This window comes from Capra hircus, chromosome 5 (assembly GCF_001704415.2).
Source record: "Capra hircus breed San Clemente chromosome 5, ASM170441v1, whole genome shotgun sequence".
Classification (NCBI taxonomy): Eukaryota; Metazoa; Chordata; class Mammalia; order Artiodactyla; family Bovidae; genus Capra; species Capra hircus.
Window position 1 is genome coordinate 14,365,904 of NC_030812.1, and position 72,089 is coordinate 14,437,992.

A 72,089-nucleotide genomic window follows, 5' to 3' on the forward strand; every position below is an offset into this window, starting at 1 on the left:
AAAAAAAAAAAACTCTTTGAAGTTTTAGTCACCAATGGAATTATATTTTAAATGCAGTGATATAGTCTGTTAGTATATTCCATAGCAGATGAAGAATATTTGGCCAAAATAAATCAATGGATACAGTATATATATTACCTCTCCTCTTTTGCTGCTTTATCCATCATTATTTTTAAAATATGACCAATATAGTGGTAGGACAGTTAAATAAAATCCTTTTAACTAGATGACACTCAGTGGAGTTCTGCTTCATCCAACCTCATATATACAACAGTTTCATAGAAATCATCATAATTTTTTACACTTCAGAGATAATACCGATCCAGCAAGCAGTCACCTCTGCATGTGATTTCCTGGGAGCCTATAAGTATTTTTCCAAGAATTGTGAGACTACGCTGTTAATGTTGCTGTTTAGTTGCTTGGTTTCGTCTGACTCTTTCGTGATTTCATGGACTGTAGCCCACCGGACTCCTCTGTCCATGGGATTTCCCAGACATGAATACTGGAGTGCATCCCCATCCCAGGGATCCTGAACCTACATCTCCTGAACTGCAGGTGAATTCTTTACCACTGAGCCTCCTGGGAAGCCGGTGAAACTACATTAGAACACCATTTAGCCATAATACTCTCCTTTTCTTTTGTCCCTAAAGTGGTGGTAACTCAGTTAGTCAATCTATTAATCCCTCTTGGAATGTGATGATTAATTATTATGAAAAGCCTGAGCACTGACAGGTGCAAGACAATCCCATTCAGGTAGCACAAGAAAGATCAATGAGGGAAACAAACATCATTTTTGAACTTTATTTGTTGCTTAAAATGTAATGCCATACAATTTTAACAATCACTTAAAAAAGGATTTATATTTGCATAAAACAGAAGCAAAACAGAAAGATATGAAATAAAATGCCATCTTGCTTCAAGTTTTCAAATCAGTACTTAGAGTACTAATATACAGCTATATACACTGCAAGTATATTATAGAAATATACTATGAGTAATCTTGAAACCACAATAAATATCAAGTAGGTTTTTAGGCACACGGCATAGAAAAATGCGGAATCAGCATAATCCTTGAGAGTGCTGAGTGACTCATTCTTAGATCACTTTCACACACATGTATTGTACACAAAATATATAGCCATCACACACATGATCCCCAGTCACTTCTGAATTTCACCTTTCATCCCAGCATCCGTGCCTTCTTATTCTTTGATACTATTGCTCTATACAGCTATTACATAAGAAAATACTTTGCAGTTTTCTTCAACTAATAGCCTAAGAAGGTATCAATGCTACCAAAATAAGTGCAGCCTATCTACACGATATGTTCATGGAAGTGTGCTGAGCGGCACCAGCTTACAGAACTGTTCATTTTAATCCTGGGGGTTACCCTGAAGGCAAAGTTAATCCATTTTGAAGTATACCATTTTTGAGTTGCCCATAGCATGATAGCCAGAAATCGTTAGAAACTGAGGTAACACCTATTTTTATAGAGAGAGGAATCCCTGGAAAAGACAAATGCCAGAAGTATTTTTAAAACTTCCAACCAATGTGGACCTCAGTCAGTTATTGTACACTTTGTCTGTGACTCTTTCTGCTCAAATGTAAACCGAAGAATCCAAAGGAATGATCAAGCTAAATTTACCTTTACCATTAGGATTAAAGATCACAGCCACGGAACACCTGAGATCACCCTCTGATAAGCGAAGGCTGACGCTTCTCTTAGTAGAGCCAATGTTCATTAATAAAAATGAACCAAATAACCCTCACTGATTTCTGCACTCCCTGCCCCCCACCTCCAGCTACAAGTCAGATTCTGGCATGTCTGGCATGTCGGCCATCAAGTACCCTATCCCATAGCGTCCATTGGGAGCTGTATCCAGAGTTGGCGATCCACTCTGTTTTCGATAAATATTTTTACCAAAATTTGGAGAGGACATCTCGCTTGATATCTTGCCATGAATGAGGCTTGCATCATCTCCCTCTAAGTTTATAGGCTCCTTCAGGACCCTTCCTCTCTTATAGGTCACAGATGCTAAATTACCAGAACTATCATCTATCAGGTTGCAGCGGCGGATGATGAAGACAACCGGGATGGGCAATACTGCCAGGACCATCAGGGAGATACAGATGACCATCCCCCACGTTGGGTAGCTCAGAAATTTCTCAGATGCCTGTTAAAGTCAAAAGATAATTATTAATCATCTAGCATTCTCTGCAGGGAAATGAAAAAAATATATTTATCTCAGGTTTATAAGCAAAGAACCTGGGCTAGTCTTGTGACTGATTAATAATTAGCTGCTTACTGTGACAGTAAGCAACTTCCAAGGCAAAGCCTTAAAAGCCTGACGATTTCTGCCTCTGTCTTAGATGCTGCCCTGAGCCCATAATGCCTGGAAGAAGTCAAGAATGAAAGCTCACACAGAGAGAGCCCAGCTCTCCAAGTTCAGTCAACTGCATGAGTTGACTCAAACAAGACCCAGAGCAGAATCGTCCAGCTTATCCACAGAACCCTAAGAAATAATAAGTCAGCACTGGTTTCAGTCGTTAAGTTTTGGGTCATTGTTACTAAGCAATGGACACCTGTTATGTGGCACATTACCTTTCTGCTGCTGCTAAGTCGCTTCAGTCGTGTCCGACTCTGTGCGACCCCATGGACGGCAGCCCACCAGGCTCCTGCGTCCCAAGGATTCTCCGGGCAAGAACACTGGAGTGGGTTGCCATTTCCTTCTCCAATGCATGCATGCATGCTAAGTTGCATCAGTCATGTCTGACCCTGTGAGACCCCATGGACAGCAGCCCACCAGGCTCCTCTGTCCACAGCATTCTCTAGGCAAGAATACTGGAGTGGGTTGCCATTTCCTTTTCCACATTACCTTTCTAGAATCTGAAATTAAATTTTGAACTACAGTTGTCCCCAAGGGTTTTGATAAAGGATAGCAGACTTATTTTTTTAGAATAGTCATGAATTTAGTTGTTGTTATATAGAATTAGTGACCACAGAATAAACATCAGGGGTAGCTCTAAAAATTAAGCATTCTGATTTTCTAATAGATAATATATATCTTGTGGCTGCATTACAAGATATATAGCAGCTTGGGAACAGAAACTGAATATTCACGGCTAATAGAAGGCAGTTATAGTAAAAATCTACTTCAATATTTATTTAAATTACGTTTACATGGTTGATGCATATTTTCATTGGTATAGAGTGTCTCAGATATGATTTCATAAAGTTATGCAGGAAAAATTATTTCTGGTAGTTTGATCAGTATGTTCTCTAGTGTCAAAAGCCTAAATAATTATTAGTCCATCTATGGTGATGTGGATAAAATTACTTTAATGAGGTCCAAGTCAATGTTTCTTATGTACTAAAAATATTCACTAAAAACAAAAAAACATACATATTTGGGGTCAAACAAAACATAAATCTTAAAGATTCCTGCATAAAAGCAGTACCACCCATTAAACAACAAACTATACTGAAAAAAGTGAAAGCCAAAAACCTCTAAAATGATATTTTGTGTATTCTTTTATCTGACTTTCTTCCTTTTATTTTTTTTTACCTTATCTTCCATCCATGCGTTATAGCCAGGAGGACTTAATCCCATATTCACAATGCTAGCGATTAGCAGTGATAACAGCATTAAAGGAGATATATATTTCCACATATAGTAGTAATATCTATTGGGAGCAAAGCCCAACATATCCTTTAGGTCTTCCATAAACCTAAATAGAAAGAAATAATTTAATTATTCCCCAAGTTAAGGTAGCTATAGCAAAATATGATAAATTAAATGTCCTTTAAAATGTGCATTATATCAATGGTTTGACCAGGGTTAAACATGATACCCTATTACTGAATCTAAAAGTCATACTGAAGATGACTTATCAATTAAGAACATTTATAATGTAAAACGGAACCAGTGTACTGTACTTTTTATTTGGAGGAAGTCCCCTTAAGCCAATTATTGGGAAGTCTCCTCCAACTGATGACCTTCCATGCTATGAACACAATATTTGCAATACATTAAAATTTCCTTGTTTCTCTCTCTCTCTCTCTGTTATTTAGAGATAATTAACTCACATCATCCAATCCAACTGATCCAAACTCTCATTTCTGTTTTCAGTCTGGTGTCATTTGATTGAAAGAGGGTCCACACATTATGATTCTTTGATTTTTTATTTTTTTCTGAAGTCCTTTTTTCACCTCTGCTAAGTGCCTCCTAATCTCTGTATCATTTCTGTCATTCTCTTTTTAAATGAATTGGGCACTCTGTCCCATAGTTTCCCAAAGTTTAGATTTTGCTGTTAATAATTGCATCCCCACACTCGGCTTTGCAAGTGCATCTCATCCTCCTATTTCCTGTGAATTAGCTCTTAGACTGAGTAATGATTAGACTTAAGTGTCTGTTTTTTAAAGTCAAGTTATTGATACATTATTTACCTGAAATAAGACTTGCTTTCTTTTTCTTTTTCTTTTTTGGCTGCATGGCTTGTGGGATCTTAGTTCTCAGAACAGGGATCAAACACAGGGCCCCAGAAGTGACAGCACTAAGTCCCAACCACCGAACCACCAAGGACTTCCACACATTCACACTTGGCAGCTGTATGATGTTAACACTGTCAGGAGCATGTCACTGTTACATACTGGTTTATATATCCCTTAATATTTAACTCGAGATAAAATATGTACTGCCCATCCACCAGTCTTGTACTAAGGTTTCTGTAGACTTTTTGGTTGTCTAAAGCTAGTTCTCCAGTAGATTCTTCAAAAAGGGATCACAGTGACTATATTCCCTAATTTTCTTGCATGTTTAAAATTATCTGTGATCACTATATTTGAATGTCAGGTCAGCTGAATTTAAAATCTGTAGTTTATATTTTCTTTCTTCGAAAATCATAAATATGTCTATGTAAGATTGTTACAAAAATTTTGCTATCAGATTTTTCTATTGTAAATAATTTGTTTCGTACTGTTTTTTACCTGCATGCATGCTTTTTTTTTTGTTTGTCTCCAAGTAACATCCTAGGCTTGTCTTGGTGTCAGCCTTTATGTCTGTTTTTTCCAACTATATCATTGCCCTTCCAACACTCAAGTTATTTGCTTCAGCATGTTTCTTTAATTATAGTTTTTAGAGTTATTTTCCAGCCACTGCGTTTAGAAGTCCTCATTGTACAAATGTTGAATCATCTTTGCTTGATTGCTGTTTCATTTTCTTATCCTTGGTGATTTATTTTTGATTTTAAAAATTGTTCCTCCTTTCTAGTTTCTAATTCTTGAGGAGATATATATTGTACTTACTGTTTTTTTTAAATTTGACTTCATTTATTAATTGATTTTTCTGTTATATGCAATTATTTCCTGAGTTCTATCACCTCTGTTTTCAAACCTCCCTTGTCTCTAATTATTATATTTCTCAATTTTAAAATAACTGCCAAATGCTATTCTTTTGTGGCTTCTATCATTTTTCAACATTATTTCAACTTCATTTTGAAATATTATTAGTTTTCCATCTGTTTTGCTTGTGTGGATTTGTTATCTGAAGGGATATTATTCTGCTCCTCTCTGCTTCTTTTTAATGACTTTTGTTTATGATTTAACCACACTTAAGTGAAATAAGATTTCCTGAATTTTGGAGAGGGAAGGATACATGGGCATTGCTTCTTTATTTTTTTTTAAATTATTTACTTATTTTTGGCTGCATTTGGGTCTTCAGTGCCACACGGACTTTCTCCAGTTGTGGCAAGCGGAGACTACTAGGTGCAGGGTGCGCATGGGCATTGCTTCTTTATTTAAAAAAAAAAAAAAAAACACGTATTTACTTATTTTTCGCTGCATTTGGGTCTTCAGTGCCAAGCCCCTCCTCTCTACTTTTGCAAAGTAATCAAAAAAGGTGGCCTCATAGTTTCTCAGTTTTTTTTTTTTTTTTCCTAACCTCTGCTCTCTTTCTCATATTTACTTGGACTTCCTTTTCCAACACCTCCACTACCTATCTCCTGCTCAGCTCAGGTTTTGCTCCCACCACTCTGCTCCCAGTGCAGAGCTTTATCTTGGAAGAGAACTTTGGGTTGTTCACTTCAAGATTTTAGAGACCATATTGTTCCAGCACTGATGATCTTGTTGCGTTTGGATCCCTCTGCAATCTGCTAAATGAGGCCAAAGATACTACTTCTCCCAGTTTAGCTCACTATCTTCAGGTTAATCAGCCTACCACACATTGCAGGGAGGACCTGGGGGTGAGTAGAGAGCTGTCCGAGGCCCAGCTGTGTATCCGCTACCATCACCCACACGGATGTGACACCTCACAGGTTCTGTGGCTGCCAGTGGTTTGTCCCAACCTTTCATATTTGAGGGTTCACAGGAATATCTTCTTTTCAGTGCCCATGGGTATTTGGTTTTGCCTTCTAGCCATTCTTTTTCTCCTTCGTTTTAAAAAGGAAACTTGGGGAAATGCAATCTATGCAGCCATCACTTTCAGCATCATAGGAGCTTCCTTCTCATTTTCTCTCAATCATATTTCTTCCTAATCTCTTAACCCAGGGATCAAACCCAGGTTTCCTGTAGTGCAGGCAGATTCTTTACCGACTGAGCTACAGGGAAGCCCATACAATGTTTCTTTTTCTGCATTTGAATTTGCTATCTCAAACGCTTAGGTTTTGGAAGGCTTCTTTCTCTCAACCCTGTCTCTGGAAATTTAGGTAAACATGGCAGATGACAGAGCAGAACTGAGCTCAGGACACCACTGAAGGTGAACAGGAGGAACATAATATTCCTGCAGACATTTAGAGGAGGGAAAAGTAATTAAATAAGAGCATTTTAAACAATAGAATTCCAATTGTGCTTCTTGGACAAGATATGAGCTTTAGAGACCAACAGATCTGGTTTCAAATCATACCTCCATAATTTCTAAATGTATATCTTAGTCCTTCTGAACTTCATTTTTGCCATTCTCAAGAAAGATAATACCCATCTTGGAGAGTTATTGTTATAGGCTCATAGACAACATATGCAAAGCACACTATCTTACCAACAGCAGAAATTTATAGATGCAAGTATTATTAGTAGTATTATTCCTCTTGTTGTTACAATGATTATTATTTAGGAACTACTAAAAAGAAATATTTAGCACTATGCCTATTGTAAATGATGAACAGTCTAAATGGAAAACTAAATTATGATCCTACTGATCCACAGATCAGCCCAATAACAATACCAAATTCCAACACAGTGTGGGTGAGGAGTTGGGGGTAGCTCAGTAGACTATAGAAATATCTGGTTTTGAAATTAAAGTTAAAAGTCCTGGCTCTACAACTAAGATACTGTGTCCTCCTATACAAGACGGGCCAATTTCACATCTGTGATATAAGCAATATTAGTTACCACAGAATACTGTTATGAGGATTAAGACAATGCATACGGCACTCCCCTGATGATTAGGGATGTCCACAACTTTTCGTGTATCTGTTGATCATCTGTATGGATTCTTTGGAAAAATTCAAGTCCTTTGTCCATGGCTTAATTGACTTTTTTTTTTTTGCTACTGTGTTATAAGTCCTTATACATTGTGGATATTAACCCCTTATTAGATATTTGATTTGCAAATATTTTTCTCATTCAATAGGTTGCCTTTTTATTTTCTTGATCTTTTCTTTGGCTGTGCAGCCATTTTATTTTGATGTAGTAATACTCCACGGAGTCACGAGAGTCAGAGACGGCTTAGCAATGAAACAATATACAGCTATTACTACTATTGCTATTTAGTACATGATCATTAAATGTAAGTTTTCCTACCTTTCCTTGCCTGGAGCTCTTTAGAGTAATAAAATATTCTCTAAGTTTTGTCACAAAGCTCACTCAGTATAATAATGTTCTTTATGTTGTTGAAGAGGACTCTGGTCCTCATTCAGTGAACTTATTCCTGCACCAGAGAAACCTCTAATAAGCTTGATGGTCTTACTGCCTTAATCACATGCTAAATGGAGACAACAAACTTAAACAATATTGGACAAGGTCTCCAGAAATCTTTTTCTTCTGAGATTACTCTAATGCTTCATTACACACAAGTTTATATACTTTTCAGACCAAGCAGGTATATAATTAAAAGATTTAGGCATCTAGTGAATTCAAGTCATGACTCCATAAATATGTTATGTATAGTGAATGGTATATGTATCTTGAACCAGTGAGATATATGCATATATATATATATCTTCCCAAAATGGTCCTGCTACACAAAACATTGTGTAACATGATAAAATAAGGCATTTTATTGCATAACAAAATAAAATCCCTCTTGCAAAAGTTTGGCAACATAATTAGAAGTACAGACTTTAGAGTTAAGTAAAAATGGGCTTTTGTGGTGGCTCACATGGTAAAGGATCCGCCTGCAATGCAGGAGACCTGGGTTCAATCCCTGGGTTGGGAAGATCCCCTGGAGGAGGGCATGGCAACCCACTTCAGTATTCTTGCCTGGAGAATCCCCATGGACAGAGGAGCCTGGTGGGCTACAGTCCATGGGGTCACAAACAGTTGGACACAACTGAGTGACTAAACACAGCACAGCACAAAAACGGCTATAAATCCCAGCTCTGCCTCCGTTCAGGTGTGTGATGACCAAGTCACTTGGTGTCTCACTAAGCCTGCATTTTCTTATGTGTGAAATGGAGAGAACAATGGCTCAAAACAACAAGATTCTTGGAACTCAGTCAATATACACAAGTTCTTGGAAGTTCCAATTTGATAACCAGAATTAAATCAAAGCTCCAGAATCCTAAACCTCATTACCATCTACACCATTCTATCTCATCACCTAATAAGGAGATGTACTTTGTTAAAACTGTTGAATGGAGAAGAGCCTGCATAAGATTTGATTTTTGCAGCAAGGAATTTTTCCCTCCAGTCATTTTTCTCCTCTTCTAAGTGAGATATATATTAACAATTAGTCTTTCCAAAGCAGAGATGTAAAATGGAAGCATAAGAGAATATACTTACTTATCTATGCCATAAACAAAGGATACGGCAATATTCTCCAAAATGACGACAATTAGCAGAGGCAGGGTTGCAGAATAGTCATCAAACATTGTAACAAAGTAGTTTCCAGAGCGCTGCACAAATATCAGGCCAATACAAAATGCCAGAAGACAGCAGATAACTGAATAAAAGGAATAATAATAAAAAAAAGACCTTGTCAGAATCAAGTCTTTTAAACTGCATTATAAATTATTATATGCACTTTGTTTCTACTTTTTATAAGTTGTCAATAATATGAATAGGATACTTTTCCTGATACCATGGAATATATTGGGAATTAGTTACCTGAATATAGCCCTGGATTTAATAGGAATTCACTGTAGGACAGTAACTCAATTCATCTCCTTGAGTCTGTGGAAATGTATGTACCAAGCCCAAATAACAAATGAGGCAAAACAGAGAAGATAACAATAGTATAAATCTTCATATCCATGTCTCATTATTAACAGAAAAGTGACCTTTTCAGGCAGCAAATGTTCATAGGTCATTTCTACTTTTTAATAATGTTTTCTGGTTTTGGAAGCAATATTGAAATTTCAAATTAATCATGAGATGAATGTGCCTTATAAGACTATGATAACATGTATTTTTATATTTGACTGAAATATGATTATTGTTAAAGCATAACTGAAAAAAAAAAGTTTGACCCCTTAGCAGTAACCCATACTCTACCTTGATATTGCCTGGGCAGATGAGTTGGAAATACAGTTAGGACAGGGTTGGCCAACCAGATTCTCCAATTAATTAAGAACAGTCTAAAAGGAGTTTCTGTAGGAGTGCAGAAAGGCAGAAACTTCTAACCAGATACCATTACCATAGAAATTTAGAGAGAATTCTAGAGTCCATATACTATTCACATATTTTTGTTAGACTCTTTATTCTCTCATGCATGTTAGTAGAGAAGCCCTCAAAAATAAGAGATGACTGGGCTGTTTTTCTCAACTCCCTATTAGCAGACGTGAGTAAAAATGACAGAAGCGGGGCAGGTGGAGGCAGTTCAGAAGGAGAGAAAACAGGCATCCCTGGGTCCCATCCAATGGAGGCTCCGGAGCAATCTCAATACGTATGGGTTAAATTAAGCCATTTCATTCATCTTGTGAGTGCTAGGCTAGTGGTATGACTTACATCATCCATAAGTAAATATTATATATACACACATCAGGTAGAAAAGGAAAAGCATTAACAGCATTCACTTGGAGTCTAACACATATTGAAATATTTAAATGCTTGTCACAGCAAATCATACTCAAGGTCTCAGGATGGAAGTAGCAGAGCTTAGATTTGAACCATGGCCTGTATTACACTTACTCTTGCCTAATTGCATCATAGTATAAGCAGGAAGAAAGTGTACTCTAGGTGCTACAGACACCGAGAGCTTTGCTGACGAGGTGAGAGGAACAGACAATACGTAACTTAGATCTAAGTTCTACTGTCATATCAAAGCAAACAAAAACATTCGACAAACGTGAGGGGGGAACATTTCCTCAAAGTAAGAGACCTGAAGTAAAAGTATGATCCCCAAATACAAGTAAAGGGAGTAGAGAGTATATTCCTCTTTACTCTCATCTACTAAGTCTTCCACTAGGAGTTGGCAAATACTCCCATGTATGTCCACCCGCCCCCCCGCCCCCCGCCACACACACACACACACACACACACACACACACACACACACTGTTGCTGTTCCCTTAATTTTGCAAGCCCTCTTATATCAGGAGTGTTGAGATACAGGGCAAGATGAGGAAAGCAGCCAAGATGACAGTTATTTAGTCTGCATGTCAGAGGATATTGATAGCCTTAAAATAAATAGAAACTACAGAAGCAGAGCGTGCCTTTCGGGAAAAGGAAGAGACATTTCTCATTTATATCCAGCTGAATGAAAGAAATCTAGATGTAAGTATTTGACAAACTGCTGAAATTGTTTAGACTCACACTAAGCAGAGCACTGAGTGATAAGGGTACATATGCACTGGAACGTTATTGACACGTAAATGACTACCGAATCTTTCAGAGCGAACAGCACAGCCTGGGGAGGAGCTTGTGCACCACTGGCCAGCATGCAAGATCATCTGCATATTTTTTCCCAATTAATTTTTGCGTCACTTACCAACACTGTTGCTGCACTCTGGTCTGGCAGCTTCCTTGCTGCTTCCTTTCTCTCTGTTTGGGTGTGCTTACTAACTAAAACTATCCTCTGACCCCTGAGAAGACCCTTGCCTTTTCTCATTCAATTTCCATGCCTTCTGCTGATAGTTCCCTCATATATTTAGATGATCTTTGCTGCTTCTTAATTCGCAGAACATGTAAAGTCTTTATCATGCGGTCAGTATATTACATGATACAAGTTTTATCTACCCATGTTGATTTTAATTATCAGTCCTATTCTGATAATTAGAGGAGAGGTTCTCCTATATGTCTGCATCTCTGCTGTAATTTCTCTTACATCCTTGGTATCCTTCAAATGCAAGGACGATGCAATACACAGCCAGTACTTTAATAACTGCTTGCAGACTGGACTTATTAACAACCGTCAATATTGATAAATCGTGTTATTATCTTTCCTTCCTAGATATATTAGCTTCTATCAGGCTACAATTGCTATTTCAAATGGAAACTAAATTTAGGCTTGTCAATGTCAGCTATACGCTTTTGAAAAATCCAATGATCTGGACTTTTTTTATAGAATTATTTGACTTGAATACAAAATTATACATGAACATTCTTTGACTTTGTTCTAGTACCAGCAATTCATAATGACATTACTACGAATAAAGAGCAATATAATAAATGATAACTAATAAGTAATTAATAATAATTAATATGATCTACATTGTTTCATTTGCCTATTACATAAATCCCTAAGTAACAAATACTTCTGAAACATATTAATAAGTGGACTTTAAAAATAAACCCTTTTCCTACTTCCATCTCTGATCAGTCACCAAGAGTAAAATGGCCTGCTGTCAGTTCAATGAAAAGTCAAATACATAAAAACTCACCGGTGAGGATTTCTTTCCTCACTTTGAAAGTGTCCACAACGGGTGTGATGATCCCTTCAATGGTTCCAAACATGCTGCCAAGCCCTAGGTTTACCAGCATGAGGAAGAACATCACTGACCAGAAGGGAGATGCAGGGAAATGTGTCATCGCTTCTGTAAAGGCAATAAAAGCTAAACCAGTCCCCTGAACAGCCTGTAAGATATATAGAATAGCCACATTAGTCAGAACCACGTGCAGTGCTGGCTATGTATATGAAAAGGCAGGGAAACTCTGAATAATGTGGGGCAGTTACTGGAAATAAGCACACTAATATCATCATGTTGTCTCCTAAGAAATGTGCCTCTAAACAAAATTCAGGGTGATGATGTTATCTCATAAAGACCACGGATAGAGCCAAAATTTAAAAATTTAAGAGTAAGTTAGTATATAAATCTTTCCTTATGGAATTTAAGATTGTTGTGTTAATGATGGCTTCATCTGTAACTTCCTGCACACAATTCTTTATGTTTAGTCTCGGGTACATTTAGCTATCTTAAAGAAGTGATTAATGGCCAATTTCTTCATTATATTTTCCTTTTTGGCAAAGTAAAGAGAGGGTGACAATTTATGCAAAGCTATTTATTCACATTCCCCTATATCATGTTTATTCAAGTATACACCAGTGGCTAGAAAAAGGACTTAATCATGACTTAACAAATGTAACTAGTAAAATGGGAGATATCATTCATGTGTCCAAACAGTTATACAATATGTGAATGGTCATCATAATGTATCTAATTTCATTTTCTATGTGAAAATCACCTTATTTATATTCATATTTTAAATTATTATGGCTTCATCAGTGAAACTACTTTTTAAAGTAAAGCAAACCTTTCTGATTTAAGAAAATACGCTCTCTGAAATAAAGATGAATTTTTGAAACAGCATGCTCTTCCACGGGCATTTTAAAGGTTCTTTTCCTAAAAGAAGTCTTCTGGGTAAGGCATATTTTAAGTTAATGAGAACTGTTTTAGTGCTTAAACATAGACTACTAACTTTATTGAGCTCATCTTCAATTTGACAGGCGTTAAGATGAAGCTCAGGAAACTCTTCTTCTTTCACTTTTTGAATGATGTCATAAACTAAGTCATAATCTTCTGCAGTAATAGCTGAAAAGTTGATATGATGGGGAATAATATCTTGACTAATGTTTCCCATTTTCACAAGTTTTATGATCATTTCCGAATTTCTGAAAAGTAAAACAGCATTAATAAACAGTTGTGGGTTTGGGAAGGAGATTTTTTTCAAATACAATTATGCCATAAAGTGTAAAGGAAATTAACAACCATACTCTGCAATGCATTTCTCATTTATGACATTTGCTTTGAAGCCCAGAACTGCAAACACCACCAGTGTTGCCAGGATAGAAGTAAAAAAGTTGATGAAAGACACCAGGACAGCATCAAAGTGGCAGTTGTTGTCTCTCTTGTTGTAGCTTGAAAAGGCGATGACGCCACCGAATCCCAGACCTAAGGCAAAGAACACCTGAGCTGCAGCTTCTCTCCACACCTTCGGCTCCAGCATGATTTCAAGCTGTTTAAAATTAAACAGAACAGAAGTCAGCTGCAAAATATTACTTCTCAATAATCTAAAGGAATCGATTCTATTGTTTAAATATATCATAATGACACACACCCAAAGATAATTCAAAACAGAGGATTATCTGTTCTTAAGGAGAAAGAACACATTTTTCATTGAAGAATTATACAAGGAAAATGAATAAGAAAGGCCATGGACTATAGAACCTTTAGATGGAGATGTTACTTACATGGAGAAAAAAATCATATGGGAAATTTTAAATATCTTTAGGACAAAGCAAAGGACTATTTGAGGGAGAAATGAACTATCTTCACTTATTTCTATTTATGTCTTTGTTTTCCTTCCAAAGCAACATAAACCAGTTAGCCATGAAAGTTATAAACTTTATTTAAGTAATGCCCTAAGTTTTGTGTTTTCTGGTGAAGTCTAACAGCCAAAGCAGGTAATAATTATAAGCTGGGTAGAGTTGAATTATTTGTACTTTGCATATTCACATAGATATTACTGTTTCATTTAATAGTTTCCTGAAAGCTTTTCCTTTGAAAATTGAAGTAATTCAACCATATAATCTCTAAAGACGGTTTCAGATCCAAAGTTTTTAAGTTTGGAATCTGTGCTGAACATATTTTTCAAGTAACTCTGCTTTACTTCTCAAACAATTATCACTGTATGTAACTAAACCTTTTAAATGGAACAATTAATATTAGCCATAGTGGGCAAAGACCTCAATAAACAGTTAAATTTGATTTCAGTAATAGTAGTACTTAAATTGGTATTTTATCTCTTTTCACCTTTGCAATGAAATTGCCTTTATTGGAAACAAAGCCAGATGTGGTTAAGAACATGACTTCCATAGACAGTCATTTAATAATCTAAAAATAGAGCATCCTAGGGTAAGTGGCCTGTCCACTCTGAGTTTAATTATTCTCAACTGAAAGATGAGAATAACAAAGCATGTAAATACTGCTCATCACATTGCCTACCTCACTGAGTCCTCAATAACTGCCAACATATGGACTATAGTAACAGCTACGCTGATAAGCATTGGAAAAGACCCTGATGCTGGGAAAGACTGAGGACAGGAGGAGAAGTGGGTGACAGAGGACGAAATTGTTGAATGGCATTACTGACTCAACGGTCATGAGCAAACTCCTGGGGATAGTGAAGGACAGGGAAGCCTGGCATGCTGCAGTTCACGAGGTCTCAGAGTTGGACGCAATCAGCAAATGAAAACAGAACTCATTCAACTGTCTATCTCTACTTTTCCCACTAGATGGCAGACAATACCTATTTACTAAAGACATTCTGATTATTTCCAATTCAGAAACTGAATCTCCGTTCACTGAGACTATTTTGTGTACTTAGGTACTTTCTCCCTTACATAAACAACTTAAATTTAAAGGAAATTGACAACTTTTTATTGTTATTATATTAACTGTCACATCCTACAATGGCCTAATACCAATCTTATCAATAGTCCAAAGTAAGCTGAAGAAGTAATTCACTTATTTTAATAGTTATTTCCAGTTCTGGTTTAAAATGTTAACCAAGTACTGCAGTTTTAAACATGGGGACCATGTAAAAGTGTCATATTCAAGTATCTAGATTCTAAAATATTTATTTAAATCAAATATTTAGTCATGTCATAAATTACCAACTTAGAGAAACGCAATATTCCAGGAATCCACACCAAAGCTAGTTGTTTTAAACTCAGAAAACTTTTTTTTCTATATTGTAAAAAATAAATATTTGTGGTCACTAAGTATGGCCCATTTGTGGCTCATTTAAATGATAATATAGCTGAAATTCATAAATGTGAACTAATTATTCGCTGAGAAATTCCAACAACCCTACAGGACTTTTGAACAATAGAAGAGAAGCAGATCACAATGTCAACATTTTTGCTACTTGAGAATGAACAGAACCCCACTTGGAACCAGATACTCAAAAAACACAGCCTCTTTTTCACAGTACCACAGCAGCTGCCAGGAGTGCCAGTTTCAGGGAGGCTAAAATCTTATCCCCAAGTCTCTCAGCACAATGCGTGGTGCAGTCATCCCTCAGACAACTTCCAATTTCTGAACCAAATTGAGATTGTGTCTTTATAACTCATTGTCTGATTATGATAGTGTTAGCACGCTAATTGAAGTATGATTTCATTTCAGTGAATATCCAAAATCTATATGCACTTCAAATATGTTTCTGACTGTTTCCTATCAAACCAACATGACAAGTCTCAATGAGCCCTACATTGAGGTCAGCTCTAAGCTGAATGACAGAGTTTAAGTTCTGAGCCTTTTAGGAAACCTAATGGAATTTTCCTGAAATGCATATGCATTTATAAAAATTACAGAACTTCCCAAACACACTAATATAAATACTATTCGAGAAAATACAAAACCTCAAAACAGAACAAGAAACCTTGAATTTTTTCTAAGACTGGATTTCGAGTACAACAGCATTCTTAATCTGGGTCCATGGACTTTAGGCATTCTGTCAACCTCCTAAGACACTAAGCAAATTAATATGTTCATTATTTTTTCTGGTAAGGAGATCCTATTATCAGTTTGTTTGTTTTTTCCCCCCAAAGGAGTCCATGTCACAAAAGGTTAAAAACTACTGAGATAGAAGAGGAAGTGTAAAGATTGATAAGTTCTAAACTGTACTGGTGTAAAAATGGGAAGTTAATTTATTGTAAAAGAGGAATTTCTGAAGTTTAAATAGTGAAACTTACTCTGGATAAAGTGGGACATTTAAAATTGGAGAGAGTTGGATATAATTATAGATATCTAAAAGTCTTGGTTTTACTAGGCTGGTTAACATAACAGTTACAGTTTAATAGCTTAGTGCACATTGTTGTAAGTAGGTTTGAACAATTATCCCTTAAATTTAACTGTGGGAATATTTTAACAACATAAAACTTTTGTGATCACAAGCTTTAACTGGAAATACAGTACATACCTCAGGGGTAAACATGTGACGGATGCCATCAACTGAACCATTTAAAAGGAGTGCTCTGATTAGGAAGCATATAAGTACCACATACGGGAACAGAGAACTAAAATACATGATCTGCAAAGAAAGACAAAAATAGGTGAGACACACTAACAACTATATTCTTTCTCATACTTAAAGATTATTTGTGCTGCTCTATACTTGACTTTCCTGGTGGCTCAGATGGTAAGGAATCTGCCTGCAATGCAGGAGACCTGGATTTGATCCCTGGGTCAGTAAGATTCCCTGGAGAAGGGAATGGCTACCCACTCCAGTATTCTTGCCTGGAAAATTCCGTGGACAGGAGTCTGGTGGGCTGCAGTCCATGGAGTTGCAAAGAGTTCAACACAACTGAGTGACTAACACTTTCACTTTATATCTTCATACTGTGAAAATAACCCCTTTATAATATAATAATTAATACTATTAGTACATTGTTTAGTCATCATAGCAGAATGGCTTATTAGCTTTGATGTGGTGTGATTCATTAAGATCTATTTGGGATATAATGAAAAATGGGAAATCGTCCTTATTTAACCTCCTTTAAAAGAGTCCATAGGTGCGATGCAACTTGGATAGTGTTGATTCCTCACAGTTCACACAGTTCCCAAACAGGCAGTATTTAAGAGAAACAAAAGGACACTAACTCCTCAACAAGTACCTACTTTATAGTTTTAGATAGCAAAAGTCCTTTAAAAAAAAAATTAAGCAAAGTTCCGTGGTAATTCTGTAAACCTTCTAGACAGTGGTCCCTGTTAAGGCTCCTACAGAACTTGAATAATGGAGTAAAGGTCTTACTTTCCACCTCAGAAGTCTTCATCATTAAACAAATGTTATCACAGAAAAGCGACTGTCCTAAGCAGACGTGTGCCGCCTCCTTGACATCTCCATGTGGTTCCTAAAATCCTGGGTTTCCCCCAAAGCTGCCCTCACCACCTAACAGTCGTTAAAGTCAGACATCCAGAAGTAGCTCTGCACGCTTTCTAATTTCCTGGCTTCCAGACTACCACCCGGCCTGTTGCACTGCCTGCTTACATGCTCTCCAGAAATCTAATACAGTAGGGACAAAATGCAAATGGCTCTGTCCTCCAAAGCCTTACACTAGGCTGCCTACCTGCCTGCCCTCCCACTCCTCCCTGAGCTCCAGCCCTGAAGGAAGCCAAGCTCTCATCTTCATCTTTGCAAATCTTCATAGAACACTCAGAATAAGACTTTTTTTCCCATCCAATAGGTCCCCAAATGCCCGTCCCAATGTCCCATGAAACTTCAATGATATTACTTTGATTTGGTTTGACAGCACTTAATACTGCTGAAATTGTCATCTGTGTTTACTTGTTAATTTTCAGTCTCCTTTACTGAAATATAAGCTCTGTGAAGGCAAGGACCTTTTCTCTCTTGCTCACTACCAAATTCCAAACATCTAACAGAGTTGTTAACACATATTTGGTATATGATATGTATCTGTGGGAGAAGGATTAGAGGGAAGGTGAGAAGAATGGAGGAAAAAACTTAAAAACTGCCATAGCAGAGGGTAACCCAGGCAGGTCAGAGATACTGAATCCTATTATAATTGTAGACAGACAACAGAGAAGTCAGCACAATCATTTGCACTTCTATTCTGTATACTTTGTAACTGTATTTCAATATTATTAAAAATATTACAAATAAAATCTCTGCATAATTAGGAACCTCTATTTCTCTAAAAGTAATTATATTCTAATTATAAAGAAATATAATTTTCAATCAACTCAGAATGGTCTAAATTTTAAATTGCATCCATTCATCCACATTTCTTGCTTTTTAAAAATCAGAATGCTTTAAGATGGAATACGTTTCATTCTTTCTGCCTACTTTTAGCATCTTTAAATCTGTGGGTCTACGATATCTATTCAAGTAGCCTTGGTCTCATTCGAATTGCAGCTATTCCTTTTATGGTTTTTCTTTCAAATCTTGAAGCTAACCAGAAGGGTGGATTCACTTCTGCACAATAGTCTATCTTTTCATTGTTGTCTTTTTTTTAACAGAACTCAAATTTGGTATCTTTAAGTGACTAAACAACAACAAAGTGACAACAGGACTTCTATTAACCCATTTATTTTAAAAGTGAAGATGAAGGCTGCAAAATAAAATAATCTGGATAGTTTGGTAATGATTTTTTTCCAATTGATATGATATACCTTGGTATGTTTTTAACCTAATTTCAAATTAGAAGCTAACAAAGTAAATGATTCTTCCTGGAGCTATATTTGCCCATCCTAAACAACTCTAAATCACCAGAATATGGCTCTTTTTCCACATCCCATAACCAGCTGATTCCAAACTGACTCCACATTTCACACAAGCCCCTTTGCTTTCATCAATGGCGTGTCACTTCACTATCAGCTTCCTGCTCATTTTGCCTCCAGATTTTCCCTGCCGGCTCTCCTCTCCATCTCAGAAACTGATCACCCACACTACTACCAGAATGATCTTTCTAAAGATCTGATGGTGTTAATGAACTGCTAAAAACCCTCAAATACTTCACACTGTTTGTTAAATAACAGCCAGCCATTTACCAGTGCCCATGCTTTAATTCCTGCAGTCAGCTAAACCTTTCAAGCCTCACCTCCCACAAGCTGCACAAACTGTATGTAAGGCACACAGGGTTACTGAGCAGTCTTTGGGCTTTGTACATGCTGTTTTCCATGCCTCTGGTGTCTTCTCTCTGAACTTTCTGGTGAACTCTTCTTCAGCCATCAAACTCTAGCCCCAAATCTACCCCCTCTGTGAAGCCCTCCCCCAAATCCAGGTTAACTTCAGTGGCTGCCTCTGTGCTATCGTGCACTTATTATTGGCAACTCTTTACTGCATGTATTCTGCTGTAATTATCTTGTCTCACCCATTAAGTTATAAGTTCTATGTGAATAAAGGTGGGGTGACCCATTGTCCTTTGCATATTCTTTGATACTCAAATATATTGTACATTAAGAGCCAATTCATAGGAAATTTTCCTTTCTGTACACATTCTCTAAAAAAAAGAAAACCCTCACCTTTATTCTATAGTACTTAAAAATGGTGTGCTAATTATATGATCAGACAATTCAAGCTTCATTTATTAATTCAGCAAGTATTTGAGCTCTTAAAGATACTCATCTGGCTTCAGTGATAAGATTCTAGCTTAGTTTCATCCAAAAACGAACACGTAGCTTTCATGTTGGATATAACATAAAGAAAAGTGACAGTCAAGATTTTAAACATGAAAATATTTAAGCAGTGTTAGGTAGGTCACACCTGAATTTTCTTCTTCTGTGAGCAAGTAAAAGAATAAAATATTTACTTATTAAATATTTACTTATTAAATTATTATTTTATTAAAGAAAAGCTTTATTATTTACTTATATTTATTAAAGAATAAAATATTTACTTATTAAATATTATTTTACTTATTTACTTATTACTTATTAAATATTTACTTATTAATTCTGAGATTTAAAGATGCACCTTATGTCAGCATTTTACAGAGGTATCCATTTTGTGTTTTTAAACACAAATTCTTTTTTTTTTTTTAATTTTTTATTTTTTTTAAATTTTAACATCTTTAATTCTTACATGCGTTCCCAAACAACAAATTCTTCTCATTTAATGAGTCTCGGAATACTAAAATTGCCAGTGGCATAATATTATTAAAAATAGTTTAAATTCTAATTGACTATATGGAAAATGCTACCCCTCAAGCACTTTCTCCTTATTTTTTGCATTGTTACCTGTTAATATTTTATGATTTATTACCTGCCTCTTCCACTAGAATGGACATCCCATGAGGACAGGTATTTTGTCTGCCTTGTTCACCACTGCACTTCGACTTAGATCAGTGCCCAGCACATAGTAGGGGCTCAATAAATATGAGTTCAGTGAGTACATGAATGACTCTTAAGTATTTTTCTTAAGAACTGGGAACTAAAACAATGAAATATGTTTGGCTGGTTTTAACACTCCCTGGGCCTTAAAAGTGCTTCCCCTGTGGCTCAGCTAGCTAAGAATCCGCCTGCAATGTGGGAGACCTGGGTTTGATCACTGGGTTGGGAAGATCCCCTGGAGAAGGGAAAGGCTACCCACTCCAGTATTATGGCCTGCTGCTGCTGCTGCTGCTAAGTCGCTTCAGTCATGTCTGACTCTGTGCAACCCCATAGACGGCAGCCCAGGCTCCCCTGTTCCTGGGATTCTCCAGGCAAGAACACTTGAGTGGGTTGCCATTTCCTTCTCCAATGTACGAAAGTGAAGTCGCTCAGTCGTGTCCAACTCTTCGCAACCCCATGGACTTCAGCCTACCAGGCTCCTCCATCCATGGGATTTTCCAGGCAAGAGTACCGGCCTGAATTCCAAAACTGAAAAGCCTTTCACAGCAAGGACATTCCATAAAAGAGATGTTTACAAATCAAAATGTTACATGAAAATACTTTCATTATGCTGCTGCTGCTGCTGCTAAGTCGCTTCAGTTGTGTCTGACTCTGTGCGACCCCATAGACGGCAGCCCACCAGGCTCCCCTGTCCCTGAGATTCTCCAGGCAAGAACACTGGAGTGGGTTGCCATTGCCTTCTCCAATGCATGAAAATGAAAAGTGAAAGTGAAGTCACTCAGTCGTTTCCGACTCTTAGCTACCCCACGGAGTGCAGCCTACCAGGCTCCTCCATCCATGGGATTTTCCAGACTAGAGTACTGGAGTGGGGTGCTACTCAACTATGAAAAAACAGTAAACATATGAAATCATTTCGTTGTTTTTCTTTTTTATGTTAAAATGTTTAAACACACCTTCAGACAGTCATTCTCTCTGAGGATTTCATAGCCCAGTTCTAGCTCTGCTATTTACCAGTTGTTTAATTCTATTTATTCTTCCTAAGCTTAACTTCCCAGTCAAATGGAGAAATGAACATGTAAATCATCTGGTTGATAGATTAAACAAGCTAATGTATGCAGAGTGTTTACTTGGCACAGTAGTAGTCCTGATAGCAAAGCAGTACCAATAGGAAACATTACCTTTAGAGATAAAGAAAGCCTAGAGCTTCTCATTTCTATCCATCTCCCTGGAGGCAGGCATCCCTTTCACAGAGGACCCAACAAAGGACATGCAGCCATACAACCTCCATTGGACCACCTCTGCTAGTGCCGAGTTTCTACCACTGCTGACAACTAATTTCATTGTTAGCAGGCTTGATTCCCGAAAGATCTTCCTTTCCTTGAAGAGTCACCACCACCCCACCACTCTCCATAATCCCCAGGATCTGACCATGTGACGACATGGGATAAGTAAGGCTTATTCCTTTTTCTTCAACTACTTGAAGATTGTGATTAAGAAGCTAAGATAACTCTTCTCCATGACAAAGGAGAAAATAAGGATTTTGGTAAAAATCCAGTATTACAGGTGTAATTCAATTGACTTGTGCCTATCTGACCTAAAGGAGAATGAGACTGTCATATTCCTGTCTTAATTCATACAGTTTGAAATTAGCATTCTGTTTGTGTATGTGTGTGTGTTGGCAAAGACGTTTAGCTGCTAAATACTCTTAGTTGTTTTTTTCCCCACATACTAACCTTAAACTTCATTATCCTTAAACCATATTTCTCTATACTGCATTGGTGTGTTTATTCAGAGGCTTTTTTGTTTGGCAGACAAATAGAGCTTTACATATATTCCTAATAAATTTCTTATTTTATTCAGCTCATTGGTTCAGGATGAGAAAATATACATTTAGACTTTCATAACTTTGTTCATATTACTTATAGCTTTCTCTTATCTGTGCCTACTAAATTTTTTCTTCAAAATCTCCTGAAAAGCTAGCCTCTCCCTAAGCCTTCTCATTGAAATAATAAATCACATATAGTCTAGAAATTGTATTAGATTTTCAAGAAAAGTTATTTTATATAAGAAAAACATCCCAAATATATGATGAGAAAAGTATGAGTATTTTCTTTAAATGATAAGACACATACTCAGACAAAGAAAAAATAAAATGTGGTATTAAGACTTGAGCAGAGGGATGTTTGGACTTCCCTGGCTGGCCACAGTTGGTTCTTATTCTATCAAATGACATTATCTTAGGAAGCCTATAAATGTGGTTAGATTTGGCTTAGGACTCTATCCTTTTATTTAAAACCTGACTATATTAGGTCTGTGACATTATACAAGACACACCAAGTGGAACCAACTAATTGAACTTATTTAATCACAGAATACACTAACATTTATAAAAGACCAAAAAATATTAGGTGTGTTATCTACCATATTCATTTCTGCAAAGGAAAACGGTAAAGAAGTTCCATTAGGAAGTGAAATATAAAATCAGCTGTGATTTACAAGCTGTAAAAACTGTCAAACATTTCTAATTAAATATGAACCAACAGGAAGCAAAGATGAGGTACACACACTTTGCCTAAAAGAGTTCACTATTTAGTGGGGGAAAGCTGTCACAGCGAGAGAGGGTATAGCATTGCAATTCAATAATGTGGGCATTAGCTTTAGACAGAGCTAGTTTTGACTCCAGGTACCAGCATTTACTAAACATTATTCTCTGGGCTAGTTACCTGTTTCCACAAACTTGTTTTTTATCTGTAAAGCAGGTCTGAGAGTAGCAATTACTTCTTAGAGATTTTTGTTTTGGGTTTTTTTTTTTTTTTCAGATTTAAATGGGATAAAGTATATGAAAGCACTTTTCATAGTGCCTACTACAAAGTAAATATGTAATAAATATTGGTTTCTGTTATTGTTCTTGCTCTGATCATTGTCAGAATCATCTTCATCGTCATTTATTACCACTATTACTGCTGCTGCTGCTTTTACTACTGCTGCTATATTAATACAATTATTCCCACTCGTATATGATGGTAAGTGGCAATATATTGACCTGGAAAGATACATGATCAGATCTATGCTTGGGAAAGAAAAAACAACAGAGATGGATTGTTACAGGGCAGAGAGAAGAACCAAAATTAATTCCTGCTGTGATCCAGACAAAAAGAGAGCTTTAAAACAATGGCAATGGGGAGGGGGGAATGTACTATGAAAGCAAAACAGCCAATAACAATTACTTTCCTAATGCACCCTTTTAAGAAATTATCTGATTGACTTCCTAGGGTGTCTAGAACTCACTTAATGTCTTTCTCAACCACAGTCTCATAAGATTTTCCATTTGCCACGGCCACATGCCCTTTAGTCTTTTATATTACTCTTAAGTTTCTTGTTGAGATTATTATAACTACCTAATGTTCAGATTTTTAAGAAACACTCCATAATGAACTTTTAAAACCTTGTAAGCAACTATTCCCTAGAGCACCTATAGCAGAGAAAAAAAAAATGATATAACACAAATAACATAAACAAGTTCTTTATTCTACTATATTTCCCAGTTTCCGTGGTTGGAACTAATCAGACAACTAAAACATTAGGTTCAGCTGAATACCAGCAAGAAGAAAGGACGGTTAAGTGTTGACAAAAAAGTTCAAAACAGATCTTGATAGAAGAGGGGAACATTATAGACGACTTTAGATTTCATTATAAAAAAAACTTACATCTTTATTTGTGTCCTTTCCTTGGTCTAAATACATTTTTAAAAAAAAACACCACTTTTTACCAGTCTTTAATTAACTACCTAGATTGAAGTGTTACTTGCAGCTTGCTCAGACAGATTTATTTATATGGGGTTGAGAGGGGCCGGGGGTGGGAACAGTTCCCAGGAATGGCGATTAGATGTTTAGCAGAAGCAGGAGGGGCTCTGACATACTAACTTTTCCAGAAGACTGAATGCCTTTGATCATAGCCAAGCACACCACAACCCAGGCAGCCAGCAAGCAGATGGTCATCTTCCAGTTTAAGCCACCACTTTCAGAAATGGAGCTGGAAATATTCAGTGCTTCTCTGTACCAATAATAGGTAGTGGCGGAACTTTTTTCACATTCTGGCTCTACAACTGTAGAAAGAAAGGTAACACAATCATTTCAGATAAGAAAGAGTAACGAGGCTATTTTTTCCCCCAGTAAGCCTGTAAATCAATTCTTAACATTTCCTAGAAAAGTACTACTATTCTACAGAAGCATTTAAATCCACAATGAAATCCCCTGTGCAAAAATATGGGGAAAAAAATCAACAAACACGAATCCTCGTTGATGGTGATCTTGTCACACACTTCTAAAATAGGAATGTGTGAGCGTTTCATCAGGGGCTTTCCTGATGGTTCAGCAAGTAAAGAATCTGCCTGCAATGCAGGAGACACAGGAGATGGGGTTCCCCGGGTTAGATCCCCTAGAGGAGGAAATGGCAACCCACCCCAGTATTCTTGCCTGGAAGATCCCACGGACAGAGGAGCCTGGAGGGCTATATAGTACAAAGTGTCACAAAGAGTCAAACAAGACCGAGTGTGAAAGCACAAGCTTTTATCAAGGTGATTAAAATATGTGAGTTTTATAGCCCCTTTTGCCCTCAAAATTATCTGATTGACTTCCTGGGGGCAGAGCCATCAAAAATGCTAGCTGCTTCACATACGTGACCTTAGAAATGGAGCTAGTCTCAAGTGACTTGTGCTGTAAACATAAAATACAAAGGGATTTTTGCAGACTTAGTATGAGGAAAACAATGTAAATTATTACATTACTATTTTACATTAATTTTATGTTAGAATATTAATATATTAGATATATTGGGTTAAATAAAATATTTCATCTGTCCCTTTTTACTTTTTGTAAATATGGCTACTAAGGACATTTTAGACTACATATGTATGTTACATTCAATATTTACCAGACAGTGCTACAGAATTATTCTTTATATTCTAGGATATAAAATTATAAGATAAGAAAAACATAGAACAATAGAACCAAAGACATAAGAATTTCTTCAATCTATTTTTTCTTCTCTTTTTATTTTAATGCAAATGTAAGACATCAATAAAAATGAACAAAATAAAATATTGTCTAAGTTTGTAACTGAAGGCTGATAATTTTTTATCCTAACATCCTGGGGCACAATAAAATAACTTATAAAATAACACAATAAAATAAAGAGCTAAATAAATGATGCCAAACATCTATCTTTCTGAGTATGTCAAGGAAAGTTTGTTATAATAACTTCGAAAGATTTTAGAAAAAAATATCTTGAAAGCTCCTGGCTTTACTAACTTTATGATCTTTAGATACAAAAACTCTACATTGTAGATATCTTACAAGTGTGTGAAGCATTTTTCACCAAAGGACACTGATCCCAAGGCAGAGGCTGCTGAAAAGATTGAGAAAAATAAAACAGACTCCAGCCAATGATGACATTGTAGTAGAGAGCCACGAAAAAGCATACCTGCAAAATAAAATAATGTGATTACATTAAAATTCTCCTGCCCCTGCCTTTGAAACAATGAGATGAAATGTATCAAAGCCCGCTTAATATTTTAAAAAACTTTTAAAATTTTAATTGAAACACATTATCTTTTCTAAAATGATGACTCTCACAGGCCTTAAGAAAACGCATTAACAAGATTATACTACATTCACATTACAGCATATTTTGGGTATTAGTGCAAGCTCCAGTAGCGTTTTTTTTAATACGTGATCAAAGAGTTGAGTAGAGAATACACACTCCAAGGTAGCATTTAACTTAAGACTATATAATTACAAACCCTGTAAAAAGTTATATGGCAAATACCATACCAGGAAACTTACAACACAACTTGCAAATCCAATCCCTCCCAGTTGAGGACTTATGTAATTCCACACACCAATGCTTCCTCGCCGAATTCTCTGACCCACAGAAAGTTCCAGGAAGAAAAGAGGAATACCTATTACCAGGAGTAGTATTAAATATGGCAAAAGATAGGCACCTATAGAGAGAAGAACAAATAAAACAGATTATATTTTCAACAGCCACAGTCGACACTACACTAATTCTGATTATCTCATGAAAGATGGCATTTTAACTTCCATAAGTATAATTATAAAAGACTTTAAAGAAAATGCAATTTCATTACTTTAAGCTTTCTGGTATTTGAAACCTGACTTTGACTGCTACCGAGAGTTTCTGATAAAAAATAATTATGAAAAAAGTAAGGATATCAATGAATAGCTTTAGCTTCAGTTTATTGAAAGGGTAAAACAAATTTACTTTTCATAAAAATAATTGATTCCTTAAAATATTTTCTTAAATAGGTTTCAAAGGCTCCTGGCAGTCTTATTCACAAAATGTTAATGAAGTCATTTATTAAATTTTACTCAAACTCATCTAAATCATGCATTTCAAATCTGATAAATCAAAACGAATGAAATGTTATATTAAACTGACTTTTTGTAACAACAGGGAAGAAGAAATGCCTGCTTAGACTGAAAGAGAAGAAAAAAGAAAACATCTACCACAAATGGCATTTTTTCTCCATATGTATGTTATAGGAAAAAGTTCACTTTGGGAAATGAGTAATTTTGGTTTTCCAAAATTCTGTTAAGGGGTAGGTAACAACAAAATCACTGCAGATGGTGATTGCAGCCATGAAATTAAAAGACACTTGCCCCTTGGAAAGAAAGTCATGACCAACCTAGACAGCGTATTAAAAACCAGAGACATTACTTTGCCAACAAAGGTCCGTTTAGTCAAGGCTATGGTTTTTCCAGTGGTCAGGTATGGATATGAGAGTTGGACTATAAAGAAAGCTGAGTGCCGAAGAATTGATGCTTTTGAACTGTGGTGTTGGAGGAGACTCTTGAGAGTCCCTTGGACTGCAAGGAGATCCAACCAGTCTATTCTAAGGGAGATCAGTCCTGGGTGTTCACTGGAAGGAATGATGCTAAAGCTGAAACTCCAATACTTTGGCCACCTCATGGAAGAGCTGACTCATTGGAAAAGACCCTGATGCTGGGAGGGATTGGGGACAGGAGGAGAAGGGGACGACAGAGGATGAGATGGCTGGATGGCATCACCGACCCTATGGACGTGAGTTTGGGTGAACTCCAGAAGTTGGTGATGGACAGGAAGGCTGCGATTCATGGGGTCGCAAAGAGTCGGACACGACTAAGCGACTGAACTGAACTGACTGAACACTAATTTTTAAAAAAAGATAATTAATAGCTATTATAAAATATATGTGCTATTTTTTCATAGTAAAGTTTTCTTACTTAAATATATATACATATTATTTTACAGCTCAATCTCAACTTAAGACATATGCCCAGTGACTTAAAAATGTACTAAATCAATTGACAATGTTAATATTAGACTCTATTATTGATAAAGTCTAATATGAAAACTGTAGTCATATCTAAATGAGAATACATAAGCAAATTATTCATTGATAACCTTTAAAATGAACTTGCTACTTTCAAATTTCATATCTGGAGTTTTTTCCAACCAGATACTACCAAGTGGGGACTAATGCCCTTTTTAAAGAGGAGGCCATTCATTATATTTCTCTTATTAAAAAGAAAATGTTAATGGTATTGAATAGATTGTGGAAGTTGTTCAAATTGTTTTGGTACCTTTTCTGTTGAAGAAGTAAGTATTAATGATTTTTTTTCAAGTCATTTATCTCAGTGTCTATATACCTCTTAATTACTTTCCATGTATAAGAATTTCCTTTAATAGGGTGGTTGGTAGAAAATCTCTACTCTCTGACAGCTGATTTTCACACTTTGAGACATGAGTTGATTCAACAAAGGAGTATGTAATATAAAGCATTGATGCATACGGTTATAAAACAGAATTATCAAAATTCAAACCCTAAGATGACTAAGAGCATTCAGGCACTAATGACCTGAGAATGTTTTCTGAAGGACTGAAAATGCACTTTAACACCTGGATGAAATCCCGGGGTGTGAATAGGTTTATGTGTGTGTGAATAGGTTTATGTGTGTGTGAACGAGTAGGAGAAAAAAAAGAGAATGAATGAAGACTGGACTCACTGGGAACATTTTCTCAGTTATGTGCACATGACATGTTATTAGATACCTCTCCATTTCTTCTGACTCAAATTACTCTGCAGTCCTGGAAATTAAAATAGTCCTAGTTACAATACAACTGAGCATTTACTACTTGCGGGGCACACTTCTATCCATGTTATATGTAGTCACTCATTTATTCCTTACAAGAATCCAGTGTGGTAAGCACAATTATTGGAGAAGGCAATGGCACCCCACTCCAGTACTCTTGCCTGGAAAATCCCATAGACGGAGGAGCCCGGAAGACTGCAGTCCATGGGGTCGCGGAGGGTCGGACATGACTGAGTGACTTCCCTTTCACTTTCCACTTTCATTCATTGGAGAAGGAAATGGCAACCCACTCCAGTGTTCTTGCCTGGAGAATCCCAGGGACGGCAGAGCCTGGTGGGCTGCTGTCTATGGGGTCTCACAGAGTAGGACACGACTGAAGTGACTTAGCAGCGGCAAACACAATTATTACCCTCGTTTTACAGGTGTGGAAATGAAGCCAGAAATAGTAAGTTAACTTGTGAAAGATCACCTGTATAGTGAGGGAAAGAGCCAGGCTTCATAGTCAAATTGGCTTCAAAACCTGAGCTGGTCGTTTCTATATTATGAAAGTGAAAGTACTCTTTGCGACCCCATGGACTGTAGCCCACCAGGCTCCTCAGTCCATGGAATTTTCCAGGCAAGAGTACTGGAGTGGGTTGCCATTTCCTTCTCTAGAGGATCTTCCCAACCCAGGGATCAAACCCGGGTCTCCCGCACTGCAGGCAGACGCTTTACTGTCTGAGCCACCAGGTAAGAACCTCTATATTATAACACTTACTAAACTTAATCAGAGCTACCCTGGTCACTCAGATGGTAAAGAATCTGCCTACAATGTGGGAGAGCTCGGTCTGATCTCTGGGTCAGGAAGATCCTCTGGAGAAGGGAATGGCTACCCACTTCAGAATTCTTGTCTGGGAAATTCTTTGGACAGAGGAGCTTGGCAGGCTACAGTCCACTGGGCGGGAAAGAATCAGACATGACTGAGCAACTAACATTCTCCCTTTCACTCTCAACCTTAACCATTGTGCTTTAAGTAATATCTTCAGACAGATCAACTTATATTGGTCTATTATTTTTTATTCTGTTATTCATAAAGTACCTCAAATGATGAATAAGATTTATACAATTGAGACCGTTTTGTCAAATACCTAGATGCTCAAAGCTATACTGCGTGCATAGTACCACCTTTTAAACTCCAACAGCCATCTCAAACTGATGAAGTCCATTGGTGTTTTATAATATCACTCTCTAGCACTTGTAATTAGAAGAGAGGGGACAATTCTTGGATGGGCATCTTGATTTTCTTTACATATAAAAGTAAGGAGCAAGAGCCATTTTTGCTAACTGATTAACTATGAAATCTTTAGAGTTTTCCACCAAGACTAATACTGTATTAAACAGAAAGCAACCTGAGTTTGCAGCCAAGATAGTCTCTTCTCTAAGAGTATGGTCAATAAAGTGCATAAGGCAAAAGGTCTGAAAATCAGAATTCATCTTCTGCCCATCTTGCGAATGGGATAATTTGTTGTGAATTATAAAGGAGGGTCGTACTTAGCTGCTTGCGGCTGATTTGGTAAATAATTAATCTGTGATATTAAAGACTAGCTAAGGAGCTTGCAGGTTCAGTGGAGTGATGGGCAGTGTACCACCAACTCCATGTATTGATTCTTATCTCTCAGGCAGATTTATCACACAGACTGTGTGTGCTGGGCTAAGTCGCTTCAGTCATGTCCTACTCTTGGCATGGACTATAACCCGCCAGGCTCCTGTCCATGGGATTCTCCAAGCAAGAATACTGGAGTCGATTGCCATTTCCTTCTCCAGGGATCTTCCCAAGCCAGGGATTGAACCCACATCTCATGTGTCCTGCACTGGTAGGCGGGCTCTTTACCCCTAGCGCCACCTGGGAAGCCCAGCACACAGGCTACTTTTCCCCAAACCTGTTGGTCTTCCCCTGGTTAAATCAACTAAGCAAGACATTAAACGTATTTTGTCACCTGACACCTTAGCTTTTTATCTTAGTGACTAAAAGAAACCATTTCACATGTGAATGGTTTTATTACTTCAACTGATTTATAGGTTGGTAATTAAATAAAAAATAAAACAAAACCATGTTTTTGTCCCGTCACCAAACCTATCACAAACTGGAATCAAATACCAAAATAGTCATTCCTTCCTTTATGTGCTGAAATGCCACATAACAGAACATTTAGTATTTAAACACACTTGTTTAAACAGCTTCCATATATATATATATATATATATATATAAAGACAGTAAAGAAAGTAAAGCAAATATTAAAGTTATTTTAATTTAATAACCCTAATGTTAGGTAATGTTCAGTTTTACTCAAGTGTACTATTGAGCCTGTATCCTATAGGAACTATCTATTCTTTTGTATATGTTTTTATTTTCTTGATTTTAAGACAGTTTTCACTAAATAACGCTTGCAATTATATGCACAAATACAAATAGCTAAATATGCTGATGGAGATAATTTGTTTGAAATCAAAAATGCTAATTTCTTTACAGCATCTTAAGGGTGTTGATATCTATGGATGAAGACTATCTGGTATTATATTAATTATCTGGTTAAGTTCCTTCTACTGGGATCTACAAAGTTCTGGTTGGCAACTGAAGACTATAATCATTGTAAATTATATGTAACTTTTCATTCTTCAATGAAACAACTTAAAATTCAGAGTTAATACACTGTGGCTAGAACATTCTCTCTCTTGTTCACCAGTATCTTTTGTATCAGAAACTTGAGGATTTTCTCCAGAGTGAATGACTGACAGGAACAAGGAATGGAACGCTGGTCAGAAAAGGCAGTACTTTAGAGATGTTAACAGGATCCACAGAAAGAATTTGAGACTATGACCTTAAACAATCCTTGTGTGTTCAAAGCAAGTCATCGGCTCCTATGGAAACCTAATCTGAAAGCAAAGCTTAACTCACTTTCAACAAAGGCGTCTCCCTGGATTTACAATGGAATTCATAGTTTCTAAAATACTGAGACTGCAGCAATGATTGCTATTTGACATAATCAACTGCAGTTTACTCAGCAATGTATCTCACACACACACACACACACACACACACACACACACACACACACAGAGAGCAGGAAACAGAGACTTACCGCCCCCGTTCTTCTGACAGAGGTATGGGAACCGCCACACATTCCCTAATCCCACAGAAAATCCCACCTGGGCCAGGATGTATTGCAGCTTGCTGTTCCAAGCTGGTCTTTCATCTTTGACTTCAGATCTTTCTACAACATCTGTGTCTTTCTCTTCTGGGACATCAACAATTAGTTCACTCTTCTTAAAAGCATCATCAGCTGAGTCTTCATTGGAAAGAAGGTCTTTGACCGACTCAATAACCTCATCGTCTAATTCTCTTTTTACCACCTTGCTATTCTTCGGCATTGGAAAGTGTGGGCAGTAGTTGTTTGTTTTTTGTTTTTTCTTAACTTTCCTTTTGGCAAACTTCTTAATTCTCTTTAAAAATATGTTAGTTGATATAAATAAAAGATGGAGGAGGATATCAAAGAAATCTTTGATTCAAGGTGATAAAATCTTATGGATCTTGGATCTGTTTGTTCAATATTCTGTAGGTACCTGTAAAATTTTAAGGTGAAAAACAATAATATTTAATGAGGAAAAATATTTAAAATACCAAAGACTCTGACTTCTTAATTTTTGTGATGCAAACTCTTTCTGCATAGTATAAAATATATGCTTGTTCTTGACCTTTCAGAGCTTAATATTCACAGAAGTATAAGAATTGTAAAGTACACAAGAGCTTCACACACATTTTATTTCAGCTAACTTAACTTCTTCCTTCTAGCAAAAATCTACTTCAGCCTCAGATATACCCCACTGTATAATGTATATTCAGTTCATTTGTAAGTAGAATTTTAAAAACTTTTCTTAATTCCTTCTTCTCTCTCTGAATAAAGCACATTCTAATTTTATCATTTATAAAATTACATAAACAACTGCATGCCATCCCTGTAAATTTGTCTTATGTAGAATTTCTTCTGTTAGCATATTCATCTACTCCATCATTTGCTATTAAGGGAAAAGTCATTAAGGGATATATTTCAGGAAGGGAAATTTCTCCTTTCCTCTCTTACACCCTTTGGTAGCGAATAAGTTTGTTTTCTATGTTTGTGAGCCTGTTTCTGTTCTGTATTCATTTGTGTTATCTTTCAGATTCCACATATAAGTGATATCATTTGGTATTTGTCTTTCTTTGCTTTACTTCACTAAGCATAATATTCTCTAGGTCCATCCATCTTGCTACAAATGGCAACATTTCATTCTTTTTATGGCTGAGTAATACTCCCTTGTGTGCCTGTTGTGTATACACCACATCTTCATAAACCAACTGCCTGCTGACGGGCTGCCTCCCTGTCTTAGCTATTGTAGACAGTACTGCATTGAACAGTGGAGTTTATGCATCCTTTTGAAGTAGAGTTTTCCATTTTCCCAAATATATACCTACAAGTGGAATTGCCGGATCATATGGTAGTTCTCTTTTTTAGTTTTTTTAAAGGAATGTTGATTCTGTTTTCCATAGTGGCTGTACAAATTCCCACCAACAGTATATAAAGGTTCCCATTTTTCCACACCCTCTCCAGAACTTATTTATAGACTTTTTGATGGTAGCCATTCTGACCAGTGTGAAATTATCTGTTTTCAAAAGTAACTAAATGTATGAGAGCTTCTCCTCAAAACTAGATCAGGAAGCTTGAAAAATGATATCCAAAAGAATTCTGTCATTCACTGCTAGAAAAAGAATGGAATCCTTTAATGGAACCGCTATTACGTTTACATTGAAAAAGTCAGAGAAACATTCTATCATACTTTATCTTATAACCTTAATAAAAAGAGTACTGGGTAACCAATAGAAAAAAAATTTTTTTTAACTTGATCATCTATTTGTCATTTTAAGATTTGGAGGTGTTTCATTGATTACAAAATTAAAATGTGTACCTCAAGGAAAAAACACTAACTTAGGACTTGGTAAAGACTATGAAGAAAATTCTTGAAGAAGAAGCATTCCCAAATTATTCTGAATAATAGAAACACCTCTAGGATAAGTGAAAAACTTCTAAAGCGAACTATTTTTAAAAGGCCAACAAGGTTTGAATAAGGAAATAGTTTCATGAAGTTAGGGATTATGTCTGTTTAATTTGCATTACTTCCCTCTAAAGTTCAGATCCAACAAGTCCATTCTAAAGGAGATCAGTCCTGGGTGTTCTTTGGAAGGAATGATGTTGAAGCTGAAACTCCAGTACTTTGGCCACCTCATGCAAAGAGTTGACTCATTGGAAAAGACTCTGATGCTGGGAGGGATTGGGGGCAGGAGGAAAAAGGGACGACAGAGGATGAGATGGCTGGATGACATCTCCCACTCGATGGACGTGAGTTTGACTGAACTCTGGGAGACGGTGATGGACAGGGAGGCCTGGCGTGCTGCAATTCATGGGGTCGCAAAGAGTCGGACACGACTGAGCGACTGAAGGGAAATGAACTGAAAGTTCAGTAAGTATTAGTTCAATAAATGAAAACATACAATCATTGAAAGCTGAAAAAAGCTGTTCCCAAATAATTTTTGCTGGAAGAAGACAACCTGACATAAGAAAGTGCCATCTGTGAGACATAGATTATCTAAAGGTCTACATTTTTTGGACCACCTAATGATAAACCGTTGGCTAATAACTTTACTGATACAAGGATAAGGGCATTTGTTTTAATTTGACAAGTTTGGAGTTCTGTCCTAACCTTTTTACTTACTTATATAACTTCTCACAGTTATATGACTCAACTTAGTTTCCTCGGTAAACATTTATCTATTATTCCTTTTGCTTTTTTTCCATAAAATAGAAAGGAAAGGAATGCATTGAAGTTTAAAGTACTATCACACTAAAACTCTTCTTGATAAAGAAAAAAAATTTAAAAAGTGTTACTCATGAGTTTCCCCCAAATTAGTTCTCTCAGAACTGTATTTCTTCTATATATTTCTCAACTTTGCAGAAAAAAAGAAAAATAACATATTTAGACACTGTTGCATGTTTTTTACATGGGCTTCCCTGGTGGCCCAAAGGGTAAAAGCGTCTGCCTGCAATGCAGGAGACCTGGGTTCGATCCCTGGGTCAGGAAGATCCCCTGGAGAAGGAAATGGCCCAACAGATAATCATACCAGCTATACATAGTATATCTTTTGGCAAAGTTTAACTTCTAAATTCCTATACAACATCCCCAAGTTCATATTTTCTATGAAAAAAAATCAGTGCCTAACGGAAACAAAATTTAAATGCAATTTTATATTTTAAATTCCTAAAATATACTTAACTACATATACAGATTTATAATGCAATAATCTTAGGCAAACTTTATAAAATTTAAAACTTAAAAAGGAATATTATATATCTATTTATAAGCATTTACAGTTCCCTATTATAAGCAAAAACAAAAGTGATAGTACATTAATAATGTCACACGTGAAATAACTTATACTCTCTTTTCTCACTGTTTCTTACCCACCTCCTCCTCTTAAGGACTGCTATAGGATAATATGGGACAGGGATCACTAGAGGATAATATGGGGTGGGGTTGCAGCTAACATTGAAACTTCCACAATAACAAGTGAGTTTTTTTGGGGGAAAACTGTATCTCTTCTTCAATAGGCCATAATCTATCCTTGGAAAATGACTTAATCTTACCAATCTCACATTCTCAGTGTTTAATCTGTCAACTATATGAACTGAAAGTATGGCAAATTACATTGCATAATAACTACAAGTATTTTGCATTATTACACATTTGGTTTCTTTTTGTTTTTTTCCTTTCGCCCCAAGTAAATTGGGTTTCTGAGTGGAGTTATAAAAACTTAGTATATGAGACAACAATTCGTAAGTCAAATAAATTTCAAAGTTTTAAGACCCAACTTTTTTGAAAGAGAAAACTTTTATGGATGCCAAAAGCTTGCCTGAACAACTTAGTCCATAAAAGTATGGCATAGATGAAGGTTTGAAAATATAATTGACTATCTCCAAAAGTGTATTACTGTTGCTTCAAAACAGAACTATCAGGAAGGACATGAAGTAGTGAGCGATAAAGTAGTGGTATCCTACAGGTCACATGAGCAGTAGGATAATCAGAATCAAGTAACTGCACAGTCTCGACCACATTAGCATCACCCACTGCTGTGAGAGTCACCTGGGCAACAAGCTGTCATGACTGCTCTTTGTCTGTACCAAGCAGCTGCATTACCTGTCATCATTACCTGGGAAGCGCCTCCTATCTACAATGGAGCAACAGATAGTCGAGAGCTGGGTCAAAAATACTGCCTGTGGGTCCAATACAGCCCACTGTCTGATTTCGTAAAGATGAAATAACAGATGCTTAGATAATAATAATTTCAAAAAGTAATGCACAAGTGTCAACACTGAGAACTTACTGAGATAAAAACTCCTAGGGATTTCAAGCAGAAGTAGAAAGGAGAAATAAAAGGACTTCTGAGGATATTCAGTCACTTCTATAAAAGTGAACAGAAAAAAATACTTTCTCTCCAGTTTTCATACTCAAGTATTTTATATTTCAATGGTATATGTCACAGGCAAATAGTCTAATCCATGAGAGATCTGATGAGCCCTACAGGGAGGGAGAGGAACAGGCTACATGATCGTGAAGCTTAGCCAACCAGGACAGAGACACATGTTAAATAATAGTAGTAAACATTAATTTAAACAAGGAAATAAGGTTCAAACGTCAGAATTATATATGGAGAAAAATGTAAATATAATAAAAATTAAAATCCAAAAATAATCTAACTAACAAAATCAGGAATTTAAATGGGAGAAAGAAAGAAAGAAAGGTTTGGAAATGTCTTCATCTTTCATGGCAGAAAGCAAGTTAGGATACTGTCTAAATATGAGGGACTTCACTGGTGGTCCAGTGGTTAAGATTCTGCACTTCCAATGCAGGGGACACCGGTTCCATCCCCGGTCAGGGAACTAAGATCCCATATGCTGTGTGGCATGGCCAGAAAAAAAGAAAATGTAAATATGAAATTCATGGCCCAAAAGTGGCTAATGACCGCACCTCTTCATGGTTCCATATAATCCTTCTTATTTACTTTTAATGGGATCGTGTAGGAATTAATTTTACTGGTATGAAAAAACATGTATTGGTGCCAAAGATTTACATCTAGGATATAGAAACAGACTGAGTTTAAATCCAAACTCTATCACTAATGGTTTTATGACCTTGGATGAAATTACTGAGTTAGCTAATAATAAAGAGCCTGGATAAATGCCAACACATTGAGAGTACTCAGTATGTTTTCTTTTATTGCCATGATAATAGTCCCTCTTATGTTTGTATTATATTACAAGTTTATTCTATTAAGGCTAATGTGAGTTCAAAGCAAATGCAACATGTTTCGGGTATTTTTATACACCCTTTTTTATAAGGAAAAAACCAGTTTTCTCTCTCTGCATAGCAAACTACCTCAAAATTTAATAGCTTGACAAACAAAAACTGTATTTGCTCATGATTTGTGGGTTAGCAATTGACGCTAGGCTTAGATGGTCAGTTGCTTTGCTTCACTTGACTTGGGTCACTTCTGCACTGTAGACATCTCTCAACTCAGGTGGAGGAGGGTGATCTAAGAGGGTCGAAATCACATTCTGCAGGAGGCAGGAAGTAGCCTCTAAGTCCAGCTTCCCTCATGACTCAGATGGTAAAGAATCCTCCTGCAATGCAGGAGACCTAGGTTTGATCCCTGGGTTGGGAAGATCCCCTCGAAGAGGGCATAGCAACCCACTCCAGCATTCTTGACTGGAGAATCCCATGGACAGAGGAGCCTGGCGGGCTACAGTCCATGGGGTCACAAAGAGTCAGACACGACTGAGCTACTAAACCTATAAGTCAGCACACTTTGGTCCTCCTACACAGGGTCTCTCCAAACTGTGGAGCTCCAACCTGTTCCCATGACAAGCTCAGAGTTCCAACTCTAGCCAAAAGGGGTAAGCTCAGCACACAAGCACTAGTAAAGCCTGTTTGAGTCATAATTGCTGATGTCTCACTGCCCAAAGCAAGTTACACAGCTAAGTCTGGATGACTTGAGCGTAAATAAACTCCGGGTTTTGATGAAAGGAGCAATAAAGTGAATTCGCTAAAGTAGGTATGAGTATAGGGAAGACAGAAGTACTGCTATCAATTGGAAAATAATCTGCATATATCCACTTAGATTTCCCTTCCCTGGATTTTGAATCTTGAGGACAAGAACAAAGAGATCAAAAAGTTGGCATCTCACTTAATTCCAAAGGCATTATGCCCAGGCTGTAGCTACTACAGTAGTCATGGACCCTGCTTCCTGGTTTTCAAAACTGTTTTCATTCTTGCCCTTTCCTTTGGTATTGCCAAGCACCCCATTGTTTCTTTGAGCCCCTGTGACTCTGGCAATATTTCTTTTTTTCTTTCTTAGCCACCATCAGTTTCTGCAGCTTACAAACAAAAAAAATCTCATTAGACACTATTATAAATCACCTATTATAAATGTAAACAATATACCTATTAAAATAATACACCCATGATAAATGTAATGGGTATGTCATTACCATTTATCTATTCTATATAAAGACTTATACATTAAAATGCTTGAAATGCTACAGTATTTAATTTGGACTTATCTTTATATTTTTCTCATTCTCCTGTTTTTGTATTGTTTAATATTCTCATGTGTAACTTTGCAGAAAAAAAATCATTTTTCAACACTTAAAACAAGATTCAAAACCTTTTAAAATCAACATAGTAAATGTTTAATTTGTGGTTCTCAGCCCTAACCATTTTAAATATGTTTTCCCTTTTTTAGGATTGTTTCATGGCCCCTCCACATAAATTCTGAAATCAGCCTGTCAATTTCTACCCCAAAAAAACAGTCTGCTGGAATTTTGAATGGGTTTACATTGACTGAGTCTACAGATCCAGTTGGGGAACAGTGACATCTTAAAAAACCGAGCTTTCCAATCTATGAACCTAGTATAGCATCCCATTTATTTGTATCTGCTTTAATTTCTATCCAGGAAAAAAAAAATTTTTAATACAAGGTTTCTATCCTGCTGCTGCTGCTGCTAAGTCATTTCAGTAGTGTCTGACTCTGTAGCCCACCAGGCTCCTCTGTCCGTGGGGTTCTCTAGGCAAGAATACTGGAGTGGGTTGCCATGCCCTCCTCCAGGGGATCTTCCCACCCAGGGAGAGAACCCACATTTCCTGCAGCTCCTGCATTGCAAGCAAGTTCTTTGCTGCTGAGTCACTGGGGAAGCCCTTTCTTTCCTGCAACAATGCTAATCAAGTGTTTATTTTTTAAAGATCATTTAGGATTTTTATAAACATGTCATTGGTAAATAAAGAGAGTTTTTCTCTCATTGCTTATCTTAATTTGTCTTGACTTATTTTCTGGCTAGGACATCTACCACAATTTTGAACAGAAGTGTTAAGAGCAGACTTCTTCATCTATGCCCTGATGTTAGTGGGGAAGTACTCATATTTTAGTATTAGTTACACTGTTAGTGATGGATTTTTTTTTTTTTCCAATTTGGTCCTTTAACTGTTTAGAAGTTTCCTTTATTCATAGTTCAGTGATTTTTTTTAAAATCATGCATAACTGTTGACTTTTGTTTTTTCCTGCTTTTATTTTTTTTGTTTTTTCCTGTTTTTGTTTTTTCCTGCTTTTATTAAGATAATCACATAACTTCTTAATCTGTTCATGTAAAGTATTATATTAATTGATTTAAAACCTTTCATTATAGGATAAACCAAACTTGGTCTAGATTTATTACCCTTTTTAATATATTATTGAATTAAACTGCTAATGTTTTGGTAAGGATATTTTTCAACTATATTCATGGGAAACTGGATCTGTAAAAATTTTTTTCTTATGCAATATATTTTCCTTCTCTGTTTTTCATGGACCCCTAAAGAAGAGTTCTGAAATAGTTTATATTTTCTGAGAGAATATATGTAGGATTAGTTTTACTTCTTCCTAAAACGTCTGCAGCACTCACCAATAAAACCATCTAGGCCTGGAGTTTTCTTTTTTGCAATATTTGAAATAAAAAATTCAATATATTTTATTGATATACACATACTTAGGTTTTCTTTTCTTTTGTCACTGTTTTAGTTTCAGTTAGCTGTGTTTTTCAAAGAATCTAAATTGTCAAATTTACTGGCAGCACAGAGTGATTCAAAATATTCCCTAGAATTATTTAACATCTATAGGATTTGTAGTCTTATATCATTTGCATCCCTGTTATAGGTAATAGGTATTTTCTCTGCCTTTGTCTTTATTAGTCTTGCTAAAAATTTCACTGTAGAATTAACTCAAACTAGATATAATTCACTATATAATCAACACAATTCTTGCTCCATCTTTTAAGACTTTTTAACTACTGTTGTTACAAAATCTTTTGAAATTATAGTAGACACTAATTAATATCTCCAGTGAAAATATGCAAAATCGTAAAGTAGGAGGAAGCCACTTGCATCTGAGATATGCATTAAACAAAGAGATGACCAAAAAATCACAGAAACAATCAAAAGGAGGAGACTATTTTTACAAGTGAAATACAAACTTGTTAATATATGTTTTACCCCAAAAGGTAGGTTGTAACATATCTATCAGAATGGCATAAATAAATACATACATGATGACGCCAACAATTGGTGAGGATGTAAAGAAACTAGATCAATCATACATTGCTAATAGAAATGTAAAATAGTATAGCTACTCTAAAAAAATAGCTGCCAGTTTCTTTTAGCACTAATAATAGCATTACCAGGGTGACTACCATTTTGTATTCTTAGGCGTATATCCCAGAGAAATAAAAATTTTCAAGCCGAAACTTATACATAAATGTTCATAAAAATCTTTACTCGTAATGGCCCCAAATGGAAAACTACCCCAGTGTCCTTCAATGGATGAATGGTTAAACAAACCAGAGTACATCCACATCATGAACTATCAGCCATAAAAAGGAAAGAACTATTGATACATGCAAAACCCTGGATGAACTTCCAGCAAATGATGCTTAATGAGAGGCGTGGTGAAAGTATTATTCTCTCAGTCATGTCCAGCTCTTTGTGACCCCATGAACTGTAGCCTGCCAGGCTCCTCTGTCCATGAATTCTCCAGGCAAGAATACCGGAGTGGGTAAAATGGTGGGGGGAGCAAACATGAAAAGGATGCATATTTCATGATTCAATTTATAAAGCATTTGTAAGATTAAATAATGACAGAGATGAACCACAGAGGTTCCCAGGAATTACGGTAGGGAAGGACAGGTGGGTCTGCTATAAAAGAGTAGCACAAGGGAATTCTGTAAGATGGTACCATTTACTGTCTTCACTGTGATAAGGGTTACATGAAGATATACATGTGATAAAACTGCAAAGAACAACACATACATACACACACATATAGAAAAAACAGGCTGTGTAATCCGGAAAAGCTCTGTGAATTATACCAGTGTCAATATGCTGTTTTGATATTGTACTCTACGTTTATGTAAGATTATAAAGTGGGGAGGCCAGGAGAAGGATACACAGAACTCCCCTTTGCACCTTCCCATGAGCCTGCAAATATTTCAAAGTTAATTGTAAAGTGATTTCTAGAAACTGAAATCTATTTCTGTTGACCTCCATGAACCAAGCACAGATCGTATATCTTACTTAACTCTTTCAAAAAGTCTTTTAAACATTTTAAAAATATGCAAAAGTCTTTTGAGCATGTAAACTTTTATTAATATAGTCAGGACACCTCAGATTTAGACACTGTATTCATTTCCTGAGGCTTCTGTTACAAATTCAAATTTTGTGGCTTGAAACAACAGAAATGTAATTCTTCAAAGCTCTTGGAAGCCAGAGATTCAAAATCAGCTTCAATGAGCCAAAATCAAGGTGTTGGCAGGCCTGCACTCCCTCAGGAGGCTCTCGGGGGAAAATCTGTGCCCGGCCTCTTCTAACTTCTGGGGCAGCCTTTGTCACTTCACTCACAGCCACGCCACTCCAACGTACAGCTTCGTGCTCGCAGTGTCTCCCCCTCCTCTTTGTGTGTCTAATCTCCTGCTTCTTTCAGATAAGGACATTGGTAATGGCAAGGCATGCAGGGCCCATCTAGACATGTGGGGATAATCTTTCCATCTGAAGATAATTTCTGCAATGACTCTTTTTCCAGTTACGGTAACATTCACAAGCACCAGGAATTAAGAGGTAGACATATTTTGGGGAGTTATTAGTAGCCTACTATAGGCACAAAGCAGTCAATCCTAACTGGAGAGGGAAATGGCAACCCACTCCAGTCTTCTTGCCTGGAGAATCCCAGGGACAGAGGAGCCTGGCAGGCTACAGTCCATGGGGTCATAAAAAGTTGGACACAACTGGGCGACTTTCACACAGTCAATCCTAAAGGAAATCAACCCTGAATGTTCACTGGAAGGACTGATGCTGAAGCTGTAGCTCCAATAATTTGACTACTGATGCAAAGAGTTGACTCACTGGAAGACCCTGATGGGGGGAAAGATTGAAGGCAATAGGAGAAAGGGGCAGGAGAGGATGAGATGGTTAAATAGCACCACTGACTCAATGGACATGAATCTGAGCGAACTCTGGTGAACAGTGAAGCACAGGGGGAGCTGGCATGCTGTAAAGAGGGGCGGCAAAGAGTCGGACATGACTTAGCAGCTGAAAAACACAGGAGGCATATTATTGTACTACATTTATTTATATATTTGTGTTTTTGTGCTTTATGGAAAAAATGAACTTGAACGCATTTAACATGTTTTATTGTCATCATCCTAGAATGTCAAGTATGATCTTAGATATTTCCTATAACAGAAAACAAAAACAAGCATTAAGAATTCTTCAAATGCTGTATTATCCCTGTTACTCATTTTGTTAAAAGATGGAGTCTATTTCCTTCTTTTAACTCTGGGCTGGGCTTGACCCTTCTTTGACCATTAGAATGCAGCAGTGACCCTATGCTAGTTACAGAGCTAGGCCTGAAGAAACCTGGCAATTTCAGCTTTGACTTCTTGGAAGGCAGACTCAATACTAAAAAGTCCATCTGCCCTGTTAGAAATCCCACATGGAGAGGGAGAGAAAGATTAATTCAATCAGTCACCAATTGTATCAGCCTCCTGAGCTAAACCCACAGGCAGGAGAACAAAGATTCTGACATTCTAGTCAAAGTTAAATTGCCAGTTAATATCAACTAGAACAGATGAAGCAGCTAGCTGAGCCCAACAAACATAGAGAATAATGAGGAAAGATAAAACATTATTGTTTCAAGTCACTAGAATCCCAGGAAGGTAACAGAAGGTGAGAGCTTCCATAAAGTATTGAATCAAACCTACTTAAAAAAATAAAAATAAAAAAGGATAGTTAGCTATGTAGCATATGTTCAGTTCAGTTCAGTTGCTCAGACAAGTCCAACGCTTTATGACCCCATGAATCGCAGCAAACCAGGCCTCCCTGTCCATCACCAACTCCAGGAGTTTACCCAAACTCATGTTCATTGAGTCAGTGATGCCATCCAGCCATCTCATCCTCTGTCGAACACTTCTCCTCCTGCCCCCAATCCCTCCCAGCATCAGGGTCTTTTCCAATGAGTCAACTCTTCACATGAGGTGGCCAAAGTATTGGAATTTCATCTTCAACATCAGTCCTTCCAATGAACACCCAGGACTGATCTCCTTTAGAATGGACTGGTAGGATCTCTTTGCAAGGGACTCTCAAGAGTTTCTCCAACACCACAGTTAAAAAGTATCAATTCTTCAGTGCTCAGCTTTCTTCACAGTCCAACTGTGAAGTCCAACAAAAGTCCAAGGGACCTTTGTTGGCAAAGTAATGTCTCTGCTTTTTAATGTGCTATCTAGGTTGGTCATAATTTTACTTCCAAGGAGTAGGCGTCTTTTAATTTCATGGCTGCAGTCACCATCTGCAGTGATTTTGGAGCCCAAAAAAATAAAGTTTGACACTGTTTCCCCATCTATTTCCCATGAAGTGATGGGACCAGATACCATGATCTTCATTTTCTGAATGTTGAGCTTTAAGCCAACTTTTTCACTCTCCACTTCCACTTTCAGCAAGAGGCTTTTTAGTTCCTCTTCACTGTCTGCCATAAGGGTCATGTCATCTGCATATCTGAGGTTATTGATATTTCTCCTGGCAATCTTGATTCCAGCTTGTGCTTCATCCAGACCAGCATTTCTCATGATGTACTCTGCATATAAGCTAAATAAGCAGGCTGACAATATACAGCCCTTGATGTACTCCTTTACCTATTTGGAACCAGTCTGTTGTTCCATGTCCAGTTCTAAATGTTGCTTCCTGACCTGCATACAGATTTCTCAAGAGGCAGGTCAGGTGGTCTGGTATTCCCATCACTTTCAGAATTTTCCACAGTTTATTGTGAGCCACACAGTCAAAAGCTTTGGCATAGTCAATAAAGCAGAAATAGATGTTTTTCTGGACCTCTCTTGCTTTTTCCATGATCCAGCAGATGTTGGCAATTTGATCTCTGGTTCTTCTGCCTTTTTAAAAACTGCTTGAACATCTGAACTCCTTATTGCCAAATTCAGACTTAAATTGAAGAAAGTAGGGAAAACCACTAGACCATTCATGTATGACCTAAATCAAATCCCTTACGATTATACAGTGGAAGTGAGAAATAGATTTAAGGGACTAGATCTGATAGATAGAGTGCCTGATGAACTACGGACAGAGGTTCATGACATTGTACAGGAGACAGGGATTAAAACCATCCCCGTGGAAAAGAAATGCAAAAAGACAAAATGGCTGTCTGAGGAGGCCTTACAAATAGCTGTGAAAAGAATAGAAGTGAAAAGCAAAGGAGAAAAGGAAAGATATAAGCATCTGAATGCAGAGTTCCAAAGAATCGCAAGGAGAGATAGGAAAGCCCTCCTTCGATATCAGTGCAAAGAAATAGAGGAAAAGAACAGAATGGGAAAGACTAGATATCTCTTCAAAAAAATTAGAGATACCAAGGGAACATTTCATGCAAAGATGGGCTCAAAAAAGGACAGAAATTGTAGGGACCTAACAGAAGCAAAAGATATTAAGAGGAGGTGGCAAGAATACATGGAAGAACTGTACGAAAAAGATCTTCATGACCCAGATTATCACAATGGTGTGATCACTCACCTAGAGCCAGATATCTTGGAATGTGAAGTCAAGTGGGCCATAGGAAGCATCAATAGGAACAAAGCTAGTGGAGGTGATGGAATTCCAGCTGAGCTATTTCAAATCCTGAAAGGTGATGCTGTGAAAGTGCTGCACTCAATATGCCAGCAAATTTGGAAAACTCAGCAGTGGCCACAGGACTGGAAAAGGTCAGTTTTCATTCCAATCCCAAAGAAAGGCAATGCCAAAGAATGCTCAAACTACCACACAATTGTACTCATCTCACACGCTAGTAAAGTAATGCTCAAAATTCTCCAAGCCAGGCTTCAGCAATACATGAACCATGAACTTCCAGATGTAGCATATGTAGCAACTGATAACTGCCAAATGGGGGAGATAAACTGAATAGTCATAAAATTTAACTGAAAGTAAAAATACTTAACTAAATTTAAAATATTTTTCAAGGAACTATTCACAATGGGGTTACACCTGTGTAAAAAGGGTGTGGTTTAGGTTTTTAAACCCATGCAGTGATTTTCTTTTAACCACCATTTAAATATTAGCCTTGAAAGACACATTTTAATTACCCGAATACAAAAACTAGCTCAAAGTGAATCATGGAGTTAAATGTAAAACATCAAACTATAAAACTTAAAAAAAAAATCATCAGAGAAGATGTTTGAAGTATAGAGCTAAGTAAAGCGTTCTTAGACATGATACCAAAAGCAGACTCCATCAAAGCAAAGATTTTAGTAAAATGGACTTCAAAATTTTTTAATCTGCTCAGTTAAAGAACCTATTAATTGGATGAAAAAATAAGCTAAACACTTATTTTGCAAAGCTAAAATATTTGCAAACCATGACCCCTATAGGGAAAGAAAACAGTATTTAGGATCTATAAGAACTCATAAAACTCATCAATTAAAAATTATTCAGAAAACAGACAAGCGACATGAAGGAACATGTCACTGAACATGATGTATGCAGGGACATTTCACTGAATATGATGTATGGATGGCAAATGAACACATGGAATGTGGTTTGCCATTATCAGTTATCATTAGGAAATGGTAACTAAAACTACAATGCAATGTCACTGCACAGATTGGGATGGGTAAAATAGAGTGACAACCAAATTCTGACGAGGATACAGAGCAAATGGATCATTCATACCTGGGGAGTGAGAATGCAACATGGTGCAGCTTTCCAGAAAACAATGTATGCAACTACCATATATCCCAGCAGTTGCCCTCCTGGGCATTTATCCTGCAGAAAGGTAAAGTTAGGTTCCATAAAATCTATAAACAACTGTCTATAGCAGCTTTATTCATAACCACCCTAAACTGCAACAACTCGGATGTCATTCAAAGAGTGAATGATTAAAGAAACTCTGGTAAATCCATACCAGAGAATACTACTCAGAAAAATAAAAAAGAAACTACCAATACACACAACATCTTAGATAAATCTACAGACAATTATGCTGAATGGAAGAAGCCAATCCCAAAAGGTTGCATACTATATGATTCTACCTACACAACATTCTTGAAAAGACAGACAACAAACATGAATAATAGATTAGTGATTACCACAATTTAAGGAGAGGTTGGGGACAGGAAAGACGTGGTTGTGCTTATGAAAGGGCCACACAAGGATCCTTACAGTGATGGAACTATCCTGCATGCTGCTTTATCAATGTCAATATTCTAATTATGATTTGTAGTATAGTTTTGCAAAATGTTACACTTGCATAAAACTGTATAAAAGGCACACAAGGACTCTGTATTATTTCTTACAAACATATATTATCTTATATAATTATTTCTTAACAACTACATATGAGTCTATAACCATCTCGATTTTTTCCTTAAAAATATCTGTCAACTCCCTAAAATATGAATCACACAGAGTCGGACATGACTGAAGTGACTTAGCAGCATGCTGATATAACTGGTTAATTTTAGTGAATCCATTAAATCCCATGTGCTGCCCTAATACAATTTTATTACTAAGGATACTGAATATAGGAAACTTCTTTAAATTGAGCAATTACAAAAATCAGAGTCAAAATACCCATTGACTTTTATACCTTAAGTCATTTGATGGCATCTGATGCCCAGATGCTGTTTTCCCAAAAGATCTTTTATTTGCTACTGGCTTCACTTAAGAATATTTTAAAATCTGTATTTAGAATAAGTAACACAGTAAACCATTTTGCTTTTTTACATTTCTTTTTCTTGGGGATGGTCTTGATCACTGCCTCCTGTACAATGTCATTAACCTTCGTCCACACTTCTACAGGCACTCGATCAGATCTAATCCCTTGAATCTATTTGTCACTTCCAATGTATAATCCTACTGACAATGCCAAAGCCTGACTGTGTGGATCACAACAAACTGAAAAATTCATAAAGAGATGAGAATAACAGACCACATGACCTGCCTTCTGAGAAATCTGTATGCAGGTCAAGAAGCACCAGAACTGGACATGGGACAAAAGACTGGTTCAAATTTGGGAAAGGAGTACATCAAGCCTGTATATTGTCACCCTACTTATTTAACTTATATGCAGAGTACATCATAAGAAATGCTGGACTGGATGAAGCACAAGCTGGAATCAAGATTGCCAGGAGAAATATCAATAACCTCAGATATGGAGATGACATCACCCTTATGGCAGAAAGAGATGAAAAACTAATGAGCCTCTTGATGAAAGTGAAAGAGGAGAGTGAAAAAGTTGGCTTGAAACTCAGCATTCAGAAAACTAAGATCATGGCATCTAGTCCCATCACTTCATGGCAAATAGATGGGGAAACAATGAAAACAGTGGGAGACTTCATTTTTGGTGGGGGGGGGTTCGAAAAATCACCACAGATGTTGACCACAGCCATGAAATTAAAAGACGCTTGCTCCTTGGAAGAAAAGTTATGACAACCTAGATAGCATATTCAAAAGCAGAGACATTACCTTGCCAACAAAGGTCCATCTAGTCAAAACTATGGTTTTTCCAGTAGTCATATATGGATGTGAGAGTTGGACTACAAAGAAAGCTGAGTGCCGAAGAATTGATGCTTCTGAACTGTAGTGTTAGAGAAGACTCTTAAGAGTCCCTTGGCCTCAAGGAGGTTCAGCCAGTCCATCTTAAAGGAAATCAGTCCTGAATATTCGTTGGAAAGACTGATGCTGAAGCTGAAACTCCAATACTTTGACCACCTGATGTGAAGAGCCGACTCATTTGAAAAGACCCTGATGCTGGGAATGATTGAACTCCTTAGGAGAAGGGCAAGACAGGATGAGTGGCTGGATGGCATCACCAACTCAATGGACATGAGTTTGAGCAAGCTCCAGGAGTTGGTGATGTACAGGGAAGCCTGGCATCCATGGGGTTGCAAAGAGTTGAACAAGACCAAGCGACTGAACTGAAGTGAACTGACTGAACACAGTAAAATGGTAGGCATAGAGTGAAAAATGTCTTCCCACTCTTTTTTCAGAGCACATCTAGCCCCACCCCTATCTTTCTGTGTCACCAAATTCCTCCACAGATATTTGGCATATAACCAAGTTCATATGTACATTCAAGCTACTATGTGTTTACGTTCCATCTACCCATGTTTTTCTTTTTATATCACTATTATTGTATACTATATGTATTATTCTGCATCATGATTTTTCACTTTAAAGATGTTTTAAAACTTTTGCTCTCAATACAACAGCTTATTGTGTGTATGTTTTTTAAATGATTATATGATAGATCATGGGATGAGAATGTCATATACAGGTTATTTCTGAAAGTTTGCTTCAAATAGTCAAGCAACTCACTTTATTTATCTGATATTTATGTATCTGTAGAATAAATTCCTAGAAGTGGAACTGCTTGATCAAAAGATATGTGCTTTTATCATTTTAGTAAAAATTGACAATCTACCCTTTATAAAAGCTATCTCAATTTGCACTACCAAAAGCAAAGTATCATAGTGCCTGGTTCCCTCTGTCTTCTTCAGTAGAGTGAGTAATCTTTTTGATCTTTGCCAGTCTGATAGGTGAAAAAGCTTCCAAGTTACACAGTCTATTCAAAGATGGCCATCAATTAATCTTCTGTGAAAAGATATAAGAGCACATTCAGTTCAGTTCAGTTCAGTCGCTCAGTCGTGTCCGACTCTCTGCGACCCCATGAACCACAGCACGCCAGGCCTCCCTGTCCATCACCATCTCGTGGAGTTCATTCAGACTCACGTCCATCGAGTCAGTGATGCCATCCAGGCATCTCATCCTCTGTCGAACACTTCTCTTCCTGCCCCCAATCCCTCCCAGCATCAGTCTTTTCCAATGAGTCAACTCTTCGCATGAGGTGGCCAAAGTACTGGAGTTTCAGCTTTAGCATCATTCCTTCCAAAGAAATCCCAGGGCTGATCTCCTTCAGAATAGACTGGTTGGATCTCCCTGCAGTCCAAGGGACTCTCAAGGTCTTCTCCAACACCACAGTTCAAAAGCATCAATGCTCTGGCATTCAGCCTTCTTCACAGTCCAACTCTCACATCCATACATGACTACTGGAAAAACCATAGCCTTGACTAGACGGACCTTAGTCGGCAAAGTAATGTCTCTGCTTTTGAATATGCTATGTAGGTTGATCATACCACAAGTAAATAAACTGACCTTCAAAACTGAAAACAGTTCTATCCTATACCAAGTAGTATGCTTGTGTGGGTGCTCAGTCGCTAAGTTGTGTCCAGTTTTTTGTTACCTTACAGACTTCAGACTGACAAGCTCCTCTATCCAAGGGATTTTCCAGGCAAGAATACTGAAGTGGGTTGCCATGCCCTCCTCCAGGGGATCTTCCCAACCTAGGGACTGAACCTCCATCTCCTGTGTCTCCTGCAATGGCAGGTGGATTCTTTACCAGAGTCACTTGGAAAGCCCAGTATATCAAGTGGTACTGTGCGTTTAAAACTACCATGTACCATACTCTAGGGCTAGCTGTTCAGCAATAAATATGAAACAAGTATTATTGGTCAAAGTTAATGTAAAAGCAGATAAATTTGTTTATTAAAAATTATGTACTCAATATATCCACAAGAGTAATTAGGACTTAAGTTACAGGCAAAACTGGAAATAAACCTAAGGATTCCTGCTATGTAACCTTGAATGTTTGCACACATGAGACTATGCTCATGGATTTTGTTAATAATGCCATCTGCTCAGAAGCTATTTTAAAATCGACTTTGCATAGGAATATATTAACACAGCCTATCATGTATATGTATGCAGTAATAAAGGCATTAAAGAACTCTTCAAAAGAAGTTGAGAAGTAAATCAAGAAGTGAAAGTTTGTGGTGCTTTTCATCACCAAAAGTCTCAGGTCTACCATTCTAAGTCAATGATTTTTTAATTACCTGTATGATAACTCTACAGTTCAAAGGAATGCAAATTTATTGTCATCTCAAACAAAAGTCTTATGTTATGACAGGGGAAGCCTATTTTCTAACATGTACCCAGTAAAATTTGAACTGTGATCACTGGGTAAACTAATGCTTTTGAAGTTTAGGTTTTAATAATTATTTTAACTTAATTTAAAATTTCAATAACAACTAAGGCATCTCACCTGATTACTGGTATCTCAAATTGCTATCATCCAATTTAAAAATTCTTTACTCTTTGCTATGGTTTGAATGTTTAAATCCTCCCTCCATCCCATATATGTTGAAATTCTAACCTCAATGTCATGGTATTAAAAGATGAAGCCTTTAGGGGTTAATAACAGCCTCTAGAAAACTAACTAGCCCCTTCCACCATGTGAGAACACAGTGAGAAAGCATCCTCTGTGTACCAGGAAGCAGGCTCCCACCAGACATGGAATCTGGTGCACCTTGATCTTGAACCAGCCTCTAGAACTGTGATAAATAAATTTCTTTTATTTATACGCCATCCAGTTTATGGTAATTTGTTACAGCAACTTGAACTAGACTGACAGTATTTCTGATTTATTTATTGGATGACGTAGCACTTATTTCCTAAAAACATAAATACCTTTCTTAATACCATTAAAATACAGTATCGAGTTACATATATTGAAATATAAAGTGAAAGTCGCTCAGTCCTGTTAGACTGTTTGCCACCCCATCAACTGTAGCCGCCTGGCTCCTCTTGTCCATGGAATCCTCCAGGCAAGAATACTGGAGTGTGTTTTCATTTCCTTCTCCAAGAGCTCTGCCAACCCAGGGATTGAACCTGGGTCTCCTGCATTGTAGGCAGATTCTTTAACATCTGAGTCACCAAAGTAATTCTCAAATCAAGTATATAACGTGCAATCAGAAAAAGAAAACTTGTCAACAAACGATGAAGTTGTCTTCCTTTTAAAACACGTAATTCCTGTCTTTCTGGGAAAAAAAAAAAAGAGAGATAGAGAGAACGCACGGTGCTCTTTTCACTTGTTGGCAAAGTCAAAGAATTCAGTAATATATTGATAATATATTTTACGCTAATCAATATATATGGATCATTGATCACGTAAGAAGCAAAAGTCACTCATATTCACACACACACACAAAAACAATTTTGCTGGTTGAATATTCCAAATTTAATAAGAGAAATCCACACACCCTCGAGTCTATCAACAAGTATTTATTAAACAACTACTACAAGTCCAACCCAGTACTAGGCGTTGAAGACTTAAGCTGGAGTGTGGTTCTTGCAGAATTGAGACTAGGCAATTGGGTTATTCGTCAGAAAATGATATTTCTTAAAGCAAACACATTGTTCCCTGTGTTCCGGGACGACAACCAGGCAATGACAGGTATAAGACTGCTTTATAAACTGTCAGACAAAAAGCCTAAACGTAGCACAGAACCCACCTCCTCCGGTCCTCTCCTGTTGCTGGGCAGTGAACCAAACAAACCGCGCAGCCAGAGCCTGGGTGTACCTTTAAGACCTGGAGGGGAAACAGCCGGTCCGCGGAGAATGGTCGCAGCTTCATTTGCATAAGCACCCAAACACTGCTGACGTCACCGCGCCGGGTGCAGACCCCGCCTCGTCCTACTCCACTGTTTCTCCCCGAGGTGAGAGAACGGAACCGGGAGAGCTCAGCGCCAGAGAGCGCGAGCCCGGGTTCCGCGCTCGCTGTGAACGCGCCACGCACGCCGCTTCTCTGCTCAACGGAAAAGGATTCCTGCCGCTGGGGCCTCTGAGAGCGGGTGGGTCACACCTGTCCTCAGGACAGGTCGGACGTTTTTGATCCATTTATAATTACAAGGCGCGTTCCGACGGAAAGTCTCAAAATGGTCCTCTTGCCCAGGACACGCACAAACCCGCCGAGTTCGTGAAACGTATAAACGGTCTGGGTTTCCAATCTTTCCCATCCTCTCCTTTAAATCCCAGCACCGACACCCTCACCAACACCCTCTCCAATTCCTGGAGGCGCAGAAACCCACAAACTGTGCTTTTCTTGGGGAGCCGCGCGTGCCTGGTGCGGGAGAAAGGCCCCACTTTGGGACCATTTAACACAGGATACCTCGGGCAAAAGGGAGCGGGGGTCACGTGAAACCACCCCGCCTTAGGTAGTCGCCTTCAGCAGTTGCAAAAGCCCCCAAAAGCGAATGAGGAATGAGATTGGCTCCTCTCCCCGCCCCACCGCCCAGCCGCACGAGGATCAGCTTCCAACTCACCTAGAACCTTGGAAGCGCCCTGCTCCGGCCCGACCCTCGCAACTTTCCGACTGGCCCAGTCGGACCCCACCCTGCTGCCAGCCCTAATTTGACTTGGTAACAGCTAGTCTCTCGGGGATGCTGCGGTCACAAGAAGGAAAGAAGGATGGCGGCACGTTTCGACCCATGTGCTTCCCCGTTACGCGCCGCTCCTAGCCCCCACTCTCCACCCTGACTGTGCACAGGTGCAGGGCGCAGAGCCCGAAGGGTCGCCCGCCCGCCGAGCCTAGCTTCGCCCTCCTGGGGCTTTGGAGCCGCCCTGCCTCCCCTCACCCCCGGACACATCCTGAATCCTTCCCAGCATCCAGGCATCAATTCCGCTTGCTTCCCGGGTCCCGGGCTCCAGGGTGCCTAGTGGTGAGCCCCACCCTACCTAAACCGTGCCTTCAGTGGTAGGAGCTTGTCCTCACCCTCAGGGTGCTTTGGCCGGGCGCCTCTGGGCTGTTTCCAAGTGCCGACAGTGGCAGCAGTGGCCGGAGAGTCGGGCCAGGTGGCTGTGACCCGCGGGCGCGAGGAGCCGTCTGGAGAGCAGGCGCTGCTGGCCGAGGGCGGGCCCGGAGTCTGGGTGGAGGAGGGTCGCTGCCCTGCGGGCCGGGGCCAGGAGCGACTCGTGAGCGCCTGTGTGTCGGCCAGGGAGAGAGCACGGGATGCAGGCGCGCGGGTGCGTGCGCGCGGGTGTGTATGTGTGTGTGAGTGAGGGTGTGACGGAGGCGCCCACGTGCCCGGCCCGCCCGAGCTGCGGCCGCCGACAGGCTGCGGGGGAGGGGGAGGCTGCGGGCGCCAGGGGACACGAGGGAGGTCGCCCGGCCGGGCGCCGCACCTCCCCGCCCCGCCGCCTCCTGACGCAGAGGCCGCTGCGGCTGCCTAGCCGCGTCCTCGATGCGCTCCCGGCGGGGGCGGGACGGACTCGGGGAAAGCCGGCTGCAAAGCAAAACAAAACAAATCCCGCCCTGCCATCCCTCCCGTCCTTGCCCAACCCACGCAACCGAGAGGATGGGCACGACTTGCCCGCCCCCTTCCCCCCACCACCACCCAGCCTTTGTCTCAGCCGGAATAACAATAGAAATGGTCCTACCTCACACCCTTTGAATGCTCTCCGAACGTCGGCGACCGGACTGGAAGCAGTGAGTGACCCAAAGAACCCTTTTCCCTAGCTTTCTCTCCAAGCCGGTCATTTACATCTTTCGCGCAGGAAAGCACTCTGGGCATTTGCTTCTCCATCAGACGGTGGCTTGATAGCGCTCAGGGATTCTGGCCAAATTACGGCTTTTTAAGGGAGCCAGTGTTCACCGTATGTAGGTTCCTTAGCATCCTGTTTGTTTCCAAGGGGTCTTATGAGATGAAGCCTGAATCGTCTCTCCTAGCAATGAAGACATACTAATGAAGCCACGTGGAGAATTCCTAAAATATACATCACAGCACAAAAGCCTAGCCTACTTTTGAAAATGGCTGAATCTTCCCCTAGGCAGGGCATATACTCTACAGATTAAATGTTATGTCCCTGAAACTTTAAAATTTGAAAGAAATGCAAAATGAACGTTAATTATGCTGCAAAGGTTTAGTGTTTTGGCGAAGGACATTTCCCTCTTCTAGGTGACTGATATTACAATTAGAAAAAAAAAAAAGAAAACTTTGTGCACTTTTAGGCCTTCCAACAATCCCTCAGATTTTGACGGTTTATATCCAGTTAAGAATGAATTAAATAATAAGGCCATTGCAGACAGGTTTCTCATGCAGTGAAAAATCTCCTGGAAAGAAATCACAAGACCTAAATTTCAAGTCAGAACATTGCTACTAATCCTCAGCTTTTAATGCAGCCAAGACAGCTGTTTCTCAGTCTCTTCCAAACCTACCTTTATTTTTTTTTTTTTTTAAGAAAAAATGAAATTAGATTTGCTTTTCTGCATGCCCTTTCTCTGACAAGGATAAAGAAACACTCTGATAGATGCCTCACAGGAAAAGCTAAAAAGAGTTACAATAAAAATCTTACAAAACATCTTGCAAAATTTGCTTTTACTTCACATGTTGATGACAGGCAAATATTTATGTTGATATTTATCATAAAATTGAAATGTAGTACAAATAATACCAATAACAACTGAGAAGAATTTAAGAAAATAAGTAGAGCTATGTTTTCCATAATCAGGATTAGACATATCTATGGGAAACAAAGTTTTCTGTATGATTCCAGGGATAGTTTATGGTAGTACCAGGAAGACCTTTTATATACTACCAGTGTTCCCCTCCTCACACATTTACACTGATGTGTGACATCTATCACAAATGCAAAAAAAAAAAATGATTGGTACTAATTTATGTCTTGAAGCCAGTGAGAAAGTTGGTATTGAGTTTCCCCACTAAGCACTCGGGGGCTTTAAAATAGCTTATTTAATCTTCTCAACTAATTAATGAGGTGATTTTCCTAAATTATCAATTAGACACAGGTGATGCCCAAAGAAAAAAATATATTGCAAAAAGTCACACAGTTAGTTCAATGGCAGAATAGATATTTAAACCCAGATCTAGCTGGCTTTTTTTTTTTCCCCCAAAACAATAGAATGGGAAAAATGAGAGAATTCTTCAAGAAAATTAGAGATACCAAGGGAACATTTCTTGCAAAGATGGGCTCAATAAAGGACAGAAATGGTAGGGACCTAACAGAAGCAGAAGATATTAAGAAGAAGTGGCAGGAATACACAGAAGAACTGTACAAAAAAGATCTTTATGACCCAGGTAATCATGATGGTGTGATCACTCACCTAGAGCCAAACATCCTGGAATGTGAAGTCAAGTGGGCCCTAGGAAGCATCACTAAGAATAAAGCTAGAGGTAATGGAATTCCAGTTGAGCTATTTCAAATCCTAAAAGATGATGCTATGAAAGTGCTGCACTCGATATGCCAGCAAATTTGGAAAACTCAGCAGTGGCCACAGGACTGGAAAAGGTTACTATTCATTCCAGTGCCTAAGAAAGGTAATGCCAAAGAATGCTCAAACTACCACACAATTGCACTCATCTCACACACTAGTAAAGTAAGGCTCAAAATTCTCCAAGCCAGACTTCAACAGTAGGTGAACCATGAAATTCCAGATGTTCAAGCTGGTTTTAGAAAAGGCAGAGGGACCAGAGATCAAATTGCCAACATCTGCAATCATCGAAAAAGCAAGAGATTTCCAGAAAGACATCTATTTCTGCTTTATTAACTATGCCAAAGCCTTTGACTGTGTGGATCACAATAAACTGTGGAAAATTCTTAGAGATGGGAATACCAGATCACCTACCTGCCTGCTGAGAACTCTGTATGCAGGTCAGGAGGCAACAGTTAGAACTGGACATGAAACAGCAGAATGGTTCCAAATAGGAAAAGGAGTACGTCAAGTCTGAGTATTGTCAACCTGCTTATTTAACTTATATCCAGGGTACATCATGAGAAACGCTGGGCTGGATGCAGCACAAGCTGGAATCAAGATTGTGGGGAGAAATATCAATAACCTCAGATATGCAGATGACACCACCATTATGGCGAAAAGTGAAGAGGAACTCAAAAGCCTCTTGATGAAAGTGAAAGAGGAGAGTGAAAAAATTGGCTTAAAGCTCAACATTCAGAAAACGAAGATCATGGCATCCGGTCCCATCACTTCATGGCAAATAGATGGGGAAACAGTGAAAACAGTGGGAGACTATTTTGGGGGGCTCCAAAATCACTGCCGATGGCGATTGCAGCCATGAAATTCAAAGAAGCTTGCTCCTTGGAAGAAAAACTATGACCAACCTAGACAGCATATTAATAAGCAGAGACATTACTTTGCCAGCAAAGGTCCATCGAGTCAAGGCTATGGTTTTCCAGTGGTCATGTATGGATGTGAGAGTTGGACTATAAAGAAATCTGAGCACTGAAGAACTGATGCTTTTGAACTGTGGTGTTGGAGAAGACTCTTGAGAGTCCCTTGGACCACAAGGAGATCCAACCAGTCAATCCTTAAGATCAGTCCTGAGTATACATTGGAAGTAGTGATGTTGAAGCTGAATCTCCAATACTTTGGTCACCTCATGTGAAAATCTGACTCATTTGAAAAGACCCTGATGCTGGGAAAGACTGAAGGAGGGAGGAGAAGGGGATGACAGAGGATGAGATGGTTGGATGGCATCACCGACTCAATGGACATGAGTTTAGGTAAACTCTGGGAGTTGGTGATGAACAGGGAGGCCTGGCATTCTGCAGTCCATGGAGGGGCAAAGAGTGGGACACGACTGAGCGACTGAACTGAATTGAGGTAGCGCTTTTTTTTTTTTTTCATTCATTTATGTAAGCCTTTAGTGAATGTACAGATTTTAAGAGAAGGAAAAAGTGTAGAATTACCACAGGGTTAGGGACCTTAGAAAGAATAAGTGGAGCAGGGGTGTAAAGATTCCAGAAGGAGATCCTGGGATCTGCAGTCATGGAGGTGAACAGTATCATTAAAAAAATTTTTAACAACAAAAACCTTCAAAAATTTGCTGCTCAATTGCTAATATCTTTTCACTGACAGTTACTGAGTGCTTTCTCTTGTCATACAGTAGGAATATGACTACCCCATAGGATCGGTGTGAGAGGAAGAGGCAGCACGCAAACGGGGACGAGCAGAATATGGAAGAAGATTTCAACCTACAGGTAAAGCGAGACTCGTTTTTCCGGCCACACTGTGTGGCTTTAATGATCCTATTTCCTTATTTATTTATTGCTGGCTGTCCTGGGGCCTTGTTGCTGCTAGGGCTTTTCTCTAGCTGCAGCGAGCAGGGGCTGCTCTCCAGCTGTGGAACCTGGGCTGCTCATGGCCCTGGCTTTTCTTGCTGTGGACCACAGGCTCTAGGGCACGCAGGCTTCTGTGGCTGCAGCACGTGGGCCCAGGAGTTTTGGCTCCCAGGCTCTAGAACACAGACTCAAGAATTGTGCTGCCCAGGCTAACTTGCTCCCAGGCATGTGGGATCTTCCCGGACTGGGAATCAAACTCACACCACTGCATTGGCAGGCGGATTCTTTACCTCCGAACCACCAGGGAAGCCCACCATTCTGTATTCTTATATATTGGTTAGTATTGATTTGATGTTGAGGATGCACCTTTGGAATGTGTGGAATAACTAATATGCCTATTTTTTTTAAACCCTTACAACCAACCTTATGATGTAGATACACTGCAGAAGAAAAACCTGAGACTTAGGTTGTCTAAATTCACATAGTCTAGAGGCATCTGCTCGATACAGTAAATAAATACCTGCCTGTACCCAAATCACCTTCTGAATTTGACACCTACTTTTAAGCAATTAATATGATATTTCTCATTTTAAAAAGTAATAAACGGTCTGAAAGAGAAAATGAGTGAGTATTCTCTTAAGCATGTGTGGAGTATATGTGGGGAGAGGAATCTTGACTTGCCACAACTTTCTACCATAGTATTTTTAAAACCAAATCTCAAAATGACAATATTATACAAAAACTCCTGAGTTCAGAAAAACAATTCAAAGATTATTTTTAGAAGTTTCAAAAGCTCAATCCTAAAGGAAAATATTGAAATCATTTCACGTCATGGGAGTATATTCATTTTCAAAATTCTGCCTTTTGGCAGGACACAATGCCAGTTACCGTAGGAACAATTGTTTAATTAATTGTTTAATTAAAATTTTAATAATTTAAAATTCTTTGTAATTCAAAGATCCATGCACCGTAGGGCCATTGAAGAGAAGAATCTTAATAGCAACTCAAACCAATAAGCCTTTTAATGGCTTAACTAAGGATGTAAATGGTGTCCCACAAGACAGTGCAGAGGATACAGTTCTCATAAGATTCACCCATTCATTCCCAAGGATAGGCTGACAAATTTAAGGTTTTCACTTTATAAGTGGAAACAATTCAAAGGAAAATATTGAAATTAATTCACATCATGAGATTATATTAATCCATCTCCTGTTGTTGGGGAGAAAGAAATTTTTCTACCTTTCTAGGTTCTTTAGCATTTTGTGGAAATTCTATTCTTCATTCTAATAAAAAATTTTATTCTTTACCTTCCATACCAAATGTTATTTGATATATAGTCTATAGTCTCAAAATGTTTATAAAATAAAGTCTGCACAATCCCAAAATGCCTATTGAAAATTCTGTTGATCCTGAGTATTCATGACTGATGAGGGACTGAGAGGTAAAAAGCAAGGCAATTAACCAGGTTATCTGATCTCTGTATGAGGAGAGGAGGGGCTAACTGAATTCATAAATGTCAAAGCAATCAAATCAAATTTTTTAAACAGTTGCTTAAACAGTAGACAAGGATCAAATTACTAATATTTCTACATTTTGTAGATAAAGCCATAATGACTCTGACACCTGAAAATACCAACAAACATTGTCATTTTATAAATTTTTTTTCCTATGGAATGTGGAATCTTAGTTCTTCCAGCAAAGTTTTATCCCATATCAGTGGAGGTATGGAGCCTTAACTACTAGACCACCAGGAAAGTCCCTTAAGTTACTTTTTAATCATAAATTTCTTTTACATAATATTATACTTTTAAAATTATATCTATATATATATATATATATATATATATATATATATATATGCCGGGGTCCAGCCCCGGTGGATCCAGGGTGATTCGAAGGTGGGGACGGAGTTGGCGTCTTTGGAAAAATACATATTTAATCACAGATATAGAGAGATTAGAAATGGATAGTGTAGTAGGAAGATTAGTGGAGAAAAAGAGGCTGAATAACTTGGATTACGTGGAATAGCATCCATGCTCCAGATGGGAATTCAGCCAGAAAAAACGGGAGCAAGAAAGAAGCGACATGGGGGAATCAGTCTTTCCGGAAACTGATCCATTTTCTTTATTTTTGGTTTTGCTTCTATACGTTTTGTTACACATAGGGATGAATACAGAGTCACGCCGGAGTCAGCAGTCCTGACCTTTATCAAAATCAGGTGCTTCACATAAATGTATAAAAAAAGGTCTTAGGGATATTACATCATCTTCTGGCCATGAGTGAGACCTGCTGACATTTTATGATCCTTTCTTTCTGATAAACAAAAAACTTATTTCTTCCAAGGGTGTTTTTTCTTAAACCAGGCACCACCCTCCAAATAAAGTTACATTCCTATAGGGTGAGGGTGTAGTGAGTTACAATCAAGAAAGGAATTTATTTAACCCGAGGTTAACATGATTAGTCTTAAAGGTTAATACTTATTTCTCCTATATGCTTAAAGGTTAATACTTATTTCTTCTATATGTTAGTTATATTCATTATAAGGGTAGGGAACATGGAGATTTAGCAGCAAACATCAGCCCAACAAATGAAAATCCTTTCACCAATGCTCCCCTTAAGATCTATTTAGTCTTAAGATGTGATAAAGTTACATTTTTACATAGCAAGGACACAGTGATTTATAACAAAGTACAGTGATCTATTACAAAAGAGAAAATCCATTAACTCAAAAAGTCTAGTATCGCTAACATCAAAAACTACTATATTTCCTTTGCTATATTCCAAATACATTGATTAATATATTCCCAGGTGCCTAAGGATATGGAGGCCTGGTGGCAATCATTGGCTCAACAATGAGAAAAGCCCTATGCTAATTAAGACTCTCAAAATACTCCAAAACTCTCTGTGCTGTTTATGGTTAAAAGGTAGTAAACAATCATGTGCATAGTGGCAGGAGTATGGACAATCCTGTCACACAAGCTAGTCTGTCAGCAGAGAGGTTTGACCTGAAACATCCTTGTCCCACCCAGGGCAGGAAATTAGCAGCAATTATTGACACAACAAATGAAGAACCCTTCACCAATATAATTCCTAACCAACCCACTATACTAATAATTTCTAACTCCCCAAAAGAATTTGCCTTTAGTAAGTCTAAAACATCTCGTGCCTCTCAGATTGGGAGGCTGTAAACAATCACATGTGGCCGGACGAACCTATACAGGCGGGCTAGATAACCTTCAGAGCAGTCCGTAAGCTGAAACAGTCTTGTCACGCCCAAGAATTTTTATTGCCTTGAAGCTGCACGTTTACGCCTTCTCCGAGAGAAACGGTTATGGGGGAGAGCCCCCCGTAAAGTCAGAGGTGTAGGTGAGAGCATAAAACAGACTCTGGTTTTGGGGTTAGATGCTCGGGAACAGGGGGTTTCCTGAGGCTTGATCACGCCTTTGCGTATGCCAAGCCTCCTTCCTCATGGCCTTTGCCATGGGCGGAATTCCTCACGCTGGTCCCCGGCATATATATATATATATATGGACAAAGAATGTCACCTGCCATTTTAGTAAACAAAGACTGTGTGCCTGCTCAGTCAGTAAATCGTGACTGCTTCGTTGCGATCCCATGGACTCTAGCCCACCAGGCTCCTCAGAATCCAGGGGATTCTCCAGGCAAGAATATCGGAGTGGGTTGCCATTTTCTTCTCCAGGAGATCTTCCTAAGCCAGGAATCAAACCCACATCTCCTGCTTGGCAGATGGATTCTTTACCACTATGCCACCTAGGAAGCCCCAAAACAGAGAATATCACCTGCTAATCCAATAAACAATATATGTTGTCCACCACCAGTCTTTGCAGCAGGCCTTCAGTGGTGCCCCCAGGGGCAGTTCAGGGTGGAGGAAAATCAGGAAACATTCTATGCTTGATAGTGGCTCTGTATAGTTGAGATGAATATCTAAGGAATAATTCCAAAGACCCCGGACTCTTGTGTCTTCCTATATATTGCTGTTTTTCAGTCGATAGGTCCTGTCTGACTTTCTGTAGCTCCATGGACTGCACACACAAGGCTTTCCCGTCCTTCACTATCTCCCAGAGTTTGCTCAAATTCATGTCCATTGAGTTGGTGATGCTGTCCAACCATCTCATCCTTTGTTGTCCCCTTCTCTTCCTGCCTTCAATCTTTCCCAGCATTAAGGTCTTTTCCAATGAGTCAGCTCTCACATCTGGTGGCCAAAGTATTGGAGCTTCAGCTTCAGCATCAGTTCTTCCAATAAATATTCAAGGTTGATTTATCCTTTAGGATGGACTGATTTGATCTCCTTGTTGTCCCAAGAGACTCTCAAGAGTCTTCTCCTGCGTCACAATTCAAAATCATCAATTTTTTGGCACTCAGTTCTTTATGGGCCACGTACGTGACTCCTGGAAAGACCATTCCTTTTTCCAGGAAATCTTCTGACTCAGAGAACAAAACCAGGTCTCCTGCATTGCAGGGAGATTCTTTACCCTCTGAACCACCAGGAAGCTCCCTTTCACGTACATGGAAAAGCACTAAAAATCAGTAACTTGAGAAGTATGTCTTTTGTGATTAGCAGTAATCTTTTGATGTTTGACTATAAGATTTTTTTTTCAGCAAAAACTCCTATATATGCTGGCATTTTATCCTTTTGAAACAGTTCTTCACAATATCTGAAAGATTGTCTCCCAGTCTATAGTGCTCTGTGAAGTTCCTGGAAAAACATAACTGACAATTTTAGGTTGTACATTTTTCTTCAGTTGACATATATGTCAGGTACTGTGCCCAGGCATTAATTTGGGTTGACAGCTATGTAATGATCGAAAAACAAAATATTTTATAGTATTCATTTTGCATGTCATGTCTTTTCTGCTTTTTCTTTGATTCATTTCAAAATCTCACTACAGATTTATTCAGATCTCATCTAATCTAAATTCTATATTATTATGTTAATACAATAACAATACCTGCTCATTGAATACGTGTCAAAATATGAAAACATTAATGGTAAGAAGTTAAAAAGTTAAAGCTCCTGTGTTTAAGTTTCTTTTCCCTTCTGTCAGTTCTATAAGCTAGTAGTAAACATTGTTAACTATCTGATATGTGTTCTTACAAAATTTCCTTTCCTCCTCTCCTGTCTCTTCCTCTCTTTCTCTCTGTCTATACACATGTCTATATATACATATGATATGCAAATATGTAGTTTTGTTTATTTTTATTAGTGGTGTTGTTTTATAAAATTTGACAAATGACTGCTTTTCTCATTGAAACGTAGCCAGAAAAACTCAAGAAGACTAGATTGGTGCTGGAATTCTATTAAGTTAAGATGACAGTTAGGGCTTCCCAGGCGGCTCTAGTGGTAAAGAACCCTCCTGCCAGTGCAGGAGACATAAGAGACCTGGGTTCGATCTCTGGGTTGGGAAGATCTCCTGAAGAAGGGCATGGCAACACACTCCAGTATTCTTGCCTGGAGAATCCCATGCACAGAGGAGCTTGGTGGGCTGCAGCCCGTAGGGTTGCAAAGAGTTGGACATGATGGAAACGACTTAGCAAGATGACAGTTAAGTACTTAGGTCACCTATGCTGAAATCAGTGGTTCTCTTTTATAAAAGTAAATGCTTACAGTTTTCTTTTTAGCAACCCCTTATCCATTTTCTTTATTGTTTTTTCTTTATGAATGTTAGCGGTTAGGGCTCTGTCCTTGGTCCTTAGGTCTTTTTTTCTTTCCATGCTCTCCCTGGATGATTTCAGTCGCCTATATTTTCTTTCATCTTTGGCTGAAATAATGGTGATATTAAAATATTTATTTTCTGTGAGTAATCCTCTATAATCGGTTACTTCTGCCTCAGCCTCTTGTTCTAGGATTCTGTCATTGGTGTCTTCTTCTTGAATAGATGTTAGCTGGTCTTATTAGGGCGAATGAAGTCAGGAATGATTTATGTTACCATCTCATTGTCATCATTTTCCTAAGTCACCTGTTTCTTACTGAGTACACTTTGGTGACTTATTTCTTCTAAGGTGTTCTTTTTTAAAAATTTTTAGTGTGTTGTGATGTTTGTTAGTATTTTTTAATTTTAAATTCTAGATTATACTTGTAGATATATATACTTCTCCTTAGTATTGTTTATTTCAACCTTTGCTTTTTTCTAATCAATTTTTCTAAACATTTGTCTGCAAGTCCTTTCAAAAAGTCAACTTTTGATATTGTTGGCAGTGTATTTTTTGTTGTTGTTGCTTTTTTGTGATTTTTCTTTTCCCACATTATTTACATATTTCTTATGTGTGTCTCTTTCTTGCTTTTGGATTCAACAACTATGGTTATATTTTAGTTTGTAGATTGCTTCAAGATTATAATTTACTCTGAAAGTACAGCTTTAGTGGCAAGCTACTAACAACTTGCATCTCAAGCAGTATAGCACATGCAGATTCCCAAATTCACAGAGAATTTCAAGAAGCCACTGCATTGGCTGTGTGAACTGAGTGCGGTGACTTCACCTTGCTCTGTATTGTTGGCAAACCATAAGAATCTATCAGTACAAGGAAGATGATTCTTACACATGCAGTGCTCACCCTTTTGTGGAAGTAATAGTGGCATCATACTGAAAACAGCCAATCCAGCACATAGCATTCCTATCCAAATTGAAGTTTTTATGAGTTTCTTTCTCTATGTGTGATATTTTTGTTAGGTATTATTATTATGGCTATGCTGATTTTACAAAATGAATTGGGAAGGTTTTATGTTTTGCTAAATTGTTGACTAGTATGAATATATCTCCTTGAATGTATCTCTTCTTTGAAAGGCTGAAATGAATCAGCTTGTAAAGCCATCTGGGCCCAATTATCTTTTAGAGGTAATTCTTTCACATTATTTCCTAGAGCTTCTAAAAAAAAAAAATCTTCCTATGTAGGTTTTCTTCTTCGTCTTTATTTACTTTGAGGAAAAAAAAAATAGAGACTCTTCTTTATTTTAACTAAATTTTAAACAAGAGTTGTGCATACGAAAACAGTATTTATGGAGTACTTTAAAATCTGTCTTCTGGCTATGTTTGTGATAAAGAGTCTGCTGCACAACCAGTCATTCAGTAATGACACAACACGTGTTTGTTTCTCACGCATATTACACTTCAGCAATTGCGATTTGCTCCAGTCTACTTGACTCTGTTCAGTTTTGCTCCATATGTCTTTTCATTCTAGGACCTTGCCCGAAGAAGCAAACCTTATATGGAATACACCTGTTCTCTTAGAAAAAGGGAAGACAAGAGGCCAGCGCAATTGCAAATAGAACTTCTGTTTAGATGTGCTGTGTGTCACGTCACTTACTTTTCATTGTCTGAAACAAATCAGGTGTGGCTCTTCTTGCTCTGGAGATGTGGGGGAGGGGAAATGGTAATCCAGCCTTCCCCACGTGACTCAACACAAATCCAACATATAGTGGTGGAACAGGAACAAGACAACTATGATAAACACTGCCATTCAGCATAGTCAGTAGTCCAGAGAAGTTCTGAAATCTCACTGGGATAGCTTTGTAGTGTTCCTGGGCTCAGTGAGGAAATGTTAGTTAGAGGTCATGGTCCTCCTGCTTAAAAGGAATGTCCTTGCTTTTGGTGCTCCATGGCTTGTGAGGGCCTCGCTCTTTAATTAAAGTTTCCTTTTTCAGTATCATCCCCGGTCACATATGAAATGGAAATTTTGGTGCCTGGAAAAGTCTGTCAACTTAATCAGACTGGTGGTACTTCTAGAAGTATAGTTCTCAAAACAGTTTAAAAATTATTTGCTTTTAAGCCACTCTGTGTATAAATTGTCAAACACACAGTTCTTTTCAAGACATACCTTTCTGTTTAGATTTAATCATAGGTACTTTGAGTTTATCAGATACCTGCTGGATTAAGCCTTTGGGCTCTTCTCCCAGAGATATTTTGTCCAACTTAGAGGATCTGATGGGTGAAAGGCAAATTAATTATATCTCAGTTGGCTCAGCAGGTAAAGAATCCACCTGCAGTGTGGGAGACTCAGGAGATGGGTTCCATCCCTGGGTCGGGAAGATCCCCTGGAGGAGGAAAATGGCAACCCTCTCCAATATTCTTACCTAAAAAATCCCATGGACAGAGGAGCCTGGCAGGCTACAGTCCAAAGGGTCACAAAGAATCGGACATGACTGAGCAACTCAGCATGCACTAGTTTAAAACAAAAGGTATGGTGATCATTCTCTTACCTTTTTCACTGAAGTTGCTCAAAACATTCTTTGTTTTGTTATTCCATTTACCAGTTAGAGAAGGGAAAGTGCGATTGTGCTATATCTCTCAGCCCTGCAAGTTCTGGAATTCCTGAGCTTTTTTTTTTTTTTTTTTTTTTTGGTCTCTTCTTGAAAATAAGCCAGTTCTCTAACTCAACTCTTCTTTGGCAGACAACTTATAAAATGCAACTAAACCAACAAACTCATACCAATAACATTCTATTTTTAGAAACCCTCCCCCAGAACCCAGGTTCACCATATTATTTCTTTATTAAATGATGGCATGTGACAGTTTTGTCAAATTTTTCACCACTGTAGACTGTCAGTTGCCATTTTCCAGTCTCTACTAATGTTCTACTGTTCATCCACCATCTGATCCCAACCAAACCTGTATGTTACTTTTTTGTTGGTGGTGGTGTTTTGCTTTGTTTTTAATTGACAGATTCTATTGTTTTTTTTTTCAATTTCTTAACTTGCTAATTTTGGCTTTAATACTTTCGTTATATTTTCTTGTATTTATTGATCTGTTTTGTTTTTCTATTTCTCAATTTCAAATTAATGCCCAATTAATATTCTTCCCTTTCTTGAATAAGAAAAGGATCTCACTAGTTACAAAGTGATGCTGTCTTCAGCCTCTTAGTGTTGCTCCTCAGTGTTAGAGATTTTTCCCAGTTGCTCTTCTGCTTTCTGAAGTTGCTGTTTTCTGTATGACTTCCAGTCCAGCTGTTTTCACATTTATACTGTTTCACAGTGTTAAAAAAAAAAAGAACGGAAGTGATAAGCTCTATCCCTGTTCATTGAGGACTTCACTCCTTGCTCTGCAAATTAGCGTGTGTTTAGGAAGTTGTGAAGGGTATAGCTTTATTATTTTGAAGTGATGCAACATTTTTAAGGAGAAAAAGAGTATCATTTGTATCTTCCTTCATTATACCCAGTTAAAATTCTTGAGTTTTTAAAAAGTGTCTTTCCTTAGTTTTCAACTCATATCCAGAAACTCCTTCTTTGAGATTCCCTTTGATAATTGCAGTCGGATTCAAAAAGGAATAGTTATCTGTACTCCCATTGTTGACCAAAAAGATGCACAATGTGAGAACTGCGAGTGAGGTTTTATATGGGGTAAAATGAGGACTGCAGCCTGGGAGATAGCACCTCAGGTAGCTCTGAGAAACTGCTCCAAAGAGTCAGTTATGGAAGGTCAATATATAAGATTTTGGTGAACGGAGAGTTCAATGCAATCAAGCACTCCTTTTACAAAGTTTTTTGCCAGTCCTGAGGAGCTGATGTCACCAGGAATGGATTTAGTGCTTTTCTAGATATGAAGGGACACAAGGATTGGGATCTTTAAGTCAGTTTCTGAAAATACCTAACTATCTAAAGCCCTACTCTACCAGTTTCCCTGGGGCACAGAGTGCCTCACTCTCCACCCCAAATTCCCTCCGGGAGCGTTGGAGGTCAGCAGCTGCGGCAGCAGAGGCAGGTGGCAGACGCCCTTGTTGTTGTTCAGTCGCTGGCAGATGCTCTTGGCAAGTGCCAATTAGCAGTTGACAGGCAAACGCCAATTAGTAGTTGACAGGCACCCACCAATTTATAGTTGACAGGCAAGTGCCAATTTGTAGTTGACAACATCATTGTCTACCCAGGAATCCTTCCTTGAAGATACTATACATGTATAGTATGTGGCAGGCTTGAGCTATGTGTAATATATTAATGTTTTTTTCGAGGCAGAGTCTTCACTGGTGGAGGAAGGTGATACAAATATGCAGTGCTGGAAGTCAAAGAACACCAAAAAATGCAAAGACAGCACCCTAACATTGCAGTGAAATTGGTAGTATCAGAATTAACCCATCTTTAAATATATAATTTAAATATAGTACATTCATACAATTCTACTGAAAGCGCCTAGAAGCAAAGACACAGGTCTCAGTTTCTAAATATCATTCTGCACTCAAAAGAATCAGTGTTTCTGAAATGGCTAAATCTAAGTCTGAGACAAAGAAAATACAAGATGAGCTTGGAAGTAGGTTGTGATCAAAAAGAGATAGGGACCTAGCAAAAGGAAATAGCTATCTTAAAAGACTTCCAACTTCTTCAATATGAGGAATTTCAAACTTGAAAATTAATAATGACAGTCATGTGGTATAACAGTAAATAGAATAAGAATATATAAGTCCATACTTATAATAAATAAAGCAATAATATGAAAGGAAAAGCAGTTCTTCCTTACAGTAAAAGGCCAAATACTGAATGTACATGGAACAGGGACTTGGAAAATTACCATCTGCAAACAGCAGAGTAATAATTAATTAGAGTAGGATGATTTCTAAAACTTAGAAGTAGTTAAATGTTTTCCAGTACTTGTTATAAAAACTTGCAAATAGACAAAAAGTCTGAGGAAACTTCTAGTGAATGTTCATATACTCACCATTTAGATTCAACCATTAACATTTTACTATAGTTGTTTTATCACAGATCAATTTATATTTCTACCACTCTACTTGTCCATAAATCTGTCTTATTTTATTGAAACATTTCAGTATAAATTGTATACATCAGTACATTTTCCCCCTAAGCACTTCAGCATAGATGTAATTCATTAGGATTCAATATACATTTATAGTTCTTTTTTGTTCTTTTGAGGGAAAACTTACATAAAAGAAAATTATCAAGAGTTAGATACATCGTTTGATGAGTTGTAACACAACCACTTGCCAAGACATAAAACACTGCAGAAAACATCACTCCAGAAAATTACATCTTCTCGGGTAATATCTACATCACCCCTCCAAGCAATAGTTGTTCTTATTTTTTCCAACATACATCCATTTTTACTCCTCTAAAACTTTATATGAATTAAACCGTATTGTGCATGTCTGCTCACTCGTGTCCAATTCTCTGTGACCCCCTGGACGGGGCCCTGCAGGCTCCTGTGTCCATGGGATTGCCTAGGCACGAATACTGGAGTGGCTTGCCATTTCCACCTGCGGGGGAATCTTTCAGAGCCAGGGATCAAAGCCCTGTCTCCTGAGTCTCCTGTACTGACATGCAGATTCTTAACCACAGAGCCACCTGGGAAGCCCAAGTCACACCGTAGTACTCTTTTTACTAAGACTTTTTTCACTCAGAATAATACTTTTAAAATTCATCCATGTTATTGGAGTAGTTTATTTCTTTTTATTACTGAATAGTATTCTATTATATGAATATAAGTGTATAATGATTATCCATACTCCTATTGATGGACTTGGGCTATTTCTAGTTTTGACTATTATGAATGTGAAGTCACTCAGTCGTGTCCAACTCTTTGTGACCCCATGGACTGTACCTTCCAGGCTCCTCTGTCCATGGGATTTTCCAGGCAATAGTACTGGAGTGGATTGCCGTTTCCCTCTCTGGGGGATCTTCCCAACCCAGGGATTGAATCCAGGTCTCCCGCATTGTAGACAGACGCTTTACCGTCTGAGCCACCAGGGAAGTCCTGACTATTATGAATACATTTTCTATAATCATTTTTCACACTGATTTTTATTGACATGTCTTTTCATTTCTCTTGGGTAAATTTTTAGGAATAGAATTCCTGTGCCACATAGTAGGCATATGCTTAGTTTTATAGGAAGCTGAATAAAAATTTCCAAAGTGATCTGGCATCAAAGTCTGTGTTCTTAACTACTATGCTGAAGAGTTGAAATGGACCTTGCTGGAAAAATAGGACTTTTCCAAATAGAAAATTGAGGGAAGATATTTCTGATTAAGAGAGCAAACCATGCACCTGTGAAGTGAATTTCACTCATGAGAGGGAATTGATGTATGTGTTTGATGTATTAAGTGATGAAATTGGAAAGGTAATTAAGTCATGTCCTCGAGATCTGCTTGATCACAGTAATAAGGATTTATGAATTAATGCCCTAAAACATGGAAACATAGGAGTTTTTTTTTTGTGTGGGGGAAGTAATCATTCATTCATTCATTGATTCATTCTCCACAATAAACCTTTGCTGAATACTAAGCATGCACAAGCACCTCAGTGGTCTTTGCAGTATTTTAAGAAGATGTGCTAAAGGTTTAGATAGCACAGTGTCAGGAAAGAGAAGAACATCTTCAAAAAACACTGAAAAGACAATTCCAGCGGACTTTTTAGTTAACTGACTTAGCTTCCTGAAAGAGAGTAAGAGCTTAACAGCAGTCAAAGCCTGAATAATTGGAAAATTTCTGTTGCTTTTAACCACAATAGAGAAGTTAAAAGACAGTCAAGTTAGTGCTACAAAGCTGAAAGCAGAATGATTTCTAAGCCATACCTCTTAGGGAACACAGTACTTCTGTGATATTCATAATACCAAGTATAGCATTCTAAATGTAACAGAATTTAAGTGTTCTTGACTTTTTTATAGGAAAAAAAAAAACTTACTTAAACTGCTCTGTAATAAGCATAGGACTATTTTAATTCTAAGCTGGTATACCATATTCCAATTATTTTTATAAATTCTGTCAAACAATTTCTTACAATAGCTTTGTTTGTTGTAGGAAATATAGCCAAGAAGTTTATGTTTCCTTTGAGACTAATGAAAATTAATGATTTTTAACACTGATTTCAGGGCTTTTTAAATGTAATAATGCATAAATATTGGTGCTTTTTTTGGATTTAAGCCAAATTAATTTGCAGAACTTAAAGGCAGAGAGAAATATAATAGCATATCTTTCACAGAAAAGCAGGGTACAATCATATTTAATAATATAAGTTACTTTAATGTTATGCCAAAGAAGCATTTAAGGTTGTGTGTAACACATGAGAATTCAGAGTGAGTCAGAAGAGAATCTATAATCTTAGAACCACTCTGCCAGCAATCTTTCTCTTCCATCATTTTCTTACGACCTTATTCTAATTGTCACATTGTAATCTCTTAGTTATTTGTACATACTTTTCTTATAATACTTGAGCATTATATTTCCAACCCATCTAGGTAGATTCTCATATTAAATTGTTTTTTTTTTCATCATTTAGATTCTCTTTATATTTGATAATGCTAGGGACCACCATTTTGGAGAAGGCAATGGCAACCCACTCCAGTGTTGTTGCCTGGAAAATCCCAGGGACGGCAGAGCCTGTGGGCTGCCATCTATGGGGTCGCACAGAGTCGGACACGACTGAAGCGACTTAGCAGCAGCAGCAGCAGGGACCACCATTTAATGGTCCCTCTCCACCTCTCTTCACAGTTCTGTCAATTCCTGATGAGGAAAAGTGTGATAAAAGTCGCAATTTGAAATTATAGCAAGGCAGGAATAAATGAGAGGTCCTGAGGAGATTGGACTGGAAAATAATGCCAATTTTAAAATTTAGGGCTAATTAAAAAATAAAGTTAGGAGCACTGAATAAGCCAGTTATTGTCACAATGCTATAAACCTAAATCATTCCCAAGCCCAATGGCTTGGAACTACAATTACCATCGTCATCACTTATCTAAACTGGCCTGGTTCTATCAGTTCTAAGCGTCATTCAGGTCTGCTCTACGTGTCTCTTAACCTACCTGGAACCAGTATCTTCTAATGCGTGTTCTTTTCATGGCAAAAGGGCCGATAGAAACTTGATGTCTTTTAAGGACAGAGTTAGAACTGGCACACTATCACAACTGCCCAGATTCTATTAAAGCAAGACACTTGGCCAAGCCCCATATAATAAACCAAGAATGTTTTATTTCCACATAAGATTGGAAAGTGAAAGTGAAACAAAGAAAATTGGGGAAAGGACTAAATATCATGAACAATAATCTAATACACCCAAGCACTTAAGCAATCTAAAATACTCTTTGTAACTAGACTTCTCTTTTTTGAGTTCCATACCTACATTATATGTATTTACATACCTAGTTGTTCCCAGGTGTCTCAACTTCTATATTTGACAATTCCAGTCTTGCCCAGTGGCATGTTTTAAGTATCTTTTATTTGCAGGCACAGACTCACCCAGTCTCTGACTCATCAATAATGAAGGCAATTTATTAGTCATTCCATTTATGTTAAGTTTTGCTATGCTGCTGTTACTGCTAAGTCACTTCAGTCGTGTCCGACTCTGTGCGACCCCATAGATGGCAGCCCACAAGGCTCCGTTGTCCCTGGGATTCTCCAGGCAAGAACATTGGAATGGGTTGCCATTTCCTTCTCCAATGCATGAAAGTGAAAAGTGAAAGTGAAGCCGCTCAGTCATGTCCGACCCTCAACGACCCCATGGACTGCAGCCTTCCAGGCTCCTCCGTCCATAGGATTTTCCAGGCAAGAGAACTGGAGTGGGGTGCCATTGCCTTGCCTGGGCTGGGACCTATAGGCTTGCTGAAAGCATTGACTGTTATATCTCCAAAACATGTTTCAGGAGATGGGTAGTTTTTAAACTAGGATTCTGCATCAGTTTTCCTAAGTTTCTAAGTTCTTTTCCAAAAGAGATAGCATTAAATTTTATTATAAAGGATGCATTGTGTAGTATGGACATTTTAACAAGATGAATTCAATCTATGAACTTAGAATACCTGTTCGTTTATTTATGCCTTCTTCAGTTTGTTTCATCACTGTCTCATAGTTTTAAGTGTATGGATCTTAACTTCCTTGATTGTATTTATTCTTAAGTATTTTATTCTTTTCAATGCTGTT

At 38.0% G+C, this 72,089-nt stretch overlaps 1 protein-coding gene across 1 annotated transcript; it reads right to left on the bottom strand.

Annotated features, from left to right (window-relative positions):
• On the bottom strand, positions 788 to 53,857 carry SLC6A15 (solute carrier family 6 member 15). The gene is made up of 13 exons (XM_005679775.3): positions 53,567 to 53,857; positions 52,902 to 53,075; positions 31,717 to 32,197; positions 26,286 to 26,443; positions 25,797 to 25,923; positions 24,366 to 24,547; positions 16,574 to 16,684; positions 13,365 to 13,606; positions 13,070 to 13,262; positions 12,034 to 12,226; positions 8,996 to 9,155; positions 3,567 to 3,729; positions 788 to 2,174 (listed from the first exon to the last, which is right to left on the bottom strand). Exons 3-13 carry the CDS (start codon positions 32,003 to 32,005, stop codon positions 1,803 to 1,805), a joined length of 2,190 nt encoding a protein of 729 aa, XP_005679832.1. The 5' UTR covers positions 32,006 to 32,197; positions 52,902 to 53,075; positions 53,567 to 53,857; the 3' UTR covers positions 788 to 1,802.

Bases quoted from the DNA above. Each gene is read 5' to 3' on its own strand.
- SLC6A15 (XM_005679775.3), bottom strand. From the start codon at position 32,005: ATGCCGAAGAATAGCAAGGTGGTAAAAAGAGAATTAGACGATGAGGTT. The intron at 25,924-26,285 runs GTAAGTTTCCTG...TTTATTTTGCAG, and splicing joins TTGGATTTGCAAGTTGTGTT to GTATGCTTTTTCGTGGCTCT. The intron at 3,730-8,995 runs GTAAGTATATTC...CTTTCTATTTAG, and splicing joins TTTGTTTATGGCATAGATAA to GTTTATGGAAGACCTAAAGG.